At 43.2% G+C, this 60,948-nt stretch overlaps 1 protein-coding gene across 6 annotated transcripts; it reads left to right on the top strand.

Annotated features, from left to right (window-relative positions):
• Nucleotides 1-1,579: 1,579 nt before the first annotated feature.
• Nucleotides 1,580-42,890, top strand: EWSR1 (EWS RNA binding protein 1). 6 transcript variants are annotated; one of them, XM_073312770.1, is made up of 18 exons: nucleotides 1,580-1,743; nucleotides 9,601-9,637; nucleotides 9,948-9,999; nucleotides 14,037-14,160; nucleotides 14,560-14,577; nucleotides 22,197-22,383; nucleotides 23,516-23,683; nucleotides 24,744-24,955; nucleotides 26,602-26,782; nucleotides 29,604-29,638; nucleotides 30,174-30,206; nucleotides 31,225-31,343; nucleotides 32,917-33,046; nucleotides 33,923-34,045; nucleotides 37,719-37,878; nucleotides 38,675-38,772; nucleotides 39,870-40,122; nucleotides 42,124-42,890. In XM_073312770.1, exons 1-18 carry the CDS (start codon nucleotides 1,731-1,733, stop codon nucleotides 42,161-42,163), a joined length of 1,983 nt encoding a protein of 660 aa, XP_073168871.1. In that variant the 5' UTR covers nucleotides 1,580-1,730; the 3' UTR covers nucleotides 42,164-42,890. The 6 variants fall into 6 exon arrangements, with proteins under 6 accessions (XP_073168871.1, XP_073168870.1, XP_073168874.1 ...); XM_073312769.1 differs by having other exon boundaries at nucleotides 29,601-29,638; XM_073312773.1 differs by lacking the exon at nucleotides 23,516-23,683 and having other exon boundaries at nucleotides 29,601-29,638.
• Nucleotides 42,891-60,948: the final 18,058 nt, after the last annotated feature.

The following is a 60,948-nucleotide window of genomic DNA, read 5'->3' as shown; positions in this document are numbered from 1 at the left end:
CCCCAGTTCAGTTCTTGCTGCTCACACTATTGCTTTCACCTGCTATGCTGTGTTGGTTCTAGTGCAACAGGGGGAGACTTCCTGAAAAATGCTAATGCAAAGAGGGTCATTTTCTTCTAGGAGAGGCTGCTTGTGTTGTTCAGTGTTTACCCATGTGGGAAGCTAGCAGACTAGGAGGCAGTGGGGGGCAGATGACGAGGAGTGGGGAAAGCTATTTATGTGACTCTGGATTAGAGTTGGGTGAACATTTTCAGACAAATGCATGTTTCCTTATAACCTTTACTCTGGGGGGAATTCTGCGCCAAAAAATAAAAATTCTGCATATTTTATTTGTCAAAATAACACAATATAATCATGCCAGTTTCAATTATTTTGGTAATTTATTTCAAAATACCTGTCAGCATGTATATCTGTAACAATACAGACAACAAAAAAGTTTCAGGACATGTTTTTTTGACAAACAGATACCTTACTAGGCATATTAATATAGAGCATGGAGTAATAATTCATTTAAACTACAATACAGAACCATATTTCCTGCACCCCTCAGAAGCAGTGCAAAGGCTTGGGGGAGTCAGGGCTAAGGGAGGAGCTCAGGGAGAGGGAAGTAATTGCTGGGCAGGAGCCTGGGAGTGAATCTGGAGGGTTGTTGGGTGTGGGTGGGAGGTATGGAACAATTTTTTTTTTTAGGGATGGGAGGATTGTTAGGGAGTTAGGGAGCCTCCCCCATTGCAGACCCTGGCTGACTCTAGCATCGCCCATTCGGTCAGGCTCATCTGCCCCATCCCTATGTGTCCCTGCACCCGCACTCAGCCACACCCCGTCCCCTTGTGTCCCTGCACCCTCACTCAGCCACTCCCCTCCCCCTGTCCCCATGAGGCCCTGCCTCCACTGCCATTCAGCTCCTGCCCTAGTCCGTCCCTCCCACTAGCCCTTTTGAACCCAGCTCTGCTACAGAGTTTGGGCCTGCTGCGTCACAGCTCCCCAAATCACTTTCAAAGTCTATGAAACATCTATAAACTGTGATGATGTTGCATAATTCACACCTTAAGATGCTGTGTCAAAACATCACTGCCCAAATCTACGTAGTCACATCGTGCTAGCTCACTCAGTGAGTTCTCCCACAGCTCTGTGCACTGACATCACAGCAGCATGCTATGGCTCCCTCAGATGACATCACACCAACACCCCACAGCTACCTGTGATGACATGATGACATCACACAATGTTGTGTAATGTGATTTTAAGCCAAGATAGGACTCGTGGGTCATTTCAATAAGTACAGCCTGTGATGGCAGCTCTTCCCCGTCCCCGCATCTCCCCCCATGGGCGGCACCCAGCGACGAGTCTGGGGCTGCTAGCTGCTCCCAGACCCTCCCCCATCCTCTGAGGCCTATGCTGCGTTTCCCTAGAGTGTCTCTTGAACGACGATCCCTAACTGGGGTGGACTGAACCATTCCTCACCCCAAAGGGGAGCAATGCCTAGAAATAAAACTCCGTGGCCCCTCTCGCCTCCCTTGGCAGGCTCCCGACTGGTCTGTGCTCCCTGACTGGGGGAGGGAGTCTCCGTGCGGAGGGGAGTTGGGATTAGGCGGGACGGTGGGGAGGGGAAATGTAGTTAGGTCCCCCCCATTTGGAGTGGTAGGAGCCGAGGTTGGAAAGGCTGCGCATGAGCGCGCGGCAGAGGGACCAGACGGACGTTGAGAGAACGAGGAGGAAGAAGCGAGAAAATGGCGTCGACGGGTGAGTGGCGGGGCCGGGCCGGGCCAGGCCGGGCCGGGCCGGCGACAGACAGACAGACTCGGGCCGGGCCTGGCCCCCAGCCTCGGGGGCGAGGCCCCTTCGCGTGGGGATGGCGCGGGGCGGATGGGCCCGGGGCCGCGGGGGCCCCGCCCCGCCACAGACGCTTCCCGCGGAAGGCCGGGACCACCGGGGGGGGGGGTTCTGGAAGCTTCTCCGGGCCGCGTGTGACGGCGGGCGGTTAGGGCGGGCGGGCCCGGCGGGGTGGGGGGGCACCGGGCGGGGGGCGGCCTGGGCCTGGGCCTCGCTCCCATTGTGTAACGTTCAAACGGGCGGCGCGGGCTCCCTAGGCCCGGCTGCGGGGCCTACCCCGCTCTCTGCGCACGGGGGGCGGAGCGGGATCCGCTCCCCGGCCTCGGCCGGGGCCCGCTGCGCCGTCCCCGCCGGGCAGAGCCGCCTCCCCGCGTCGGGCCTGGCTCGTCCTCCCGCAGCCGCCTCCATGCCCCCGGGGAGGGCTGCGTGGGGCTAGCCAGACACTCGGCCTCGCCCTGCCCCGCACTCAGACAATGGAGCCGCCCGAGGGCAGGGCCGCTTGTGGCAAATGGCGGAGACTGAAGAAGGGAGCTGGTGCGGCCCTGCTTGGAGCCGCGGCGCCCCCTTGTCCAGCTCCGCCCTGGGGCCTCTGCCCTGCCCAGGATTGGCCGCCCTGTGGGGCCGAGGCCACGGAGAGTTCTTGGGTACTGCCACCCGGTGGGTTTAGGGCCAGATGGATACAAATACTGGCGGCTAAATGCCTTTAAAAAGCTGGCCTTATCTTTCCAGGGCTCTGAAGTGGGCTGTATTCAGCAAAGCAAAACGAAATGGACCGTAAGCAATTTCCTGAAGGAGAAGTGGGTCATTTTCATAAGCCTAAAAACTGATGAGAACTCCAGTGTTCAGTAGACGTGTGCTAATTATGATCTTGTCAGTTGTCTGTAATGGGCCACTCTCTTATCACTTCAAAAGTTTTTTTTCCTCCCTTGGTATCCTGCTGTTAATTGATTTATCTTGTTAGACTGACCTCACACTTGCTAAAGCAACCCCCCATCCTTTCATGCATTTATACTTGCTCCTGTATTTTCACTCCATGCATCCGATGAAGTGAGTTCTAGCCCAGGAAAGCTTATGCCCAGATAAATTTGTTAGTCTCTAAGGTACCACAAGGACTCCTCGTTCTTGCTAATTATAATGAAAGCCTGCTCTCTCCTGTTGCGGCTAGAGTTGTAAAATGGATGTTCTGTGTTAAAAGGCATCTACCATTGAAGGTTTGAACTATGGTATGGTAATGGAGGTTCGGGCTCACTAGACAATTAGTTTCCTAGAAAATCTTTACTTGACATGAGATGTCTTTTCATTTAACTCTTTAGATTTAAGTGTTCTGCATGCTTATTGCCAAAAATGAGAACACTTGTGTACTTCAACATCTGTTACCTAATCTGTATGTCCTGTTTTGCACCAAAACAAAATGCAAAAACCACACCACCTCTAGTCCTTTAAAGCTGCTTTAACAAATTATTTTTAAGGATGTCTTTAAAATATAGAAAATTGGCTAAGGAATGAGAGCATGTTTCTGTTGGTACAAAATTTACAAGGCATTAGATTATGCATTATAAGTCCCATCTTGTATTGTTGTCAAAGTGCATTCTTAAGTAACATTTACATTAATATCCCCTATGTAATGTTCGAAATTTACTGCTTCTCACCCCACTTTGGCAGCTTTGCTCTTTAGAATCCAGCTTCACTAACTAGTGCTAACTGCTTTGCAAACCTGGAAGTACAGAATGTCTGGCTCTGCATGAGTCAGAACAGCTGCTGGTGTAGTTTAGAATTGAGAGTCTGAGGGTTGTCTTTAAGGACCTTGTTTAAGAGGGGATGATCTGAAAGGGTGGGAGCACGGTTCTCCCATTATTGCCCTTCTAAGATCACTAATGATTCTGTACACCTGTAATTTTTCCAATGGCAAATGCCCCACCTGCATAGATGTTCTTAAAACACATATTCATACTTGATGATAGATCAGGAAAATTATCTTAAATTAGGGGTTGACAGTTAATGCTAGTATAGTGCTTTTTCTTTCTGGCTTAACATCAAATGAATTGCTCAGGAGAGAGACTGATCTTTGCCCCTTTTTCAGACCAAGGAGTAAGTGATTACACCAAAGTGTTAAAATTCCAAGATCTAGAAACAGTTGTCTTGCGTTTTAGGGTGTATATCTACAAGTATTTACATCCCCATTTTAGCAAAAAGAGGGACTGAATAACAGTTTTGTTAATATAATTACATGACTAAAGATCTTTTGCAAGGTACACATTTGAAAATAGAGTTAGCACTTCAGCAACTTTTCATCAGCATGTTATGTTGCTGGGATCACAGAACAAGTAGGATTAAGTATTTGGTTACAGTAAAAGCAAAAGTGCCTCTCTTGAAAATTGTGTATCAAAATGGAGGCACTGGAGTTCTGTTTCTACGTATTAGTCATGTAATACATTCAGTAATTGTGTAATGCAAAATGCCTAGGGTTTCTTAAGGAAATACAGCTTTAACTGCTGAAGCTCAAGTTTTCTATAGGAGTAGAGTGGGAAAGAAGATGGATAGGGCCATTACAATCACTCTCCACATTAGGACTCAATATTTGAAGTTTATTTTAAAATAGGCTTTGGGGCTAATATCATTCTAAACCATTTTTAAAATCTGGATTAAACATTTACATCTAGTCCACATAGGCAGGCTAAATTGCAAAAGTGGTCTTCGGTAAATGTTTACTGAGCCTCGTGGATGTGGTTTATATAGCAGTGAAAAAATAAGCAGACTAATATTTGGCCTACAGATATGTCATGAGACCCTGTGATGAATATATCTGGTTACATTCGTTTCGGTTGTATAGGATAGATGGTAGATTAACTATTTCTGGGACCATAATAGAGCCTGGTACAAAGGTGTTTTCACTGTTTGGGAGTATAGTTAAGAGTCCATCTACACTAAACAGTGGAATTGTGGTGTAACTAAGGACCTGTTATATTATATGGTGGTTGGTTTGGTAGCCTTTCTGGCACCAGAGCATCACCATAGTATTTATATACAAAAGTTATGCAGTATTTCTTTACTCACCAAGGGTCCTCTTTGTCTTGTGAAAGGACTAATCAGAGAAGCCTAAATCTGGATTCTGGTACACCTTTAATTTGAACACAGTGATTCTTGCAGCTTATCTTTAAAAATCAGTACAGTGAAGGTACACCTCTACCCCAATATAATGCTGTCCTCAGGAGCCAAAAAATCTTACCGCATTATAGGTAAAACTGCCTTATATCGAATTTGCGTTGATCCACCGGTGTGCGCAGCCGCCCCCTCCCCTCCCCTCCCCTCCGGAGCACTGCTTTACCGTGTTATATCCAAATCCGTGTTACATCAGATCGCCTTATATCATGGTAGAGGTGTATTTTAAACTGAGATTTTTAGAACTTTAACACCAGAAAACAGGGTGGATAAAAATCTTCTTTAAAAAAATAATTAAAAATCGATATTTTTATTAAATCTGATTTCTTTAATTAGGTTTGTTTTTAAATAAACATTTAAAATTATATTTGAAATTGACAACCTATGTTGGCTTAAATTTATTATCTATTAAAATAGTTTCAACTACATTAATAATATTAAGCAGTGCATGTTTAATCTGAAAAAACTGTGTAATAGGATGAGATCTTTTTGTTCTAAAATTTTGAAGGATGTGGTAATCAGATAATCAGTTCACTAACTAATCAGTTTTCAATGTAAAATGTGTTTTGAAATTTTGAAATTACCAGCACAGTTAAGGTAGTTTTATTTAATAAGTGCTGGGTTTGTGCACTCCTGGTTTAATTTTAATTTCATTCGAATACCACTTGACACAAATCATAAGCAAACAATTAATCATCTGATTAAAAATTAATCTAGATAATTGCTTAAATAAATATGTATAGCTGTAATGTATCCTCCTTGTTAGCAGAAAAGCACCACATTTAGTGTAAAGGCTATAGTTAGTTGCAAATATACATATTTTAGTGGTTACCAATCAATGGGAATCAACCAGGAAACTAACTAAAGTGCAAATGCAAAACATGACTAAAACTGATTGTTTAAATCAAGGTTTCCTGCTTGCTGATTTAAATGATCTTTATTTAATTGGTGCATTCTGCTAGAAAACTTGCAGTACTGAAAAGTTAGTTTGATTCATGGTTTTTATTTTTAAATTTAGTGTTTAATTATTTACTTTCCTCCATGTGTACTCAGTTGTTTTATGGCTGCTTTTCTGCCGTAGTTCTGCCACACTTAGTTTCTGGCAGATAACTTTTTTCTTTGGAGAAAACCAGTGAAGTATATCTTTAGAGGAAAACGCAATTTTATGTGAGTGTTGCAAAAAAAAATTATAAATTATAAATAGGTCAAACTTTGGGCTTATCAACCTAAAGAACTAATGAGTAAAGAAACATGAGAGTAAAATTGTCAGAATGGTTTAAAAAAATGTGCCTGTCTTTCCGTTCAGTAAAGGAGGATGTTTTTTCTTCAGGAGCTGCTGTATTAGTGCTACACCACTGTATTGTCGAGCCTCATGAAACAGAAGAGGGTGAAGATTCAAGTCCCATTGAAATGAGTGTTTTTGAAATGTCCATTTGCCATGGAAAAATGTGGAATTTGCATTTTTACAGAGAATTTTTCTTTTTTAAATTTTATGAAAAAAATACAAACATAAATTAACTAGAGTGGAACCCCATTTATCTGATCTAATTGGGACCAGGGCTACACTGGATAAGCAAAAATTTGGATAATCAGGAGAGTGGGCAAAAAAATTCAGCCCTAGGCAGCGGGGTTTGGGCTGTCAGTGGGAGACCTTGGTGGCTGGGGCTGAAGTTCTTTGCCCGTTTTCCAGATTATCTGAATTTTTGCTTATCTGGTCTGGCCCCAGTCCCAATTAGATCAGATAAACAGGGTTCCACTGTATATTGTGGCTAGGAAAACACTGGTTTTTTTACTGGAGAATTTGTGTTTTTTTATAACGGAAAGCTAGGATCCCTTGTTATAACAATTAAGCAAAATATTTCTTCTTTAAAATGTTCACTAGTCCACTTGAGCACATTAGAAAAGGGAAGTTAAAGACAGATTTCATAATATATTTGATTAACCTGATTATAGAGACCTAATAGTAAAAACACTATCTTAGGTTGTTTAAAGGAAATAAAAGGGGAGAAAAGGGGAAAAGTAAGTGTTATAAGTAACTGAAGATTGCATAGTAAAGATTCTCAAATTTGGGGCTGCTTCTGAGGCTCAGCTCGTTGTTGTGGGTGTAGTAATTTGCTTGCCAATGTCCTTCCACTGAGCAGCAAGAGCAGTGAGTCTCAAACCTTTTTTACTGGCCAGCCCTTTTACACAGCAAGCCTCTGAGTGCAACCCCCGCTAATAAATTAAACACACTTTTTAATATATTTAACACCATTATAAATGCTGGAGGCAAGCGGGGTTTGGGGTGGAGGTTGACAGCTTGTGACCACCCATGTAATAACCTCACAACACCTGAGATGTATTGACCCCCAGTTTGAGAACCCTTGAGCAAGAGGAAGTAGAGCTGGGGACTCACCTGTCGCATCTCAGCACATAAGTGGTGGCCATATGTACATATGCTTTTCAGCTGCAAGGAAAGTAGGCTCAGAAATGTTGAGTGTGTTCAGTGAAACAGAAGGGTAGCAAAAGGAGGACTGAAAGTGGGAAGATGAGGATGGGGATTATGAGTAGTGGGCATATGGACAGATTGTGGGAGTGTGGTGGACAAAGGAATGGATGATGGATATATAGAAAATAAAGGGAATGAGGAAGAAGGGGGAGGGAGCGTTGGTTAGGAATAAGATAAGGTGGAGCAAATGTGGAAGAAAAGGAAGGAAGTTAAGTACATAGTAAGAAATAGGAAGGTGTGATGAACACTGAGGTGAAGGAAAGCAATGCAAGGTGTGAAAGAAACAAATGATGCTCATTTTAGGTCAGCTTTAACTAATGAATGTTTTAAAGACTGAAATGTTAATGCATCTGAGCTGGGAATGGGCATGCATTTTAAACATCTGTAAAAGGCAGTCAAAGAATTGGACGTAGCAAGTTATAAATTTTAAAAATATAAAAATATTTAGAAAAAACAAGTAATGCTAGAATATAGTCTAATTTGTGTGAGGGATCTCAGGAGTTTAGATCTTTCAGAAAAGCGGTTTAACATATTTGGTTCTGAGTGGCATCAAATGGCAGGTGTTTGTTTAATCTAAAAATAAATTATTTGCGGAGACTCTCTACCCCTTTATTTCTTCCTACTGCAAATTCAAAATAGTGTGCAGGCTGGTCAGAAGTTATCATCCAGGCCGCTGCAACTTCCTTTCTAATGCACTCCCCCTCAAAATCCCAGTCAGTGCCTGAATCCCCCAACAGCAACACCAAGATTGAAATGGGAGGGGAAGAAACCCATATGATTAATTTTAATCATTATATGTGAATGGGGTGGGAAGCAGAGACTGAAAATTGTCTTGCTGAGGAGTCTTCGGCTTTAAGAAACGTAAGCCATTGATATACAATAAAAATACTAAGTTTTTATATTCAACCTTTGTTTATTCAGTGCCACACATTTCAGTTAACAAGAAGCTAGAAAGATAAATGAAAGAATTCATAGATTCATAGATATTTAGGTCAGAAGGGACCATTATGAATTAAAGCAGATCCTTGAATTCTGCAGAGTTGTCAGCCAGATTCCTCCTATATTTTTACTTTGGTTTTCTTGGCTATACTAGCTAACCCTGAGGTATTGTCAAAATAAAAATATATACATCTGTTCCCATTTGGGACTACTTAAATCTTTGCAAGGAAATTGTAGCAATATCTAGTCCCAAACTGCTTTCAACTAAATTAGATGCCTTAGCTTGAGTGGCTGTAGTAGCTTTAGAACAGTGTTTCTCAACCTTTTTGATATCAGAGACCGGCTTGCTGCCTTCCTGACTTGTATCTGGGAGATTTCAGGGACCAGTTGTTGAGAGACACTGATTTAGAGAATGCATAGATACAGAGAGTTTGAACAATATCTGATCTTTGCATACTCCGTTAATCACACTTTCCGTACACTGGAAGCATTTGAAAGTAATAATTTGTTTGGCGACCTTGACCTGTTGAGAAACTTCTGCTACTGCTTGCTCTAGATGTCTGAAAGGCAACTAAAAACACTTCATACCTTTCAGTGAAGCCTTGCATTTATGATCTATAATAATCTGAAATATAGCATTGTCTTTGATCAAGGGGATGGGGAGGGTGGGAATATAAAAACTCATTGCTAACTGAATATCTTGGATTTTGACACAAACTTTTAAACAATCTTCCAGTGATTCATTTTTGGCCTTTTAAAGTCAAAATACATGGAGCACAGCCTTATTTTAGCTTCTACAACTTTGAATAGTTGGAGCAAAGCCTCCTTAAACTGACATTGTCTTAAAGGGGTCAGGCATAGTGTTTTTTAAAAAAAAAACAAAAAAAAAACCCACACATCCTCCTGCTTCAGTAGCTGGGTGCCATCCAAGGTGACCCATTAAAGTAGGGTAATCCAAAGATTGCTGGAAGCAGCAGGTAACAGAGGGAAGAGGTTTTTGTTTCCAAACCAAAATGTTTAATAAATTTACCTTTAGCACCTTCGAAACTCTGGTTTCTGGTTGTTTATAATGGTTTCTCCTCTTCCAAGCAGCTGGAAGAAATTCTGGCAACTGCACTCTTATGCCATCAATTTTATTAGCTGTCTTTGTCAACATTCTTACTCTTCTTTCTTTCCTGCAGACTATAGTACCTATAGCCAAGCTGCAGCCCAGCAAGGGTAAGTAACATTATAGTCTCCATTTGTGTTTTTAGAGGGCATACAATAGCTTTCTCTTTAGTGAAGATTTGGTATATAGTGTTGTATTTCTTAATTTGAGTGTGTGTGTGTGTATATATAGATGTGTATATATATTTCTAAATAAAAAATGGATTCTACTGTTTCCTTTAAATTAGACCTTTTATATTCTGTTACCAAGAACTACAACACAAATAGTTTGGGAACATTGAAAGTGTTTGTGTAAAGTATGTATTACACAATTCAATAGTGTATATCTGCATTTTAAAATTTCATTACATTCTTTTTATAGCTACAGTGCTTATGCAGCTCAGCCAGCTCAAGGATATGCACAGACGACCCAGGTAAAACATGGGGCATTTTCATAACAGCTACTGAGTCACGTCTACCAATAAACTAAGCCAGACTTGACCAGCCATTAAATAACCAAAGAAAAAGACTGAGCTTTAATGTGAAATATGTTGGAAAGTTTTATGATAACGTTTTAGATTGTGTAGAAGGCTTCCTTAAAGGGACAACAACCTTAAAATCTGGAACTGTTCACTTACTGTTAAGAATTTCTTAGCCTACTGCTGTAATTGAGAGAAAATAATTCTTGGTGTGTATTTAACAGTTTCCCTGTTTGTGAATATTTCATTCGGCAGTGCAGGAGAGAGAAACCTGTTAAAGTGGAGAAATGTAATTTGCAAAATTGCATCAGTTGTTGGATGGAATGGGAAGAGAATAGACTTTAGGTACAGGTATTATACCAGAAACAGTTAACAACGCTTGAAATTGACTAGATTTCAGGCTGATGTCTGTCAAAAGGAAACTAAAATGTTTGCGTTTAAAAAACAATCTTAAGGATCCAGATTGTGTAGAGACAAACTTCAAATGCATTTTAAAGGAATACTGAGTTTCCTTCTAAAACTGTAGTTCAGGTTTCTGCGTTTCTACTAGCATCATTTGACAGCTTCACTTTCAAGGGAGCTGCATGCCTTACTCTGCAGCAGTAAGGTATCAACTGTTGCCAGAGAAATACAACTGTAATCTTTGCGTTTGGGTCTCCTTAATCAGTGACCTACACACTAATTAAAGTTTTGTTTAGATAACTGTATTGATGAAAAATGACTTTAGAACTAGATGCAGCAGTTCTCAAACTGTGGGTCGCGACCCTTATGTGGGTTGCACCACCATTTTAGTGGGGTTGCCAGGGCTGGCATTAGACTTGCTGGAGCCAAAGCTCCCTGGCCCCGCCTCGGGCCAAAGCCTGAGCTCCACTGCCCAGGGCTGAAGCCAAAGTCTGAGGGCTTCAGCCCTGGATGGTGGGGCTGAGGTTATAGGCCCCCTACCTGGGGCTGAAGCCCTTTGGCTTTGGTTCCCCCAGCCCGGGGTGGTGGGGCTTTGGCAGGGCTCGGGTGGGCTTAGGCTTCGGTCCCCCCTCCTGGGGTCGTGTAGTAATTTTTGTTCTCAGAAGTGGGGTTGCAGTGCACTGAAGTTTGAGAACCCATGAGGTAGAGTAATAATAGGTATCCTTCAGTCTCGAGAGACCATGGGTATACGCCCCTGAGAGGTAAAGAATTTACTCAGTGGTTTTATGGCAGCCACAAGTCTGGCTGAAGAGAGACAATCTCTGCCACATCTGTCACATTTAAAGGTGGTGATTCGACCCTTTGGGCCCTGCCTTCTGCAAACTCTTTTCTCCTCTGTTGAGCTAAACTGCTTCCTCTCATATCTCTGGAGACCGTTGTTAAGCTCTTGTTTCCAAAGACTGTAGTCTTGAGTGTGATCTTCCCATTTGTCTACATCCATGTGCATTTCTTTGCACGCATCCTTGAAATGCAATTTTGGATGTCCTTTTGGTCTTTTTCCTAATGCCAATTTACTGTAGAGGGTGTCCTTTGGGATGTGCCCATCATTCATTCAGCACACATGCTCAAGCCAGTGGAAGTGTCTGTTTGGGAAGTGTTTGCATGCTGGGTATGCTGGCCCTTTTGAGCACCTCAGTGTTGGTGACTCTGTCCCTCCAGAAGATTCCAAAGATTTGACGAAGCTAGCACACATGAAAGCTCTGGTCCATGTCTCGCTTCCATATAAAAATATACTGATAACACACACACGATACACACAGATCTTTGTGTGTTTTGTCAGTTTGTTGTTTGGCCTACCCTCTTGTTCAGTCTAGACATTGTTGTGGCAGCTTTTCCAATGCGGATGTTGAGTTTCAAGTGAAAGTTTGGCTGTGATAGTGGACCCCAGGTATGTGAACTCTTTCACCACTTCAAGTTCATAGCTGCTGTTCTTGATGGAGGGTGCTTCCTCAACTCCATGGCACATTGTTAGTCTCTTTTAGGCTTAATAGTAAGCCTGAAGTCTGGCAGGCTTTGGAAAAACTGACTATTAGGCTTTGAAGATGAGCTTCTGTGTGGGTTGTCACTGCTGCACATAATCAGCAAGGAAAAGATGTTGGATAAGGGCCTTCTGAGTCTTGGTTTTAGATCTGAGTCTTGCAAGATTGAACAGCTTTCCATCAGATCTTGTGTGCAAGTAGATTCCCTTAGTTGAGGAACCAAAAGCTTGTTTCAGTAGCAGGGAGAGGAAAATCCCAAACAGAGTCGGTGCAAGTACTCAATCTAGCTCAGCTCCGCAATGAATCTGGAAAGCCTCAAACACTGAGCCGTCATATTGGACTGTTTTCATGGAAGGATCGAATCATGCTTAAGAGCTTGGGGGGACATCCAATCTTCTGGACATCCACTAGTTTGAGATAGAGTATACATACTGATGACTCCTGTTACTATTTAGTTATTTGGGGGAAAAGATTAGCATTAGTCAAGCCACCAGTATGTTATAGTGGATGTTTTGTACTTTTTCTTTAGTTTTCTAATCGTTAGAATTTCAGATTTTATGAATGAATTTTTTTGCTAAGAAGTTTCATACTTAAAATGCTCATCTGTGTTGAAAAAGAGAAGACAAAGGGCTCACTAACACCCTGTCTGTGAGAACAACACAACTTAAATTTATAAGCAAATAGTCCATGTTACACTTGCAACCTTTCCTCAACTTCTTATCTACTGAACTTCCACAAGTCAAGAAAGCTTGAAATGCTTTCACTGTGGCTAGGCTACCCTCCTTTAGGGTTTACAATTTGAAGTCAATGAGACATGTGGTCCTAAGTCACATAAGGCTTGTCTTCACTGCATTTTTAGTCTGAGATATAACTTGAGCTTTGCCCCTCACCCACATACAGATCTTGTTCACACACAAATCTCTACCAGGAGAGATGTGGTGCTTTAAGCTTGGGTAGGTGAAGGAGAGTGTTTGAATCTCCAGCTAGTAATTCAGTGGGGGTGCAGCAGCTTAAGATACAACAACTCAACTGCTAATCTAATCACTCTACTAGAACAGTCACTCTGGGGGTATGTCTACACTACAGCTCCCAGCCCAAGTAGACACTCACTTGAGCTACCATGCTAAAAATAGCAGTGTGGATGTTGCAGCATGGTCTGTGACTCAGACTAGTCACCTGACCTCAGACCCATGGGGTCAGCCAGGCTTGGGCGGCTAGCCACAGTCTGAATGGCCACCCATGCTGCAGTGTCCATACTGCTATTTTTAGCATGCTAGTTTAAGTGGAGCTAGCCTGAGTCTGGCTACCCAGACTGAGATGCGCAGACCCAGCTGCAGTGTAGACATACCATGTGCTGCTAATCACTCTGTAGCTCGTGTATTTCCCAGTATGATACTGGAGGTAGACTAGCTCAACTGGAGTAATAAGCCTCCTTAAGCACTCCTTAAAATCATGCCCTCAAGTACTTAAATATGGGTTTAGGCTCTTACTTTTGAAAATGTTCACAACAACTTTGTTAATGCTTCGAAAGCCTAAGTAACATTTCACGGTTAACACTGAAGGAATTTTGTTTTGAAGTGGCAAAAGTTTCCACTAAGAAAAGTTTTTTAATAAAAAGTATGGTTTTTAGCTCCTCAGGCTGCCTACACATATTCATATGATTAACTATAAACACGTGAGTACGCCTATCAAAGTCTGTAGGAAGCTTGGGATTATTTATGTGGATAAAGTTATGTATTTAAGTGTTTGCAGGATCAAGGGTTTAGTTTTCAATATTTTGTTTGGCCTGTGGGGTTTGTAAAATTCTAATAAAGATACTAGTAGTAACATTTAGAAGCAGCATTTATAATTTACTTGATTATAAATTTTAATCAGCCTTACAAAGCCTCAACCTAATTTGTCTGTTGTTTAAAAGAAAAATAAATTGATTTAAATTGCTCCACATTGCTGCCTTTTTACTCCGTGTCACCAAAATGACTGTTTATATGCCTCTATGTAATGAAATAAACTGATCTTGGTGCTTGAATTAAATATATATTTTGTTTGGAGCAGGCCTATGGGCAACAGAGTTATGGAACTTATGGACAGCCCACTGATGTCAACTACACACAGGCTCAGACAACTGCAACATATGGGCAAACTGCATATGCAACTTCATATGGGCAGCCTCCAACGGGTAAGAGCCTCAACAGTGTTGCATGACTTTATTTTTACTGGGGAAAGAGCTTAGTTAAAATCTTCTACCTAAATATGAACCTAAACCATATTGAGTCGATTAGGGCATCTTTGACGTAGAAAAGGTTTTAGTGTTCCTATAGCCTTCCTTTTAGGGAATGCTGATTTAAAACAATGCTGAGATGTGGGTGGGATGAATGCCAGGAGTAAACATACCCGTTTAATCTACAGAATGTACTTTGTTTAAAAAAAGAATCAAACACAAAAACTGTGTAACAATGCTCATTGGGAATGTGTACTCTGGGCATCTCTTCAGTTGCTTGAAAATCAAATTGGTTAAAGTGACTGTTTGCCTATTCTGATAGTGTACCCTCTACTTTTTGTCTTGTGCTTTCCACAGTAGAAGGGACAAGTACAGGTTTGAATATCCTGCTCACTCTTGCATGGGAAATGCTGTTTCATTCTGTCTAAACTTGTGATGTTAACCCTTTAGGTGTTTCATTTGTTTTAGACCTAATAACATCACATTAAACATACAGTACTATTCAAAATTTGCTAGTATTTAGTGCCATTTATAAGTTCCATGTCTGTATAATGAGTACCATTCACAAACTCCTGAGTGCCATGCTCTATGGATAAAACTTTCCAAGCAATCTAGTGACAGCTGTACCAAGGTGTTCCAGGTGAATATAACCGAGCTATCTTTACCATTTCCTAAAGGGTAAACAGCATGATTAGACATGGTCAGATTTTTCTGACTACCACTTTTGCATGTTCCATGTTATGTCTATGGGTTTCCAGTTCAGACATATACTTGACATCTTCATAAATAGTCTGTAAATTACTTCAACTTGTGCTTTTTAAACTGGAGCCTTGTTCATAAAAATACCTTAGTTTATTAAAAAAAACAAACAAACCAAAAAACCTGATCTGGAGAGACTTGATTCATCATTTGAAGACTATATTCTGGTGCACTCAATTTGAACCAGGAATCCATGCAAAAACATAGACTCTCTTCACTCAAGTGACATCCTGGCTACAGTTTTTTATGTGGCTCATCCTTTATTAAAATTAACTCTCTAGTGGAATGGAAACTTCCTAAAGGTTCCCTAGGAATATCCAGGACATACAGGGGGTGTTTCTACTAGTAACTGGGCATAGATGGATGGATGGTAAGGTGGATGTCTTACAATGGAAAATGTGGAGAAAAAATTACCATAACGTATTTAATTTTGCAATTCTTTACCACCATTTTTAAGTGGGGGAGGGTTTCTTTCTGACAGTAATCTTATGCCTTGAAGAATGAGAACAGATTGCTTTTGTAACTCACGCAGTTCTAGGGGTGATTTGTTCTTGGTTCGCCATTTAAGTGTTGAAGATCAGGAATCATTAACAGAATATATTTGTAGACTTAAACTTTAAAAATATCGCTGAAAAATCTCTGCCATTTATTCTGCTGGCACTGAGGCCATGTCTACACTAACAAGGTAAGTCGATCCAAGTTATGCTAATTAAATTACATAAATTACGTAATTTAATTGGACATAGCTTAAATCGATTTACAGCGATGTCTGCGTTGACAGGAGGCGCTCTCCCATCAATTTACGGCGTCTTCACCAGACCTGCTAAATCGATGCTGCTGCTTCTGTTGCAGCGTTGCTGATTTAGCCTGTAGTGAAGACCTGCCCTTAATGTGCAGGGGTTATAGGAACAGTAATCTACTGGATTATGTTTTTTGCTTGCACCATGTTTAGCTCAAGTTACATTTACTGGGATATATAACAATATTAGATATTTTGCCTGTGCTGCTTCCTCTCACACCCAATAAAAAATGCCAGTTAAAAAAAAAATTATGGTCAGATGGAAGACCACATAGGCGTAGGTCCCTAGAGTATGATTTGCATTAGTTTGCCTTTCTGTCCATTCGTTTGCCTCCCTGTCTTTAACTTTGGCAGAACTGTTTATATATGCTTATATATATTATATACCTTTATATATTATATAAGGTGGGTAGAAAGCTGGCTAGATTGTCGGGCTCAACGGGTAGTGATCAATGGCTCCATGTCTAGTTGGCAGCCAGTATCAAGTGGAGTGCCCCAAGGGTCGGTCCTGGGGCGGGTTTTGTTCAATATCTTCATAAATGATCTGGAGGATGGTGTGGATTGCACTCTCAGCAAATTTGCGGATGATACTAAACTGGGAGGAGTGGTAGATACGCTGGAGGGGAGGGATAGGATACAGAAGGACCTAGACAAATTGGAGGATTGGGCCAAAAGAAATCTGATGAGGTTCAATAAGGATAAGTGCAGGGTCCTGCACTTAGGACGGAAGAACCCAATGCACAGCTACAGACTAGGGACCGAATGGCTAGGCAGCAGTTCTGCGGAAAAGGACCTAGGGGTGACAGTGGACGAGAAGCTGGATATGAGTCAGCAGTTAGCCCTTGTTGCCAAGAAGGCCAATGGCATTTTGGGATGTATAAGTAGGGGCATAGCGAGCAGATCGAGGGACGTGATCGTTCCCCTCTATTCGACATTGGTGAGGCCTCATCTGGGGTACTGTGTCCAGTTTTGGGCCCCACACTTCAAGAAGGATGTGGATAAATTGGAGAGAGTCCAGCGAAGGGCAACAAAAATGATTAGGGGTCTGGAACACATGAGTTATGAGGAGAGGCTGAGGGAGCTGGGATTGTTTAGCCTGCAGAAGAGAAGAATGAGGGGGGATTTGATAGCTGCTTTCAACTACCTGAAAGGGGGTTCCAAAGAGGATGGCTCTAGACTGTTCTCAATGGTAGCAGATGACAGAACGAGGAGTAATGGTCTCAAGTTGCAGTGGGGGAGGTTTAGGTTGGATATTAGGAAAAACTTTTTCACTAAGAGGGTGGTGAAACACTGGAATGCATTACCTAGGGAGGTGGTAGAATCTCCTTCCTTAGAGGTTTTTAAGGTCAGGCTTGACAAAGCCCTGGCTGGGATGATTTAACTGGGAATTGGTCCTGCTTCGAGCAGGGGGTTGGACTAGATGACCTTCTGGGGTCCCTTCCAACCCTGATATTCTATGATTCTATGCTGCTTATATGCACCTAGTGCTGAGTGCTAAAGTCACTATACCATCCTCTCCTAGAAGATTCAGAATCCTCCAAAGGTGAACTGATAGTAGTACTGTTTTAAACAACCTGAAACCTCTTAGGGGCCTAATCTAAAGTCCATCAAAGATACTGTTCAGTATGCAATTTCTATGTTTTTATGCTTTATAAAACATGTAGTGCTGTAAGGGACACACAGATTAGCGCCCTAAAAAGGATCACATTTAGACTTCCGGTAAAATTGCACTTAATTTTCTCTAGAAGCTGACTTTGTATTGCTTAAGACAATTATTTAAATGGTACTTTTATTGTCTATTTTCATAATTCCTTAAAAGGCTTTATGTTGTGTCAGAGCTTTATGTTGCTCTGTGAAGCTCCCTCCCCATTCCCTTTGAAATACCACTGATGTGGGGGTCTGTCTGCAGGAGTATTAGAGCTGGTTCTTCTGCACCATGATAGTGGTCCAGGTTAGGGTTGTCTTCGCCTGCATAGGGGCGTATTTTAGCCCCACATAGGGGGAGGCTCAATCAGTCTCCCCTTTATCCCAGCCTATTTGGTCCTGTGTGGCTGGCACTGATTTGCACCTTAGTATGCATTTGAGGTGTGAGTTAATCCAAAGGTTATCAATATCTCCTATATCGTTACCCCAATTAAGCAATTTTTTGGGACTCCCTTTCCCCTCTAGGCATAAAGGTTGGGAGGAGGGGTCATAACCCTGGGGACCTCTTTGTGATCTCTAGATTGAGAATAATCTTCTGCAAATAACCAAACCCATTCTTTCTTTTTGACCACTGTATTTTAGTATCATGTATTTAAAATGTCACTTAGCCCAACAATTTAAAGATATGTAATCTACCATCATGAAGAATAACTTATTATGGATGGTGAACATAATTTCCTGTGTGTTGGTTCTCCCTTATGGTAAGTTTACCTATCCCGTATGTATTAGGATTGTGCAGGAATTTATTAAACAGCTTATGATGCTGGCTGTTTAAATTAGAGGGAACTTTGAAAACTGCCACCACCTGAAGAGAAGCCAGCTATTTCAGAATAAATCTTTTTCAATCCAGTATTTCATCTGAGTATTCTTTGAGGGCTGAATCCTTCCCTTCTAATGCAGAAAGAACTGCTATTTATATCCATGGGGGTTTTGCATGCAAAAGGCTTGCTGGGTTAGATCCTGATAGAGGAACTGGAGCTGACTAAGGAATATCTTTACCGGGCTGCTTAAAGGAGATTATGAAGTTCTAAAAGTTTCTTTTTTCTGTCGGAGACTCTCTCAAATTGTTTGGGTGGTTACATGGTCTAAATCAGGGGCTCTCAAACTTCAGCAACCCGAGGGCCCCCATTTTGATTTAAAAATTTTTGCAGACCCCCCCCCCCCCCAAAGGCCCCTGCTCAGCCCCAGGCCCGGCCCCCACTCCACCCCTGCCCCTCCTTTTCCATGCCTCTTTCCACCCCCTACCCTGAGCACACCCCATCCACGCTCAGTGCCTCCTACACACCGGTTGTGCAGGAGGTGCTGGGAGGGAGGGGGAAGAGTTAATCAGCAGGCCCCCAGGGGTTCCTTTGCAGACCCCAGTTTGAGAGATGCTGGTCTATTTGTTTCCCCAAAGTGGAATCTAATACATTAAAAGATACAGCTCTAATTGTTTTGGATAATTTGTATTATCCTAAACTAAGCTGATGTTCAGCTGAAATTAGAATTTACAGTAATGGGTTCCTAAATCACTAACCATTTACATATTGAGGCTTAAATATTAAAAGCATTTTTACAAATGATGTGCCAAGACTAGAGTTCACATGTGCTTAAAATTCAGGGTTCTTTTTCTTAGGACAGTTAACGACCTTAGTGACACCTGGCAGTGTGCAAACTCTGCAGCCTGCTTTGGATTTGGTTTTAATAATACCATCAGATGTGCCAGGAAAAAGGGACCAAAGTTGGAAAGATCTAGCTTAGGCCTTGATCCTACAACAAGTTCTCTCTGAGTACAGGATTGGGACCCAAGTGTATTAGTTTGCTGTGAAGTTTACCTCTGACCACTGGGAACTGACTTACTGCAAAAGCCTGATGTTGTCAATGAGCGATTGGGGCTTAGTTGTTTGGAATTGGGGTTCATCTAACTTTAGGTATCAGCCAGTCTTTGTGGAATGCTTTTGTGGCTCATGTTTGGTTTTTTTGAGAGTTTTTGAACTGTTTCCGTTTGAACACAAAAAACCATTCTCATTTTACACCATTCAGCACCATCCCATTCGCCTTTTTTCCTTGCTAGCACGCTTAGGCTTCAGAACAGGGATTTGCATGCTAGGTAGAAATGAGTACCCAGAATATTATGAAAAGCAAATATTGTTGAGTTATGCTTTCCTATAGAAAAGGAGGATAAATACCTACTTGCACTTTGGCTTTTCTAGCTTGGCTGAATTGTAACAAGTACAGTTTAAAATGCTGGGATTCATGAGGAACACTTGAAGAATTATTACACGTGTGCTGAGTTACTACTCAGAATGTTGAACTGAAGTTGGTTTTATAGTTTACCAGTGTAGCTGCTTTGGCATGTGCTATGAGGTAGTTTAAATACTACTTAATTAACAAATTAGGAAAGGTCTGGATTTTGTGACAGGTCACCTACATAGCACAATGAGTAGTGAAAGCAGCCTTGTGCATTTTGAAGACACTGAGGATGAATGGAAAAGATGCTGACTCGTAAATGTTACAGTACTGGAGATTCTCTTCTGAAAATCAGGCAGTGGAAAGGAAAACTCCAGTGTAGTTAGTCTGAACACTGCATGTGATGGTCTCTTCTTTGTGATGACAAGTTTCTTAATTATAATAAAATTAGCAAGTAAAAAGGAAGCTGTTATCTTAATTGATGAAAAATAGGACTGAGATAATGTTTTCCTGTTACTTTGTTTCTCAGTGCTAGCTATCAGTGCCCTTTTACAAAATCAAACTGAGCTGCTGGAAAATACCAGTAAAGAACAACTCCCACTCGCTAACTGGAGATAGGAGCAATGATAGATATTTCTAAAAAGCGTCAAAGATTTGTTTATATTAACTACTGAATATTTTTACCTGAGGCATATTAAATTGGTACGGTCTTCCTTTAACCAGTGGCATATTAAAACAGCAGAAACAATTTGACTTCTTGGTATGTTTCTTTATTGAAATACTCAAATTTTAGTCTCTAAGGTGCCACAAGTACTCCTGTTCTTTCTGTGGATACAGACTAACACGGGTGCTACTCTGAAACCTGAAATTAGTAGAGTATGCTGTTCAGCATATTCATAAGTGATCCAGAAAAAGAGGTAAAGTGAGGTGACAAGGTTTGCAAATGATACTAAATTTCTCAGGATAGTTAAATCCAAAGCAGTCTGTGAAGCATTACAAAAGGATCACACAAAACTGGGTAACTGGACAACAAAATGGCAGATGAAATTCAGTGTTGATAAATGCAAAGTAATGCACAATGGAAGACATAAGCCCAACTATACATACAAAATGATGGGATCTAAATTAGCTGCTACTACTCAAGAAAGAGATCTTTGAAAATATCCGCTTACTGTACACTGGCAGTCAAAGAAGCTAACAGAATGTTAGGAACCATTAGGAAAGGGATTAATAATAAGACAGTAAATATCATAATGCCATGATATAAATCCTGATACACCCACACCTTGAATGCTGCATACAATTTGCCCCATCTCAAAAAAGATATATTAGAATTGGAAAAGGTATGAGAAGGGTAACACACGTGATTAGGGGCATGGAACAGTTTCCATATAAGGAGAGATTAAAAAGATGGACTGTTCAACTTGGAAAAGAGATGGCTGAGGGGGGATATGATAGAGGTTTATAAAATCATGAATGGTGTGGAGAAAGTGAATAAGGAAGTGTTATTAGCCCCTTCATATAACTCAAGAACCTGGGTCACCCATTTAAATTAATAGGCAGCAGGTTTAACTCTCACAAAAGGAAGTACTTCTCCACATAGTGCAGTCAACCTGTGGAATTCCTTGCTGTGAAGGCCAAAAGTTTAACTGGGTTCAAAGAAGTTAGATAAGGTCACGTAGGGATAGGTTCATCAACAGCTGTTAGCCAAGATGATCAGGGTGCAACTTCAGCTCTAGGTGTCCCTAAGCCTCTGACTGCCAGATGCTGGGACTGGATGACAGGGGATGGATCACTTGATAATTGCCCTGTTCTGTTCATTCCCTCTGAAGCATCTGGCATTGGCCACTGTTGGAAGACAGGATACTGGGCTAGATGGACCATTGGTCTGACCCAGTATGGCCATTCTTATGTAAGTGCAAAATTAAAGTTCATTCTTTACATTTCAAAAATTACTAATGATTGCAAGTACCTAGTGTTTTAATGGTAACCTGTAAAGATCATCTTAAAAGTTAGCCTTATGCCTTTTCTTTGTGCTGTATTAAGGCCTAATATGGGTGTGACTTAGGTAAAAGTTTCTGTAATTGTTTCTTTTACTTTAGAAATAACAAGAATGTTCTCTGACTCTTGCCTGTTTTGGAGTATTTTCTACAGGTCTCTGCCTGTATTGTATGTTTTTTAAATTAGTTATTGAAGTTAAATAGTTGTAAACAATCAATCTTTAGTCTGACTGAGAAGGAGTTCCCGTTGGTCAATCAGCTTTTGTTCTCAGTGGTGTAATTATTTCTCTAGTCATTAGTTGGACCTGGAAGACTAGACTAGAATTTCTAATGTTGAAGCAAAAACGCTGTTTGGGGGAAACAAATTTCCAGGCCTTCATATGCCATGAAGAAGCAGAAAAGGGGCATAAGTCAATTTTTATGTTTTCAGATTACCTATATTGCACAGTAAAAGTAAAATCAATAACATTCGTAACCTCTGGGTAAAACTCTTTGAAGAATAAAATTCTGAAATATGAAATCTAGATTGAAAGTCAGTCTGACCAAGCTTTTGTTTGTTCTAGGTTATACCACCCCGACTGCCCCCCCTGCTTATAGTCAGCCTGTCCAGGGGTACGGCACAGCTGCCTATGATACCACCACACCCACAGTTACTACCACCCAGGCTTCTTATGCAGCACAGTCCGCTTATGGCACCCAGCCTGCCTACCCAACCTATGGGCAGCAGCCAGCAACATCTGCACCTGCAAGGTAATGCACACAGTTTCATTTAATTTTTTCTTTTTAAATAAGGTTCTTTCTGCTCTCCTATTGCTGAGAAAGGTGGGCCTTTGACAGATCCAAGAGTAACACTGAACATGCTTGGGCCTACTCCTCTGTGCATATGCCTCTCCTTTTGCATTTTTGGTTTCAGCTTTGCTGCTACTCTATCTCATAGCTCTTACAGTGCCTGGGGAAAGTGTGTACATGACTTCCTCCTTCTGCACCCAGCAGAGGTTGCCGGCAATGTTACCAACCTGTTGCCTAACACAGGAAATTCTACTGACTAACGAAACAGTGCAGCTGACTGTAGATGCAGTGCTATCAAACTGTGAGATAGGAAAAGTAGTGGAAAATTAACACTTGTTTCTCTTTTAGTTATGGGGTTACTTAAAGCAATAGTGTTGCCTAGCATGTCGTTTGGGAATGGGTGTATGTGTATGACTTGATACAAAATATCTTCAACATTTTTGGCCCCCTTTGATAATAGGCCTCTTAGCTTAATTGTATGTTTAGCAAATGTAAGATTTTTCTTAACTTTTAAAACTCTTTTTAGTTAATCTCTAAATCAGATTGAATGTTAAACAAAACAAGCTGATGCCATCAGGTGGCAAAGCTTCTTCACCAGTTTTGTACTAACCGCTTACAAGCATAGTGCAAGAAAACCTAGAGTGGAATGGCTGAGTTAATTGGCTCTAGAATGTGATCTGTCTGGGGCTATGCTGGAGTTGGTCTAATTCTAATTTATGTGCTTTCGATTTGAGATTGCACCTGATTAATAAAGTAAATGGAAGCTGTAGAAAAATTGTATTTTTAATTATTGTTAATGAGGTAGCCAGTGATTTCTCTAGTAGTGGGAGAATGTATAAATTGCCAATCAAAATGTAAAAAGTCTTGGATTTAATGAATTCTGTCTGCTTTCACAGTGATGAAACTGATACTGAGTTGAAATTAAAATACATTGGACTACGCAATGGCAACTTTAGGTCATAAATTCCATAAACTAATATATCCTAGTCTTCGACTGGGTGTGCTTGGGATTATCATTACCTGTTGCAAGGAGAATTGGGACGGAGGGGAGTTCGGTACAAAGTGACTCCTCATTGCTGAACTTTGCTTTTAGACCTCAGGATAGCAGCAAGCCAGCAGAGACTAGCCAGCCGCAGTCGAGTACCACAGGTTACAGCCAGCCCAGCTTAGGATATGGACAAAGTAACTACAGTTATCCTCAGGTGCCTGGAAGTTACCCCATGCAGCCTGTCACTGCTCCTCCATCCTATCCTCCAACCAGGTAATTATTTCAGAAAATTAGAGTTGGCGAAGGTGGTGGTGGAGCATTAAAATTTGTTTGCTTGGATAAAAGTGCTGTTGCCTTTTTTAAAGGGACTTTCCTAGTGTGTAAAAACTTTAAATATTTTGGATTTTAAGCATTTGTTCTCTATAAACCTTCTTGCCATGTTTGCAGATTATCAGATATTTTCATAAACAAGCTTACTTGCATCTAACCAGTCTTCTCTTCACTGCAGGGTCAAAGAGGAAAGAATACAGGGCTGTGATTAAATAAGTTCTAATCAAAGGATAGATATCTATAATAACAAAAGGCAAAAGTGACTACTCAAGAAAAATGTTTTATATAGAAATATTCACTTTTAACTCTTAAGTGTGAAAGCCACCTTTTAATTACATGTCATTGCCTCCTAAAACTTGGGGTCCTAAAGAGAGGACATTATTCAGGCTCTCTGTATTCCCCTTCAGTATTAACTTTTAAAAATGCTGCTTCTGCACACGTCGTGAATCTCAGGTGAGTTGTTCATCCTGAAATGTAGAACAGACAGGCGTTGCTTTTGAAATTCTCAAGCATGTCTGAAAAGCCTACACATGCCAAGCAGAGAGACTTTATTTTGTTGGAAATAAAGTGAATTAGATTGCTCTTGATTTATAAGAAGCCAGGGAAACAAGTTACAAACAAACAAACAAACCATATTACCAGCTGATATTTCAGAGTCTTCTAGATGACAGATATCAATCATTCACTGAATCTCTGTTCGTTTTAAAGTGCACTGTCTTAAGGAGTGCAGATTTCCCACTTGGAAACTAATGATGATTTCCATGGCATAGTTATCTCTTTTTAGAGCTATGAGGGACTAGATCAGTGTTTTTGTTTTTAGCAACCCTTATTTTTTTTCCTATGCCTGCAAATCAGCCTCCGTAGGATGACCTCACATTTTAAATGACTTGTGTTATTACTTGCATTACTGTCTAGTTAGATACCGCTGCAGCCTAATGCGTGTTTCCAGGAGGCTTGATTTATCTTCCATCTAGAAACACTTCTTAATTCTTATGTCTTTCAGCTATTCCTCTACACAGCCAAGCAGTTACGATCAGAGCAGTTACTCTCAGCAAAGCACCTATGGGCAGCCAAGCACCTATGGACAACAGACTAGCTATGGCCAGCAAAGCAGCTATGGCCAGCAGCCACCTACTAGTTATCCTCCCCCGACTGGATCCTACAGCCAGGCCCCAAGCCAATACAGCCAGCAGAGCAGCAGTTACGGCCAGCAGAGTGAGTTTGCATAATGAAGCTCATCTAAGGAGGCGAGCTGTAATGATTGTACAATCTCAGTAGTACTTGTGGCACCTTAGAGACTAACCAATTTATTTGAGCATAAGCTTTCGTGAGCTACAGCTCACTTCATCAAGATGCATTCAGTTTTTTCCACTGAATGCATACGATGAAGTGAGCTGTAGCTCCGGAAAGCTTATGCTCAAATAAATTGGTTAGTCTCTAAGGTGCCACAAGTACTCCTTTTCTTTTTGCGAATACAGACTAACACGGCTGCTACTCTGAAACCTATCTCAGTAGTGTTTGTCAAGATATACTAGTAAATCTCTGAAGGAGGACTTCACTCATTTAGCAGCTTGAGTATTTTCCAGCCAGCAGGCGATCTGCAAGCTGATAGTTCTGTAGACTTCTTTTACTGACTGTGGGTATACTTTTAAGTTTGACCGCAAATCAAGTGCTATGCATCCTGCTTTCAGTAGAGCCATTGTATTAAGACCCATGTCAAATGGTTAGTTAACAGTATTGCTAAAGTTCATGGTACTGAAGGCAGGTGCAAAGAGGTACAATAACTCCTTGCTTAATGTTGTAGTTAATGTTCCTGAAAAATGCTACTTTAAGTGAAATGATGTTAAGCGAATCCAATTTCCCCATAAGAATTAATGTAAATGGGGCGGGGGGTGGGGGTTAGGTTTCAGGGAAAATTTTTTCCCAGACAAAATACTATATTTTGTGTGTGTGTACACAAATACACAGTACAAGTTTTAAATAGTTTAATACTGTACACAGCAGTGATGATTGTGGAGCTTGGTTGAGGTGGTAAAGTCAGAGGGTGAAAGAGGGTGGGATATTTCCCAGGGAATGCCTTACTGGTAAATGATAAACTAGCACTCCGCTGAGCCCACAAAGGTTAACACTAGCCTCATACTCTACAAGGCAGCACAAATGGAGGGAGGGAAGACCGCATGGCAGAGAGAGAGAGAGAGAGAGACACACACACACAGTGTGTGAGAGAGACACGCATTGCCCCTTTAAGTACGCTGATCCCACTCTAAGTACATTGCCTTTTTAAGTAGATCAGCAAGTTGAGACAGCAGCTGCTGCCAGCAAGCTCCCTCCGTCCTCAGCCCTGTAGTGTCTCCCCCACCACACACACTCTGGAAATGGGGTAAAGTAGCTAGGGGCAGGAGCGGGGGGAGGGGGACACCCTGATATTAGCAACCCCCGCACAGCAAGCAGGCAGCTCCCAGGAGCTGCTCCAAGGCAGAGGGCAGGAGCAGCACAGGGCAGTGGGGGGGAGGGACAGCCGAACTGCCTGGCAATTGATAGCTTGGTGGGCAGCTGCCACACAGGAAACTTAGGGGAGCTGATAGGAGTGCTGCCGATCCACCCTGGTTCCAAGCCCCCACCACTAGCTCCAATGGGCTGCTCTTTCTGTAAGCAGTGGACAAAGGATGCTGCTGCCAAACAACATTATAAGGGAGTACTGCGCAACTTTAAACGAGCATGCTCTCTAATTGATCAGCAATGAAACAACGTTAACTGGGGTGACTTTAAGTTAGGAGTTACTGTAATCGGAACAAGCACTTCAGAATGAGTCTGACTTTATCTGCTTCTGCTTTAATATCTACAATACAAACTCTCCTCAGGTTCATTTCGTCAGGACCATACCAGCAACATGGGTGGATATGGACAGGAATCTGGAGGCTTTTCTGGCCCAGGAGAAAGTCGGAGCATGAGTGGCCCTGATAACCGGGGAAGGGGAAGAGGAGGATTTGATCGTGGAGGCATGAGCAGAGGTGGGCGGGGAGGAGGACGCGGTGGAATGGGGTAAGAGCAAATCTTTTCTCCTTTTACCTAATTCTGTTTTACCCATAGGATTTGAAATGGAAGGAGCGGCTGAAAGATGACATTTCAAACCACGCTTCCATGGAGAATATTTATTAATAGTGAGATTGTTTCTAGTCCATGGAAATGTCCTCCTAGGGGAAGTAGGGGCAGGATCACTTTTTTTCCTGCAGATTGTTGGGTTTGGGGGAATTAAGGGTTTTATGAAATAAAGAACTTTCAGCTCCCTTCATGGTTATTCAGAGGTGAAATCCTCTGTGGGATTTAACGATAACTTTGGATAGAACACACACAAACCTTCCAGGAGTTCCAGGTTTCACTTTCTTTGCCTCACTATTTGGGGTCTTGACGTTTCAGGTATGTACATGGCAGAAGCCTAATGTCAGCTGTTTTATACAATGTTTCCCCTCAGCCTCTGTTTGCACTAGAAGTAGCACTTGGAGCTACTGTTATAAGTGAATGTATGGATCAGTTTATTGTTGTTGAAGCCACAGCTCTAGAGTGGCTTGGTTGGAGTGTGAAGAAAAGCCCCAAGAACACCCAAAGATCTGACTTGACTTCCAGGACTGCTCCCCATTGGAGCTTTCAGGTGATCTAAATCAGTTTGGCCATTTTAACTGATGGCATAATCTGGTTTAGTAAACCTATTTGTTCAGATCAGTAGTTTATAGCTCCCTGTCTCTGGTGTCTGTTTTAATGAAGGTGAGGATGATGGATTAATTATCAAGGCTAATATAAGGAAGGTTTAGCTTTGTGTGTGTTCAATCGCTATGAAACTTACGTTTAAAGCTATGCAGAGTTTCATTCATACAGATTAGAAATGCGGAGATGGAAGTGCAAAACATCAGGACAAATCTCGGTAAAATGTTGCCACATATATTTGTATGGCTGGGCAAGTGAGTCAACAGCCTTAGATAAAAGTGCAGCATTTATTGGCGACTTGTTTTAGAACCCCATTTCACCTAGAAATTGGAGAAGTTACTCTGTCATTCTGCATAGCTTAGCTAAAATGAATCCAAATGGTCTGAAATCTTTATTGGAGAAATACAACTACCTGGAACTTATATTTTAAAGATAAACACTTGTTCACATGGAAACATTACTGATTTCATAAATTGGCTTGAATGGAACAGGATTCCATTGTTCTATATAAAGATTTCACCCATAATATATTTATTTCTAATGTTTTTAAAGTAGATGTAGACACTTGAAATTACTATCATCACGTCTTAAAACTTGTAGCCATTTTGGTGCTGTTCACTGCAAAAGATTCATAATTTTTTTCTCTAATTTCACATCTGTAATCAAAGAATAAATTACTTCTGTAGTGATTTCCAACTGAAAGTCTATTAAAGAGGCTGCCAGCTTTTGGATGTAGTTTTTCTACTGTCCATAGAAAAGGTGGCCTTTCCACGAAGCAGTAGGTTGAAAACCCAGGGGGCAGGGTAGGGGAACTCGGCCCTTTTATCATGTTGTGGTGATGGATTTCAGTGTCTCTTGCAGGTAAGGAGCTCAATGTTATTAACATGCCCTTTTTCATTGACTCAATTATTTTATATTTTCATTGGCTGTTAAACATGGAAACTTTTTAACATGCTTTGTCGCATTTATATGCTACAGGTTACAAAGTGAGAGCCTTGTATACACTTCAATACTTAAAAAGTACCCGTACTCAGTACTCAGCCGGCAGCATAATGAAAAGTGGGACTAGACACGGTGTCCATATGGAGAGGAAAAATATACATAGAATATTTTTAACCAAATGTATTCATTGTATAAATGGAATCCTTCTGTAACTTTGGTAACTGCATACTGGTATAATACTTTAGAATTGTGTAACATTAAAAAGTGTAAACATGTGTGTTTAAAAAGAGAGACATTACATATATGGTGTGTACTTTTTTAAAAAAAAAAGGAAGCAAAGCTGCATGCAACAGCTTGGAATTGTGTATTTAAAACCTTTTTAGAGATTAAAGGTGCAATACTGGCTAGCAAATAGATGGCTCTCTCCCTCCTCTCTTCCCTCCCTCAAAACAACACCCCCACCCAGAAAACCCTTTTCAGGTGGCATTTTCCTAATTAACCAGCACTTGGAAGCAACTGAAAACTAATAGCCTAGTCTGTGCTTTTGTATTAAAAGCTAGAGGCTGTGATTTTTGCATTGGCACACATTAAAATCTTAATTTCTGGTTTGTGTCCATAAAGCTGCACCCCCAGGCCTTTGAGCCCTGATATATTCTGTAAGTTCTTCTTCCACAGAGACTGTTAAATCCAGTAGTGACCTCAATGTATGGCTTTATACTAAGGTTTTAGTGGAAATGTCATCTGAACTGTGTTCTAGGTATTACATATGGTTGTCTCCTGCCTTTTTAACTGTTAATGTTAGGGACCCAGGAACTCAGTTTGCTCTCCTGCTGCAAGAGGCTGAGGGTGCACCTTTATGTACATACAAAGGGGAGGGAGTTGACCTATAGGTGACTTATCTTTTTTTTAAAAATCAAACACAATTTGAAAATCTCTAAATGTTTTTGCCAAGTATTGTACTGTTAATACCAATACAAGTAACGAAAGGGTACAGCAGCAAAAGTGGTGTCTAAACCAGACAAGCAAGGTTGTGCGTAAAGGAAATTTGAGCAAGCTGCCCTGAAGAAAGGCATAGTGACGAGATGAGAGACAGACAGACAGATGCATTGTTTGGAGATGTTTAGCCAGTGCCATTCTTCCCAGTGAGCCCCAGAGGCTCAGAGCGGTACTGGCTTTTTAAAGGGAAAGGCCTTCATTTCTTCGTTTATCCCCCCAGCAGCGCTGGAGAGCGAGGTGGCTTCAATAAGCCTGGTGGTAAGTTTTTGAGCATTACAATGGATAGTGTTTAAAAAAAAATCAGTCAGTTTTTAGAAAAAAAATATATAATTTTTATTAGTTTCATAAGTGGTTAAAAATGACATATACAACAAGACTTTAATGGGTACTGCCGGCAATGCCTAGGGGTATAAGGTTAACCTATGGTTACAAAACAAAGGGTAACTTGAAGTATTGAGAAACTACTTTTGTAATTTGGGGAGAATAAATTTAATTTTGTTTGGATTTAATAAAGAAAAATAACTTTTCTTATAAATATACACTGATTGGCCCAGTAAAGCTAAAGAAGTGTAATAATGGTTAATGGTTTTAAAGGCTGCTAAAAGTAGCAAACTGATCACAAAAAAAAACCGTAAAAGGGTGCATTGCTAAAATTTTTGCAATGCAGGTCAATTTGAGTTTAACCAACACCATCATATGGTGGTTGTAAGTAGATAGATTTGTGTGTGTCGGTTTTCAGCCTGCAAGACGTGCACTAACAAAACTTTATATGATTTTTTTCCTTGACTGGCAGGACCCATGGAAGAAGGACCAGATCTTGATTTAGGTAATTTTGAATACTGTTCAGAATATCACCTGTGCATGCTGAAAAGAAGGATTTCTCACTTGTTCTTCCTCCCCAAGTGAAGGCAGTCATTCACATTACTTGTCCGCAAAGGTTTATCTGCCTTATTTCTTCCCTGCCTATATAAAAAGTTCAGGGGCATTCACCCTCTATATCCCAGTGTCTTGATCCATTTCTTCTACTTTCTTAATTAATCCAATAGTTGGGCTGGCTGATTTAAATTTTGCAAAGATTCATTTGGATGCTTATCCTTCCCTTCATGAAAGAGGAGAGTATTTAAGCAGCATGTCCATGGGTGTTCAGATATACCAGGCATCTAATTTCAAGCAGTATTGAAATAACTACCACACAGGCATATACTAGCTTTACTTTTCTCTTCCTTTCCTCCCTTCCACCACCCATAGCCTGTGAATTTGTAGTTTTTTTCCTTTCTAGTCCTGTAAAAATCTGCATTTTGTGTCTGTTGCTGTTTCCAGGATCAGCTTAGGTCATTGCCTATATAATTGTACAAAAGATGTAAAATGTAATTTGCACCTGCAGTTGGATATCTGTTTTTGCACAGATCTCAAATTATTGCTCAAAAAGACTTCCATTATATCAGCCACCCAATTTTGGCTACAGTTTCTCATGGCACTTTAATGGTATACATCCAGCCATGGCAAGAGACCAGACCAAAATTCCCTTATGTAGGAGGTCAGTAGGAAATAAATCAGCTGATTATTTGGAAAGGATGAGCTTTTTTACAGATACTTTCTTAGTGATCAGTATGTGGTATGGCTCTTCCTTATGTATAGAGAAGGTGCCACTGAATCCCCATGTTGTATGGCTGGATTTTCATCTGGCATTTCCATAAATATACAAGTATTTACCCTCACTGAAAGAGAGGTAGTAGTCCATTTAGGAGATTATCACTAAAGTTGACCAGATAAAACTGAACTCTGTCCATTATCTTTTGTGATCACCTGGTATAATGATACTTCTGTGAATTTGATTTCCTTAGGCCCACCTGTAGACACAGATGACGATTCAGACAACAGTTCAGTTTATGTACAGGGACTGAGTGATGGTGTGACCCTGGAGGAGCTGGCAGACTTCTTCAAACAATGTGGTGTTGTCAAGGTGGGTATGCATGGGAAATACAACCTAGGTGGAGCTACTGTAAGGTGAGTGCATAACTGGTTGGAAAATTGTTCACAGACAGTAGTTATGAATTGTTCACAGTCAAGGTGGAAGGACGTATCAAGTGGGATCAGTTCTGGGTCTGGTTCTGTTCATTATCTTCATCAATGATTTATGTAATGGCATAGAGTACACTTATAAAGTTTGGGGGCTATACCAAACTGGGAGGGTTTGCAGTTGCTTTGGAGGATATGATCTGGACAAACTGGAGAAATGGTCCAAAGTAAATAGGATGAAATTTAATAAGGACAAATGCAAAGTACCCCACTTAGGAAGGAGCTGTCAGTTGCACACATACAAAATGGGAAATGACTGGCTAGGAAGGAGTAATGCAGAAAGGGATCTGGGGGTTATAGTGGATCACAAGCTAACTGAGTCAACAGTATAAGATGGTTGCCCAAAAAAAAAAAAGCAAACCTCATTCTGGGATGTATTAGCAGGAGTGTTGTAAGCAAGACATGAGAAATTATTATTCCGCTCTATTCAGCGCTGATTAGGCCTCAGCTGGAGTATGGTGTTCAGTTCTGGGTGCCACATTTCAGGAAAGATGTGGACAAATTGGAGAAAATCCAGAGAAAAGCAACAAAAATCATCAAAGGTCTAAAAAACACGACCTATGATCGAAGACTGAAAAAAATGGGTTTGTTTAGTTGGAGAAGAGAAGACTGAGGAGGGAGATAACAGTTTTCAAGTATATAAAAGCTGTTACAAGGAGAAGGGAAAAGATTGTTCTCCTTAACCTCTGAGGGTAGGACAAGAAGCAATGGGCTTAAATTGCAGCAAGGGTGGTTTAGGTTGGACACCAGGAAAAACTTCCTAACTGTCAGGGTGGCTAAGCACTGGAATAAATTGCCTAGGAAGGTTGTGGAATCTCCATCATTGGAAATTTTGAAGAGCAGGTTAGACAAACACCTGTCAGGGATGGCCTAGATAATACTTAGTCCTGCCATGATTGCAAGGGACTTAAATGACCTCTTGAGTTTCCTTACAAACCTATGATTCTATGCAGGACCGCTGGAGTGTGGAACAATAACTATCTCACCGACTAGTAGAGCGGGATGGAAATAGAGCTGTGATTCTCAGCCTTTTCCATACTGGGACACCCCCACCCAGTGTATTCCAGGCAGGACCACCTCCCATATGGCAGTATGGTCCCAACCCAGCATGCTGAGAACCCCTGAAATAACTAGCAGAGTTATATTCCAGAAGAGCCTTTTAGGACTTGTCTTTCAGTGTCCATTTCAGGTTTCTGAATTCTACTGTAGTTGTGCCCTCTAGGTGGGATAGGGGTTAGTCACATCCTTTAAGGGATTGGGGGGGGCAGGATTTGTGTGGATTTGCTCTTTCCTGATACATATAACTGTATAACTGAAATGGAGTATTTGACCTCTACCTCAGAGGAATTGGGGATGATTTTAAGAGTAGTGGAGAAGGATATCTTGGGAATCTTTTGTTTACAGTTCATTCAATTTATTGCACTGCATTTTGAAGTGTGATTTTATTTTCCTGCTAGATGAACAAGAGGACTGGGCAACCTATGATAAACTTCTATCTTGACAAAGAAACTGGAAAGCCAAAAGGAGATGCCACAGTGTCCTATGATGACCCATCAACTGCCAAAGCAGCTGTAGAATGGTTTGATGGCAAGTGACTGGAATTAACTCTTGCTTCTGATGAGCATAGTTTTGACTGGGATTTATTTCATAGAATAGGTGCCAATTTTTCCAGGTGCTGGTGGATGCTTGACCCAGCCCCACCCCAGCTTCACCTATGCCCCGCCCCCATTCCAACCCCTTGCTCAAAGTCTCTGCCCCAATTTTGCCCACTCTCTGCCCTTATTGGACCCCGTCCCCAAATCCCCGCCCTGGCCCTGCCTCTTCCCCCAAAGCGCACCGTATTCCTCCTTCCTCCCTCCCAGTGCTTGCTGCTGCAAAACAGCTGGGAGCTGGGGGGAGAAGCAGGATGTGGCATGCTTGGGAAGAGGCGGAGCTGGGGCAGGGGCGGGGCGGGGAGCTGCTGGTGGGTGCAGAGCACCCACTGATTTTTCCCCATGGGTTCTCCAGCCATGGAGCACCCAGGGGGTCGGCGCCTATGTTTCATAGCTAAGTATTTGGCTAATTCAGAGGATAGAAAAGTGGGGTTTTATGCCCTTCACATAGGGAGGCCCTACATACATACATATGCACGCACGCACAAACGCAAATCTTGCTTGGAAAGATGTTACCTGGGAAACGTTCTGGTGTTAGTCAAACCAGATAAGCCAGCTCCCTAAGGCGCTAACTTCCAAGTAGTCTGGGCAACTCGGTGTAGAGTTTCTTTGGTTCTACAGGTCAGAGATGGAATTCTCCCCCACCCTCCAGCACTTAATAGAGGGACACCTTTCCCTTTGATCAGTGACTATGGAAACATGTATCCTGTAGGATGCATGTACATGGTACCCAAGCCCTATTCCCCCTCCAGTAGTGGAAGTTTCTGACCATGTAAGCAAGCCACACTTTTCTGTCTTTTTTTCCTCCCAGGAAAAGATTTCCAGGGGAGCAAACTCAAAGTTTCTCTCACTCGGAAGAAGGCGCCAATGAACAGCATGAGGGGTGGGATGCCCCCACGTGAATCACGTGGATTGCCTCCCCCTCTGCGTGGAGGTAATGTTGGCCAGAGTCTGTATGAATGAGCTGAATTCCCCTGGAACCTTATTGTGCAGAGCTGGGGTGTAGTGTACACCAAGCAGCATAGTTCCCTCTAAGGTGCGCACCTGAGGGAATGAAGGGCTGCGCACCTAATTAGTGGAGCCACGCAGGTGTGGCTCCACTAATTAGATGCCTCATGACCCTGCAGAGAGAGAACATGGAGAAGGTGAGCTGGTGGGGGGAATAGGGGGTGAGATGTGGGGGGAGACATGAGTTGCGACTCTGGTCCTGACTGTCTCCCAAGCAGCCCCAGCTGTGCTGTGGGTGGCGGCCAGGAGAGATGGGACAAGCGAGTCTCTCCCAAGCAGCCCCAGCTGTGCTGTGGGTGGCGGCCAGGAGAGATGGGACAAGCGAGTCTCTCCCAGGCAGCCCCATCTGGGCAGTGGGCGAGAGACGGGAGACACAAACACCACAATACCAGTAAGAACTAACATTTAACTAAATGTCACTTTTTAAATGTCATATTTGTTTCACAAAAAGGAAAGGGGGACTTGTGGCACCTTAGAGACTAACAAATTTATTTGGGCATAAGCTTTTGTGAACTACAGCTCACTTCATCGGATGCATGCAGTGGAAAATACAGTAGGGGGATTTTATATACACAGAGAATATGAAACAATGGGTGTTACCATACACACTGTAACAAGAGTGATCCGGTAAGGTGAGCTATTACCAGCAGGAGAGAAAAAAAAAACCCTTTGTAGTGATAATCAAGGTGTGCCATTTCCAGCAGTTGACAAGAAGGTGTGAGGAACAGTAGGGGGAAAAATAAACATGAGGAAATAGTTTTACTTTGTGTAATGACACATCCACTCCCAGTCTTTATTCAAGCCTAATTTAATGGTGTCCAGTTTGCAAATTAATTCAAATTCAGCAGTCTCTTACAGTGTGTATGATAACACCCATTGTTTCATGTTCTCTGTGTGTATGAAATCCCCCTGCTGTATTTCCACTGCATGCATCCGATGAAGTGAGCTGTAGCTCACGAGAGCTTATGCTCAAATAAATTTGTTAGTCTCTAAGGTGCCACAAGTCCTCCTTTTTCTTTTTGCGGATACAGACTAACACGGCTGCTACTCTGAAACCTGATATTTGTTTCACTGTGTTAAAGATTACCCCATGTCATGTGTGCCATTTACAGATATATGCATTTTGCAGAATTTTGCTTCTGCTTTTTCAATGTAAAAAACTAGTGGATAGATACAATCATCAAATGTATTTAGCTTCATTTTTGTTATTTTACCGCTGATTATACCTGAATTTTGTACACAGGTCAAGCTAACTGAATACAAAAAATAGAAACAGGATTTGAGATGTGCTTTATATATGACAACTGCTTTTGTTCTTCCAAAAAAGAGATCCCTATAGATAAGTAGTTCTGGCTGGAGAATAACTGCAGTAACTTTGGTTTGTTTTTTAAAAAGAATCCAAATAAATATCTCCTCCCCAAAACTATCATTAAAAATCACATTTAATAACCATTTCTATAATCACAGAAGTGACAATGTATTATTTATGCCTAGCTTTTACATTGGCTGGCATTTCGGAATTGCTTGTCTGGTACATAGGTTAATTAATCTAGTTCCTAAAATTAACAGTACCTCCACCAGCTGCTTAAAATGTTTGGATTTAGCTTTGTTTCGGAACATGTACTACAGCTTTAAAGTTTGATTTGCAGTATCCCTCTTGTATTTTCTAACCTGTCACGTCCCAGCCCCTGCTTCGGGGCTGCAGTGGCCAGGAGAGAGGCCTCCAGACAAGTTTTAGAATTCATTTGAGAGGTATTGGAAGCCATTAAGGCCAGATCTTTGCTATCTGGTATAGTTCTGGCTCTTTAGAGTACTCTCATTGACTCCTGAGTAGCAAGCATTTGGTGCTACGTGTTTTGTAGGATGAAGACTTTATTTGCAAATTATTTGAAGCAGGGATCTGTCTGCAAACTCTGAAGCGATGTGTTAATGTGCTCCATTTACTTAAGGCTGGACTTGTAAAAACTTAATGAGCCTAGTCTGAGTTTTTGAGTTGGCAACATGCACAAATTACAGGAGAATTTTGCCTGTTTCTACAGGGCTTTGTTTCACCATAACCAACCACTTGATAGGTTTCAGAGTAGCAGCCGTGTTAGTCTGTATTCGCAAAAAGAAAAGGAGGACTTGTGGCACCTTAGAGACTAACCAATTTATTTGAGCATAAGCTTTCGTGAGCTACAGCTCACTTCATCGGATGCATTCAGTGGAAAATACAGTGGGGAGATTTTATATACACAGAGAACATGAAACAATGGGTGTAATCATACACACTGTAAGGAGAGGGATCGCTTAAGATGAGCTAATACCAGCAGGAGAGCGGGGGGGAGGAACCTTTTGTAAGGCTCCCCACCACCACCCCGCTCTCCTGCTGGTATTAGCTCATCTTAAGTGATCCCTCTCGTTACAGTGTGTATGGTAACCCCCATTGTTTCATGTTCTCTGTGTATATAAAATCTCCCCACTGTATTTTCCACTGAATGCATCCGATGAAGTGAGCTGTAGCTCATGAAAGCTTATGCGCAAATAAATTGGTTAGTCTCTAAGGTGCCACAGGTCCTCCTTTTCTCTTTGCAACTACTTGATGTTTTACTTCCTGTTGTATTTTCAGAGTTGTCACTTGTTTGTGGTTTGTTTGCTGTCTGTGTCGCTTTATTATTACTTATTTTTACTGTTCTATGTGTGTGAAGTTTTAATCAAATTAAGAGTTGACATTCTATAGAAATTGTATAAGCCTGAGTGAATGCCTTTTACTCTCCTGTCCAGTATCAGAAAAGACGGTATTAATACTTAGGAGGAGAGAATGACTATTTCTAGTTGACTCCTAGGTTTGTTTAGTATCTTGAAGCTGAGCTGTGTGTGCAGATAATGTACATGCAAGAGGTATAGTTTTGTGGACTGCAAAAGTCCGTAGCATGCTAGTGTGTTGGCAGATTCTTAATTTTCTGAGAGCAGCTTTCTCTGAAGATTTAGTGGTCTATGGGAGTAGGTTATTAAATTGGGCCTCTGGCACACATTTTTTATGCTTTCACTTAATGGCTGTGTTTGTTTTATCTATATAGCTGTTTTCAGTATGCCACATTTTGGTGTGTTTACTAGCTTGATTTGTTAGGATGATAAAATGCATGTACTCCACTCCAAGGAGTACATAATCAGCTCCTCTCCTAAGATAGCATGGGCTATAACTGAGTCTGGGTGGGTCCACAGCAGTGTTGCCCCACATTGTGAGAAAACAGTCACATACAGAGAGTCTGCTATTTCAGTGTAATACAGCTATCCGTGTTAATTTTCTTTATTTTAATTTTCTTTTTATTTGATTTCATATTAAACAAACATCTTAAGCAGTGCACCTTGTTAATTATCCCTTGTTTTAATATTTTTTCTTCTTCCATACCTATATCTTTTTAAAAATATATCTAGGCTTTTTGTTTGTGTTGGTGGGCGGTGGCGCACATCCACATTACCTCATTATTGGTGCTGCACATAACAAAACTCATTCCACACATGGATGTAAAAAATTAGAGGGAACATTCCTGAGCAACACCCTAAGTTGTGGAGGTGACCAGAGTCTGCATTGGAATTAACTGACTTCTTTCTTTCAGGCCCAGGGGGTCCTGGTGGTTCTGGTGGTCCAATGGGCCGTATGGGAAGCAGAGGTGGAGACAGGGGAGGCTTCCCTCCAAGAGGACCGCGGGGTTCTAGAGGAAACCCTTCTGGAGGAAACGTCCAGCACCGAGCTGGAGACTGGCAGTGCCCCAATCCGTAAGTGTTTGCATTACCAACTAGGCTGATCTGTTAACACCTTTGTGCCCTGTAGTCCTGCATGTAAACCCAGATGCCTTGTTCCTTACATGATACCTGGCACTGCAGCCCACTCGGCTTTCATCTCCTGCAGAATGTCACAGGCCCCATCATACTAATAATCATGTCACCAAAATGCCTGGGTACTTGTCAGTTAGGAAATGGCTCATTTGGGGCCAGAACTTCTGGTAATAAAGTACAGTTCAAATTTTGAAAAAATAAGCTGTTGAATTTACTGTAATTGAGAGCTTGAACTAAGCAGAGATGCATTAGTGATTACATACAGTCCTTGCCAGTTTAACATCTCTGTCATATTAGAGGTAGCAATATTATTTGTATTGCAGTAGTGCCATTGTGCTAGGTGCTGTACAAACGCAACAAAAAAGACAGCCTCTGCCCCAAGAGGAGCATAGTTGGAGCAACCACATCATTCGGTGTAATAATACATTGCTATTTTTTTGTACTGGCAAAGCAGATAAAAAGGGCTGTGTTAGTGTGGTGCAGATATTAACTAGTTAGTCATCACAAACCCCAAAGATGGAGAAATATGGGCTGGTTGACTTGCTCACTTACAGACTCAGTATCAAAGTTGAGAACAAAATCCTTACATTTGTCTCTTGTTCTGTACTAGGACCAGCGTCCTTTCCTAGATCAGTTACATAGCCATTAAAAGTTATTAAGGTAGATCTTCAAATCTTGTTTCTCATTCAGAAACTTTTTTTTTTTTAAGTCTTCACTAACTGATGGTTCTGTCTAGGGGCTGTGGAAACCAGAACTTTGCCTGGAGAACAGAGTGTAATCAATGCAAGGCTCCTAAACCAGAAGGCTTTCTTCCACCCCCCTTCCCACCTCCAGGTATGTATGTGGCACAGCTTTTAGAGAGGAGCTCAAGGTTATTCCCAGAGCATGGGAAATGAGTACTTAAGATGAACCACTTCCTTTGCATATGTGATTGACATTGCTTATACAGTGTTCTCAGGGACTGATCACTAGAGGTGGATAATTACTGGGTAAATAACACACTCTTGGAGCTGTAGAGGCAGCAGTTTATGGTTCTGTTCTGCCTGAGATGACTTGCTCTCACTTTCCCACTATTTCTGTGACTCTTTCCTTGCATCTGTCTGCAGCAATCCAGTTTCCTACAGGCAGGCGTACACTACTGCTTCAGTCAATCTAACTTGCGTTGCTCAGGGGTGTGAAAAAGACTCGTGACGCAAGTTACAGTGACCTAAGCGCTGTCCACACCGGCACTGTTGGCTGGAGACTCTCCCACCAACGTAGCTTCCACATCTCGCAGAGGTGGAGTAATTATGCTGAAGGAAGAGCGCTCTCCCTTCGGCATAGAGCGACTTCACCAGACATGCTATAGCAGCGCAACTGCACCAGTGTAGAGTTCTGCTATAGACCTGCCCTATGACACTGTCACTTTATGTGGCTCCCAGCCAAAACGGCCTCTAAATCAGCCATCTGCCTCTCAGGCTTTCCCAGTGGATTTCAGGATAGCTCAAAATTTTCAGTGGCACTTCTGTAAACATGCAGTTCATGCAGTGTGGCATGAGCCACCAGTGGCTGTCTCCAGCCCAGAAAGTGGCCTGACGTTGCTTCCTGGACATCTGTGCTTTGTTCCTGCAGCTTGTGCAATGTTGCCAACATTCATGTTTTTGACAAGGGCCAGCAATTTTGGGAAGAGTGAAAAGTGGGTTTCCTGCCCTGTGATTGGGGTGGCTGCCCTCTTCATGGTTCCACTGCCAGGCCTTAAGCTACCCGCTGCCTCAAAGCTGCATGCACACATCTTGTACTGCTTCTTCTTGAGTTGGGTCTGGAGGAAAGTTAGAGATGATTTAATGTGAAAGGACTAAGTTTTCAGTCCTGGAAATCTGTCTAGAGCAGGCATGTTTTCACCTTAGAGAGCCCTGGTTTCAGATGTACATGGTGACATTTTTCTTTACCAGGTGGAGATCGTGGCAGAGGTGGCCCTGGTGGCATGAGAGGAGGAAGAGGAGGCCTCATGGATCGTGGTGGCCCTGGTGGAATGTTCAGAGGTGGACGTGGTGGAGATAGAGGCGGATTCAGAGGAGGCCGGGGTATGGATCGAGGTGGATTTGGAGGAGGAAGACGAGGAGGACCAGGGGGCCCACCTGGACCTCTTATGGAGCAAATGGGAGGCAGAGGCGGCAGGCGTGGAGGACCAGGAAAAATGGACAAGTATGTAGGAGAGCAAACTAAGGAACCTGGCAAAAGGCTAGGACAGAGGTGGGGTGCGCCCCCTAGGGGGGTGGGAAGGAATGTTTGGGGGGGGTGCTGCTGGGGCCCACCCAGCTCCACTCCTGGTTCTGGCTGCTGGCTCCGCTCCCGGGCTTGTGCTTGGTGCCCCAGCTGTGGCCCCAGCCTCAACCGCCTTACCAAGTGTCCGCATCCCCCCCTCCTGGAGCTGCTGCCCTCCTCCCAGCCTTCATAGAACCATAAAATATCAGGGTTGGAAGGTCACCTAGTCCAACCCCCTACTCAAAGTAGGACCAATCCCCAACTAAATCATCCCAGACAGGGCTTTGTCAAGCCAGACCTTAGAAACTTCTAAGGAAGGAGATTCGACTACCTTCCTAGGTAACACATTCCAGTGCTTAACCACCCTCCTCATGAAAAAGTTTTTTTCCTAATATCCAACCTAAACCTCCCCCACTGCAACTTGAGACCATTAGTCCTCGTTCATTCATCTGCTACCACTGAGAACAGTCTAGAGCCATCCTCTTTGGAACCCCCTTTCAGGTAGTTGAAAGCAGCTATCAAATCCCCCCTCCTTCTTCTCTTCCGCAGACTAAACAATCCCAGTTCCCTCAGCCTCTCCTCATAAGTCATGTATTCCAGTCCCCTAATCATTTTTGTTGCCCTCCGCTGGATGTTTTCCAATTTTTCCACATCCTTTTTGTAGCGTGGGGCCCAAAACTGGACACAGTACTCCAGATGAGGCCTCACCAATGCCGAATACAGGGAAACGATCACGTCCTTCGATCTGCTGGCAATGCCCCTACTTATACATCCCAAAATGCCATTGGCCTTCTTGGCAACAAGGGCACACTGTTGACTCCTATCCAGCTTCTCGTCCACTGTAACCCCTAGGTCCTTTTCTGCACAACTGCTGCCTAGCCACTCAGTCCCTAGTCTGTAGCGGTGCATGGGATTCTTCCGTCCTAAGTGCAGGACCCTGCGCTTGTCCTTGTTGAACCTCATCAGATTTCTTTTGGCCCAGTCTTCTAATTTGTCTAAGGTCCTCTGTATCCTATCCCTGCCCTCCAGCATATCTACCTCTCCTCCCAGTTTAGTGTCATCTGCAAACTTGCTGAGGGTGCAATCCACACCATCCTCCAGATCATTAATGAAGATACTGAACAAAACTGGCCCCAGGACTGACCCATGGGGCACTCTGCTTGATACCGGCTGCCAACTAGACATGGAGCCATTGATCACTACCCGTTGAGCCCGACAATCTAGCCAGCTTTGGGGGGAAGAGGGGTAAAAAGTTCGGGGACCACAGGGCTAGGATGATTTGACAACTTCGAATAGGTTTTGGGGTGGAGGCGGGGAATGAAACAAGATCTGATGTGATCAAAGGTAAGTGGAGAAATAAAGCTTAGAAAATCAGTAACTCTTGATCAGAAAGTTGATGGGGACAGGAACAAACACTGAATAATGAAAATTATGATAGCCTCCTCTTGTGCTAGGAGTGTGCATAGAATCCTAGAAATCTTGGGCTGGAAGGGACCTCGAGCTCATCTAGTCCAGCCTCCTGTGCTGAGGCAGGACAAGTAAATGGTACACCATCACCGACAGGTGTTTGTCTGATCCAGTGGTGGGGATTGCACAACCTCCTTTGGAAGCCTATGCTAGTGCTATAGTTAGAAAGTTTTTCCTAATATCTAACCTAAATCTCCCTTGCTGCAGATGAAGCCCATGACTTCTTGTCCTGCCTTCAGGGGACATGGAGAACCATGGATCCCCGTCCTCGTTAGAACAGCCCGTAACACGTCTGAAGACTGGGTCCCCTCAGCCTTTTTTCCCCCAAAGACTAAACATGCCCTGTGTTTTTCACTTTTCCTCATAAGTCAAATTTTCTAAACCTTTTATCATTTTCCTCCTCGGTCTAATGGAAAGCAAGGTTGTGGGTGTGTCCTATGAGCTATAACCAAACAAGTGGTTTCTTTTTTGTAGGGGTGAACATCGTCAGGAGCGGAGAGACCGGCCCTACTAGAGGCAGAAACCTGCAGAGCTGCATTTACTACCAGATTTATTTTTTAAACCAGAAAATGTTTTAAATTTATAATTCCATATTTATAATGTTGGCCACAACATTATGATTATTCCTTGTCTGTACTTTAGTATTTTTCACCATTTGTGGAGAAACATTAAAACCAAGTTAAATGGTAGTGTGCTGAGTTATTTTTTTTCCTTTTAAACAAAATGGTTGTTTAACTAAAACTAAACCAATGAGAAACCATTGTTGTGAGCATGCTCAGTATCATTGTTTGCAAAACCAGGAGGAGAACTAACTGTAACAATGTTAATGGTTGTGATGTTTTTTTTAAATAAAATTCCAAATGTTTATAAACTTAATACTTCTCAGCCTCTATTCGACAGCACTCTGAACATCTCCACCTGGAGGGGGCATCGCAAACTCCAGCTCTGTGGGCTCTGCAGAAGAGGCAGTGAGTTTCACTCATGAGTTGTATGTATTATATGGCTTGTAATCCCTTGATATTGAATGTTGCATTGTACGGAGGGAGCAGGGATTGAAATCTACCATGAAAAGATTGAACCAGTCCTGAAGTGTATTTGGCAAGGCAGAGCAGGCATCTTAACCTCAAACTGTAAAGTGTGGCTTTTTGCATTCAGAGGACAGAATTGAACACACCATTTCAAATGATCCATTGGACTTCAGAATTGCATCCTGGCTGTAAATAAAGATGTATTGCTGGGTATACCATGACTAGACTTTTTGTAAATAGTAGACGAACGTTTAAGTTCTCTCTGGTAGTGTTTTCATTTCATGTATACCATGCCCACCATCTTGGTATCTGAGTGCAGCTAAGAACCAGTGTTCTGTTGAAAACATTCAGGACAAGGCAGCCCAGTAAGTAGAAATGTAGGACTGTATGAACTGGAAGGGTAAATGAAATCATCTCTGAAAGTAATACAGGCAGTGTGGGTTGAAAGTTCAAGCAAGATTACTACACTGAAACAGCAGGTGCCCTGTGAATACAGGCTCTGAACAGGAAACACTATTCAGTCTCCATTGTAACTAATTTATAACACAACCAATTGAATAATATCCTGGGGTTGAGCTTGGTCTTCCATACCATGTGCCTGTGACATATCAATAAAACAAAACATGCAGACTCAAACGTCACAAAATAGGCTAGAAGCAAAACAACGACCAACTTGCACTCATTGCCAGAATGCTGTTTCTGGTGTGAAATGCAGTGCTCTCCAGGCTTAATTATTTCTGATCTCACAGAGATGAGACATATATATAAAACCAAGACAGGATGCCTCTCAGGAAAGTAGGATTCAGTGCTGGTGGAGAAATCCAAGAACATGTCACGGCACAAGCACCAGATTAGTGACCGGCCCTGTATGTGTTCCTATGTGCCAGGCAAGTATCTAAAGAAGAATACAGGTGCTCTAATAAGTTTCTGTAAGTGACACTTCCTTCTAATTCCTCAAGAGTCCAGCCTGTGGATAGTTGGGTGCTTTGCTGCTGGACAGAGCCATTTCTATTAGAGCTAGAACTGAGACCACAGCTATTTATGGTGATTAAAAATCCCAACTCATTTTGCAGAGTGGGAATTTTAATTGTCTTGTCAGATGAGATATTTTCTTACCTCAGACTGTTAGTGGTAGCTCTTCATTTCCCTCAGGGAAGAGGTGACTGCATTTCTGTGTATGTGTGTGTATTTATCCCTACATAAACCTTATAACTGTGATAAAGTAACAGATTGTCTTGCTGTTATACCATCAAGTCAGCTAATGCATATGGTTGTGAAAATGCTTTAGTGGGCCCATATAATCTTCCTCATTGCCATAACGTTAAGGCCCACACAAGAAAAACAAGGGGTCTTAAACTAAAACTCAGTTCTCATAGAGAAGTCTTTCCGCCCAGCCTCACACCTGGGATCACAAACTTCTCCGGGCGACTGATAGCTGAATGCGGCTTGTGACAGACCTCCCTCCTCAACTCTGCACGGGAGGGACCCATCTCCTGAAAGATGTGAAGAGGAAAGCTACCACTCCTCTTCACGTCGGAGAGACTGACGAGACTCATCAAGCCCTCGGATCACTACCCCTTCCTGCTTCTCCACGTGGGCACCAACGATACTGCCAAGAATGACCTTAAGCGGATCACTGCGGACTACGTGGCTCTGGGAAGAAGGATAAAGGAGTTTGAGGCGCAAGTGGTGTTCTCGTCCATCCTCCCTGTGGAAGGAAAAGGCCTGGGTAGGGACCGTCAAATCGTGGAAGTCAGCGAATGGCTACGCAGATGGTGTCGGAGAGAAGCTTTGGATTCTTTGACCATGGGATGGTGTTCCATGAAGGAGGAGTGCTGGGCAGAGACGGGCTCCACCTTACGAAGAGAGGGAAGAGCATCTTTGCGAGCAGGCTGGCTAACCTAGTGAGGAGGCTTTAAACTAGGTTCACCGGGGGAAGGAGACCAAAGACCTGAGGTCAGTGGGAAAGCGGGATACCGGGAGGAAGCACAGGTAGGAATGTCTGTGAGGGGAGGGCTCCTGCCTCATACTGAGAATGAGGGGCGATCAGGTTATCTCAAGTGCTTATATACGAATGCACAAAGCCTTGGAAACAAGCAGGGAGAACTGGAGGTCCTGGTGATGTCAAGGAATTATGACGTGATTGGAATAACAGAGACTTGGTGGGATAACTCACATGACTAGAGTACAGTCATGGATGGTTATAAACTGTTCAGGAAGGACAGGCAGGGCAGAAAAGTGGGGGGAGTAGTACTGTATGTAAGGGAGCAGTATGACTGCTCAGCTCCGGTACGATACTGCAGAAAAACCCTGAGTGTCTCTGGATTAAGTTTAGAAGTGTGAGCAACAAGTGTGATGTAGTGGTGGGAGTCTGCTACAGCCCACCGGACCAGGAGAATGAGGTGGATGAGGCTTTCTTCCAGCAGCTCGCAGAAGCTACTAGATCGCATGCCCTGGTTCTCATGGGTGACTTAAATTTTCCTGATATCTGCTGGGAGAGCAATACAGCGGAGCATAGACAATCCAGAAAGTTTTTGGAAAGCGTAGGGGACAATTTCCTGGTGCAAGTGCTAGAGGAGCCAACTGGGGGGGGAGCTTTTCTTGACCTGCTGCTCACAAACCAGGAAGAATTAGTGGGGGAAGCAAAAGTGGATGGGAATCTGGGAGGCAGTGACCATGAGTTGGTTGAGTTCAGGATCCTGACACAGGGAAGAAAGATAAGCAGCAGGATACGGACCCTGGACTTCAGGAAAGCAGACTTCGACTCGCTCAGGGAACGGATGGGTAGGATCCCCTGGGGGACTAACGAAGGGGAAAGGAGTCCAGGAGGGCTGGCTGTAATTCAAGGAATCCTGTTGAGGTTACAGGGACAAACCATCCCGATGTGTCGAAAGAATAGTAAATATGGCAGGCGACTAGCTTGGCTTAACGGTGAAATCCTAGTGGATCTTAAACATAAAAAAGCTTACAAGAAGTGGAAGGTTGGACATATGACCAGGAAAGAGTATAAAAATACTGCTCGGGCATGTAGGAATGAAATCAGGAGGGCCAAATAGCACCTGGAGCTGCAGCTAGCGAGAGATGTCAAGAGTAACAAGAAGGGTTTCTTCAGGTATGTTGGCAACAAGAAGAAAGCCAAGGAAAGTGTGGGCCCCTTAATGAATGAGGGAGGCAACCTAGTGACAGAGGATGTGGAAAAAGCTAATGTGCTCAATGCTTTTTTTTACCTCTGTCTTCACGAACAAGGTCAGCTCCCAGACTGCTGCGCTGGGTATCACAACATGGGGAATAGATGGCCAGCCCTCTGTGGAGAAAGAGGTGGTTCGGGACTATTTAGAAATGCTGGACGTGCACAAGTCCATGGGGCCAGACGAGTTGCATCCGAGAGTGCCAAAGGAATTGGCGGCTGTGATTGCAGAGCTATTGGCCATTTATCTTTGAAAACTCGTAGCGAATGGGGGAAGTCCCAGATGACTGGAAAAAGGCTAATGTAGTGCCAATCTTTAAAAAAGGGAAGGAGGAGGATCCTGGGAACTACAGGCCAGTCAGCCTCACCTCAGTCTCCGGAAAAATCATGGAGCAGGTCCTCAAAGAATCAATCCTGAAGCACTTACATGAGAGGAAAGTGATCAGGAACAGTCAGCATGGATTCACCAAGGGAAGGTCATGCCTGACTAAACTAATCGCCTTCTATGATGAGATTACTGGTTCTGTGGATGAAGGGAAAGCAGTGGATGTGTTGTTTCTTGACTTCAAAGCTTTTGAGACGGTCTCCCACAGTATTCTTGTCAGCAAGTTAAAGTAGTATGGGCTGGATGAATGCACTATAAGGTGGGTAGAAAGTTGGCTAGATTGTCTGGCTCAATGGGTAGTGATCAATGGCTCCATGTCTAGTTGGCAGCCGGTGTCAAGTGGAGTGCCCCAGGGGTTGGTCCTGGGGCCGGTTTTGTTCAATATCTTCATAAATGATCTGGAGGATGGTGTGGATTGCACTCTCAGCAAATTTGCGGATGATACTAAACTGGGAGGAGTGGTAGATACGCTGGAGGGCAGGGATAGGATACAGAGGGACTTAGACAAATTGGAGGATTGGGCCAAAAGAACTCTGATGAGGTTCAATAAGGATAAGTGCAGGGTCCTGCACTTAGGATGGAAGAATCCAATGCACCACTACAGACTAAGGACCGAATGGCTAGGCAGCAGTTCTGCGGAAAAGGACCTAGGGGTGATAGTGGACGAGAAGCTGGATATGAGTCAGCAGTGTGCCCTTGTTGCCAAGAAGGCCAATGGCATTTTGGGATGTATAAGTAGGGGCATAGCGAGCAGATCAAGGGATGTGATTGTCCCCCTCTATTCGACATTGGCGAGGCCTCATCTGGAGTACTGTGTCCAGTTTTGGGCCCCACACTACAAGAAGGATGTGGATAAATTGGAGAGAGTCCAGCGAAGGGCAACAAAAATGATTAGGGGTCTGGAGCACATGACTTATGAAGAGAGGCTGAGGGAACTAGGATTGTCTAGTCTGCAGAAGAGAAGAATGAGGGGGGATTTGATAGCTGCTTTTAACTACCTGAGAGGTGGTTCCAGAGAGGATGGTTCTAGACTATTCTCAGTGGTAGAAGAGGACAGGACAAGGAGTAATGGTCTCAAGTTGTAGTGGGGGAGGTTTAGGTTGGATATTAGGAAAAACTTTTTCACTAGGAGGGTGGTGAAACACTGGAATGCGTTACCTAGGGAGGTGGTAGAATCTCCTTCCTTAGAAGTTTTTAAGGTCAGGCTTGCCAAAGCCCTGGCTGGGATGATTTAATTGGGGATTGGTCCTGCTTTGAGCAGGGGGTTGGACTAGATGACCTCCTGAGGTCCCTTCCAACCCTGATATTCTATGATTCCTCCTACAAAGACCAGGTTGAAAAGCCATTCCTCAATTCGATCTACAGCATAGGTACTGACTATGCCACCGCTAAGTACCTACAAGTTGGCAGAGGCATCTGGTACCGCCAGTACCGTTAAGGCCAAAGACCTGAAGCAGACAGGCTCTAAAACGGAAGGTGGAGAAAAGGCTGACCTTTCAACAATGGCACTGGCCACACCAATGAAATACTACTGAGTGCCTCTGCAACATCTCAGGCACTGGCGGCACCTTCTGGCTCTCTGGTGCATAACACATGCAATTGTACTGAAGGCTACTATGTCTTCCTTGGTGCAGTTGACATTGGCACCAATTCTGATACTGCAATAATTCTCAGCACTGCAACAAATGCAGTTCCTCGCATATAAGGACCTAACAGTCTAGGATGGAGGCTGGCACAATTGATTAAGAGAGCTTTAAACTAGGAATTTGGGGGAGATGGTTGGGAGATGTCCAGGTAATCTCCACGCCAGAATTTAGCATAGAGTGGAAAGAAAATGAAGTAAGAGTGGATACAGCTGTAGGTAGGAGGAAGGGCAGTGTAGATACAAGTCTAATAGGTTATACTGGTAGTAAAATAACCGTGCCTAATAGGGTACAGCATGTGAGTGAGGCCAAACAGCAAAAATTAAGATGTTTGTACACTAATGCAAGGAGCCTAGGTAACAAAATGGAGGAACTAGAGTTACTGGTGCAGGAAGTGAAACCAGATATTATAGGTATAACAGAGACCTGGTGGAATAGTAGTCATGACTGGGCTACAGGTATTGAAGGGTATGTGCTGTTTAGGAAAGACCGAAATAAAGGTAAAGGTGGTGGAGTAGCACTGTATATCAATGATGAGATAGAATGTAAAGAAATAAGAAGCGATGAAATGGATATGACTGAGTCTGTTTGGGCAACAATTAAACAAATTGGGGAAGAAAACTATTAGAGCCTCCCCTGGGATAATGCTTGGGGTGTGCTATAGACCGCCGGGATCTAATTTGGATATGGATAGAGCCCTTTTTAATGTTTTTAATAAAGTAAATACTAATGGAAACTGTGTGATCATGGGAGACTTTAACTTCCCAGATATAGACTGGAGGACGAGTGCTAGTAATAATAATAGGGCTCAGATTTTCCTAGATGCGATAGCTGATGGATTCCTTCAACAAGTAGTTGCTGAACCGACTAGAGGGGATGCCATTTTAGATTTGGTCTTGGTGAGTAATGAGGACCTCATAGAGGAAATGGTTGTAGGGGATAATCTTGGCTCAAGTGATCATGAGCTAATTCAGTTCAAATTGAATGGAAGGATTAACAAAAATAAATCTGCAACTAGGGTTTTTGATTTCAAAAGGGCTGACTTTCAAAAATTAAGGAAATTAGTTAGGGAAGTGGATTGGACTGAAGAATTTATGGGTTTAAAGGTAGAGGAGGCCTGGGATTATTTTAAATTAAAGCTGCAGAAGCTATCGGAAGCCTGCATCCCAAGAAAGGGGAAAAAATTCATAGGCAGGAGTTGTAGACCAAGCTGGATGAGCAGGCATCTTAGAGAGGTAATTAAGAAAAAGCAGAAAGCATATAGGGAGTGGAAGAAGGGAGGGATCAGTAAGGAAAGCTACCTTATTGAGGTCAGAATATGTAGGGATAAAGTGAGACAGGCTAAAAGTCAAATAGAGTTGGACCTTGCAAAGGGAATTAAAACCAATAGTAAAAGGTTCTATAGTCATATAAATAGGAAGAAAACAAAGAAAGAAGAAGTGGGACCGCTAAAAACTGAGGATGGAGTGGAGGTCAAGGATAATCTAGGCATGGCCCAATATCTAAACAAATACTTTGCCTCAGTCTTTAATAAGACTAAAGAGGATCTTAGGGATAATGGTAGCATGATAAATGGGAATGAGGATATGGAGGTAGACATCACCATATCTGAGGTAGAAGCGATACTCAAACAGCTTAATGGGACTAAATCGGGGGGCCCAGATAATCTTCATCCAAGAATATTAAAAGAATTGGCACAAGAAATTGCAAGCCCATTAGCAAGAATTTTTAATGAATCTGTAAACTCAGGGGTTGTACCGTATGATTGGAGAATTGCTAACATAGTTCCTATTTTTAAGAAAGGGAAAAAATGTGATCCAAGTAATTATAGGCCTGTTAGTTTGACATCTGTAGTATGCAAGGTCTTGGAAAAAATTTTGAAGGAGAAGGTAGTTAAGGACATTGAAGTCAATGGTAAATGGGACAAAATACAACATGGTTTTACAAAAGGTAGATCGTGCCAAACCAACCTGATCTCCTTCTTTGAGAGAGTAACAGATTTTTTAGATAAAGGAAACGCAGTGGATCTAATTTACTTAGATTTTAGTAAGGCGTTTGATGCTGTGCCACATGGGGAATTATTAGTTAAATTGGATAAGATGGGCATCAATAGGAAAATTGAAAGGTGGATAGGGAATTGGTTAAAGGGGAGACTACAACGGGTCCTACTGAAAGGTGAACTGTCAAGTTGGAGGGAGGTTACCAGTGGAGTTCCTCAAGGATCAGTTTTGGGACCAATCTTATTTAATCTTTTTATTACTGACCTGGGCACAAAAAGTGGGAGTGTGCTAATAAAGTTTGCAGATGATACAAAGCTGGGAGGTATTGCTAATTTAGAGAAGGACAGGGATACCCTACAGGAGGATCTGGATGACCTTGTAAACTGGAGTAATAGGAATAGGATGAAATTTAATAGTGAGAAGTGTAAGGTCATGCATTTAGGGATTAATAACAAGAATTTTAGTTATAAGCTAGGGACGCATCAACTAGAAGTAACAGAGGAGGAAAAGGACCTTGGAGTATTGGTTGATCATAGGATGACTATGAGCTGCCAATGTGATATGGCTGTGAAAAAAGCTAATGTCGTCTTGGGATGCATCAGGAGAGGTATTTCCAGTAGGGATAAGGAGGTTTTAGTACCGTTATAAGGCACTGGTGAGACCTCACCTGGAATACTGTGTACAGTTCTGGTCTCCCATGTTTAAGAAGGATGAATTCAAACTGGAACAGGTACAGAGAAGGGCTACTAGGATGATCCGAGGAATGGAAAACTTGTCTTATGAAAGGAGACTCAGGGAGCTTGGCTTGTTTAGCCTAACTAAAAGAAGGTTGAGGGGAGATATGATTGCTCTCTATAAATATATCAGAGGGATAAATACCAGAGAGGGAGAGGAATTATTTAAACTCAGTACCAATGTGGACACAAGAACAAATGGATATAAACTGGCCACTAGGAAATTTAGATTAGAAATTAGACGAAGGTTTCTAACCATCAGAGGAGTGAAGTTTTGGAATAGCCTTCCGAGGGAAGTAGTGGGGGCAAAAGATCTATCTTGCTTTAAGATTAAACTCGATAAGTTTATGGAGGAGATGGTATGATGGGATAACATGGTTTTGGTAATTAAATATTCATGGTAAATAGGCCCAATGGCCTGTGATGGGTTTTTAGATGGGGTAAGATCCAAGTTACCCGGGAAAGAATTTTCTGTAGTATCTGGCTGATGAATCTTGCCCATATGCTCAGGGTTTAGCTGATCGCCATATTTGGGGTCGGGAAGGAATTTTCCTCCAGGGCAGATTGGAAGGCCCTGGAGGTTTTTCGCCTTCCTCTGTAGCATGGGGCACGGGTCACTTGCTGGAGGATTCTCTGCTCCTTGAGGTCTTCAAACTACAATTTGAGGACTTCAATAGCACAGATATAGGTGTGAGGTCATTTTTAGGAGTGGTGGGTGAAATTCTGTGGCCTGCATTGTGCAGGAGGTCAGACTAGATGATCATAATGGTCCCTTCTGACCTAAATATCTATGAATCTATGAAACAGTGACCCTGGCACTGGAGTCCCCTCTCCTCAATACTGATACTCTCACTACCAACTAGATCTGACTCTCTCCAGCGAGGACAAGGAAGGGGAAGGTTTTTTTTATCCAATGCTCCTCACCTATGCAAGGCAGTATAAGGTCTGAATTACGAGAGCATCCTAGACACCAGTGTTAGTCAATAGGTGGACCGTGGGCCAAATCTGGACCTCCAGAGGCTTTTAAATGGACTACACAATCTTTTTATTATTTTTGTATTTTCTCTGGGGTCTGGAACTTGACTATATTTTGACCAAGAAATTTAGACTTTGACAAAAAATAATTACCCCTGCTAGACACCATCCCAGACCTTATAGCGAGGGGGTGGTAAGGACACCAATGAGTACTTTCCCCGGTGTCTTTCCCACCATAATGGCTGTACTGGGACCCATGGACAGTATACAGACAGTACTACCCCAAACCCCCAAGTGTTCCCAGGGAAATGAGTAGGCACTCCCCACCAATGTCAGCAGCAGCATCTGACATCTCCCATGAACAGAATTTTGAGGAAGCTTTAGATCATGAGGGTACTCGTGCAACGAACACCTCTTTCTCACCCAATGAGACCATCATGCCTCCTCTGCCTACTACCGGAAATTATTTCAAACAGTGCCAAGAACTGTTTAAAAGAGGAGTAGCTGACACACTCCAAATACCCCTGGAGGAGATTGCTGAACCACAACACAGGCTGTTGGACATACTCCGAACATCAACTACCTCCAAGATCGCTCTTCCTATAAATGATGCAACATGGAGCCTGCCACAACTGTCTGGCAGGCCTCCCAAATACATGTAAAAGGGCAGATAAAGTCCCTTTGAAAGAATGGGAATTTTTATTCACACCCCCAGCCAAATTCTCTGGTGGTAGACGTAGTTAATGAATGGGTAGGCAACATTACTCCAGGGTCACCCCTTATGATAAGGAGTGGAAGAGATTGGATCTACTTGGTTGCAAGGCCTATTCATCTACAATATTACAGTTCAGAATCATCAGTTATGAAGCTCTGGTGGTGAAATACAACCACACATTATCCAAATTTACTGATTTCATACCTGAAGGGGAAAAAAAGCAATTCATCACTCATCTCTGAAGGACACCACCTGGCTTGAACAGACCTTCAGGCATGTTTAGACTCTGCAGACGTGGTGGAGTGGTCTATGCAACCGCCATTGTAATGCACTGAGCCTCTTGGCTCTACCTGTAGGAGTTTCCAAGGGAGGGTGCAATCCACAGTAAAGAACCTTCCATTTGAAAGTCCGAAATTATTCATGGGTAAGACCAACAAATCCCTTCATACATTAAAGAATTCGAGAGCCACTCTCAGATCTTTAGGCATCTATACATCTGCAATTAAACAGAAACAAGGCAGATATAACACGTTACAACATTCAAGACAGGTGCCCTACACGCAGAACCAGAGACCGTACAATCATCAGCCATGCAGACAAAGACCATCCAAATGTAGATCAAATTCTTCTCAATCCACTGCATCACCGCAACAGACATCAAAACATTTAAAGTAGAAGGTTTGGTCGGGGGGGGGTTGACAGACCTCCCCCAATTACCGTTGCTAAAACCATTATCCATTAATTTACAGGCCACCTAGCACCATTCTACCCAAAGTGGCGAACCATCACTTCTGACAAATAGGTACTGAAAATCACCAAGATCAGCTCTTCCATCCAGTTCATCTCCATCTCCCCTACCCACCCTCTTTCCCCATCCCTCTTCTGGGACCCCTCTGACAAACACCTTCTGAGACTGGAAGTAGACCACTTTCTACATCTGGGTGCGGTAGAATCAGTGCCGGTACAACACAGAGGGAAGGGTCTCTTTCCATTATTTTTTAACCCAGACAAAGTTAGGGGGATGGAGACTCATCCTAGATCTCAGGAAGCTAAACAAATTTGTCAAAACAATTCAGGATGTCAAATTTATCAAAACACAACAATAGTTCCAGCACTAGAACCAGGGGATTGGTTTGTAGCCCTTGATGTTGTAGCCCTTGTGAAGACACATTTTCATGTTGCCATACACCTAGCACACAGGCAATTTCTCTGATTTGCCTTGGGGCAGGCCCACTATCAATACATGGTACTGCCCTTTGGCTTCTCCATGGCTCCCCAAGTGTTTTTCAACGTTCTAGCAGTGGGGGTGGCCCACCTATGCAAGCAAGAGGTCATGATATGTCCATATTTAGGCAATTGACTACTCAAGGCACTCATTCTAGAAGAAGCTGTCAATGTCATTCTTCACAAACCTTGGTCTACAATAAACCTTCAAATATCAATGTTAAAACCAGTTCAAGAACTGGAATTCATTGGGGGCCCACCTAAATTCACTGGAAGTTGAAAGCCTCATTACCACGACACAAGTTCATTGCCCTAGTGAATTAGATCAATACTACAGTGAACAGTCCACAAACTTCCGCTAGGACCTGCCTTCAAGTACTAGGACACATGGCGGTGACCACCTATGTCGTAAAACAAGCTAGACTATGCATGCGCTGCCTGCAAGGGTGGATCGGGACAGTATACATCCCACACAATACAGTCTGAACAAACCTCTAAGTATGCCACGAAAGGTCAAGGACTCACTACAGTGGTGGACCTGCTTGCACAATGTTTGTGCAGGCGTCCCTTTTCTACAGATTCCCCCTGAAATGATGAGCACAACAGACACCTCCCTGCTGGACTGGGGTGCCCACTTAAACAATCTCTCAGTACAGGGCAGATGGTCAACCCTGCACATAAACATTTTGGAATTGCGAGCAGTTTGCAATGCTTGTGCACACTTCCTGCCTCTGATCGAAAACAAAACCATACAAATTATGACTGACAGTGTGGCCTCCATGTTCCACATAAACAAGGAGAGGCGAGGTCGCTCCCTATGTACCATGGCTATGAAACTGTGGAAAAGGTGCATTCAACAGATCACCGTATCAGCTGCCTACCCGCTGGGATCTCAGAACATCATGACGGACATATTAAGCAGAAAGTTCTCCCATGACCACGAGTGACCTGGAGAATAATTCAGCAATGAGGTTTCCCCACAATAAATTTATTTGCCACGAGTCAGAATAGCAAATGCCCAACATTTTTCTCCAGAGCAGGACAGGATCCAGAGGTGACCCCTTTTTCATCTGATGGGATGCACCTCTCATGTATGTCTTCCCTCCTACCACCTTTCTGTCCAGGGTCATACAGAAGATCAGGATCGACCAAGCCAACATCATCTTGATAGCCCCCGTATGGCCCAAGCAAACCTAGTATCCATACCAACGACAGGTGTCAGAATACCCACCGCGCATCCTCCCACTTCTTCCAAATCTCCTGTCACAGGACGCAGGCCAGACCATACACCCAAACCTGGAAACACACCACCTAAGAGCTTGGCTTCTCAATGATTCCAAGGCGAGGAGACGATCTGCTCCAGGGAGGTCAAAGACATCTTGTTAAACAGCATACTGTCAACTACATGCTCAACATACCTCCACAAATGGAAGAGATTCCACACGTGGTGGTTAAACAAATCAATGCCACCACCTCTACCCTATTGATAGTCCTGGACTACATACTTAGGCTTGATTTCTTAAGCTGATCAATGAGTTCACTCAGAGTACACCTGGCAGTGATCACAACCTTCCACCTTAAAACGGATGGAGTGCTGATGTGAGCACCAATGATACTGCCAAGAATGATCTTGAGTGGATCACTGCGGACTATGTGGCTCTGGGAAGAAGGATAAAGGAGTTTGAGGCGCAAGTGGTCTTCTCGTCCATCCTCCCCAAGGAAGGAAAAGGCCTGGGTAGAGACCATTGAATCGTGGAAGTCAACGAATGGCTACGCAGGTGGTGTCGGAGAGAAGCTTTGGATTCTTTGACCATGGGATGATGTTCCAAGAAGGAGGAGTGCTAGGCAGAGACGGGTTCCACCTAACGCAGAGAGGGAAGAGCATCTTCTCAAGCAGTCTGGCTAACCTAGTGAGGAGGGCTTTAAACTAGGTTCACTGGGGGAAGGAGACCAAAGCCCTGAGGTAAGTGGGGAAGTGGGATACCAGAAGGGACGTGATCATTCCCCTCTATTCGACATTGGTGAGGCCTCATCTGGAGTACTGTGTCCAGTTTTGGGCCCCACACTACAAGAAGGATGTGGATAAATTGGAGAGAGTCCAGCGAAGGGCAACAAGAATGATTAGGGGACTGGAACACATGACTTATGAGGAGAGGCTGAGGGAGCTGGGATTGTTTAGCCGGCAGAAGAGAAGAATGAGGGGGGATTTGATAGCTGCTTTCAACTACCTGAAAGGGGGTTCCAAAGAGGATGGCTCTAGACTGTTCTCAATGGTAGCAGATGACAGAACGAGGAGTAATGGTCTCAAGTTGCAGTGGGAGAGGTTTAGGTTGGATATTAGGAAAAACTTTTTCACTAAGAGGGTGGTGAAACACTGGAATGCGTTACCTAGGGAGGTGGTAGAATCTCCTTCCTTAGAGATTTTTAAGGTCAGGCTTGACAAAGCCCTGGCTGGGATGATTTAACTGGGAATTGGTCCTGCTTCGAGCAGGGGGTTGGACTAGATGACCTTCTGGGGTCCCTTCCAACCCTGATATTCTATGATTCTATGATTCTAAGGAAGCACAAGCAGGAGTGCACGAGAGGGCAGGGGTGTTGCCTCATACTGAGAAAGAGGGACAATCAGCGAGTTATCTCAAGTGCCTATACACAAATGCAAGAAGCCTGGGAAACAAGCAGGGAGAACTGGAAGTCCTGGCACAGTCAAGGAATTATGATGTGAATGGAATAACAGAGACTTGATGGGATAACTCACATGACTGGAGTACTGTCATGGATGGGTATAAACTGTTCAGGAAGGACAGGCAGGGCAGAAAAGGTGGGGGAGTTGCATTGTATGTAAGAGAGCAGTATGACTGCTCAGAACTCAAGTATGAAACTGCAGAAAAACCTGAGTGTCTCTGGATTAAGTTTAGAAGTGTGAGCAACAAGGGGGGTGATGTGGTGGGAGTCTGCTATAGACCCTGGACCAGGGGGATGAGGTGTACGAGGCTTTCTTCTGGCAACTCACGGAAGTTACTAGATCGCAGGCCCTGGTTCTCATGGGAGACTTCAATCACCCTGATACCTGCTGGGAGAGCAATACAGCGGTGCACAGACAATCCAGGAAGATTTTGGAAAGGGTAGGGGACAATTTCCTGGTGCAAGTGCTGGAGGAACCAACTAGGGGCAGAGCTCTTCTTGACCTGCTGCTCACAAACCGGGAAGAATTAGTAGGGGAAGCTAAAGTGGATGGGAACCTGGGAGGCAGGGACCATGAGATGGTTGAGTTCAGGATCCTGACACAGGGAAGAAAGGAGAGAAGCAGAATACGGACCCTGGACTTCAGAAAAGCAGACTTCAACTCCCTCAGGGAACTGATGGGCAGGATCCCTTGGGAGAATAACATGAGGGGGAAAGGAGTCCAGGAGTGCTGGCTGTATTTTAAAGAATCCTTATTGAGGTTACAGGGACAAACCATCCCGATGTGTAGAAAGAATAGTAAATATGGCAGGCGACCAGCTTGGTCTAACAGTGAAATCCTTGCCGATCTTAAACACAAAAAAGAAGCTCACAAGAAGTGGAAGATTGGACAAATGACCAGGGAAGAACATAAAAAAATTGCTCGGGGATGCAGGAGTGAAATCAGGAAGGCGAAATCACACCTGGAGTTGCAGCTAACGAGATCTTAAGAGTAACAAAAAGGGTTTCTTCAGGTATGTTAGCAACAAGAAGAAAATCAAGGAAAATATGGGCCCCTTACGCAATGAGGGAGGCAACCTGGTGACAGAGGATGTGGAAAAAAGCTAATGTACTGAATGCTTTTTTTATCTCTGTCTTCACGAACAAGGTCAGCTCCCAGACTACTGCACTGGGCAGCACAGCATGGGGAGGAGGTGACCAGCGCTCTGTGGAGAAAGAAGTGGTTCGGGACTATTTAGAAAAGCTGGACGTGCACAAGTCCATGGGGCGGGATGCGCTGCATCCGAGAGTGCTAAAGAAGTTGGCGGATGTGATAGCAAAGCCATTGGCCATTATTTTTGAAAACTCATGGCAATCGGGGGAAGTCCTGGATGACTGGAAAAAGGCTAATGTAGTGCCCATCTTTAAAAAAGGGAAGGAGGAGGATCCGGAGAACTACGGGCCAGTCAGCCTCACCTCAGTCCCTGGAAAAATCATGGAGCAGGTCCTCAAGGAATCAATTCTGAAGCACTTCGAGGAGAGGAAAGTGACGAAATAACTGGTTCTGTGGATGAGGGGAAAGCAGTGGATGTGTTGTTCCTTGACTTCAGCAAAGCTTTTGACACAGTCTCCCACGGTATTCTTGCCAGCAAGTTAAAGTAGTATGGGCTGGATGAATGGACTATAAGCTGGATAGAAAGCTGGATAGATTACTGGGCTCAAAGGGTAGCAATCAATGGCTCCATGTCTAGTTGGCAGCCGGTATCAAGCAGAGTGCCCTAAGGGTTAGTCCTCGGGCTGGTTTTTTTCAATATCTTCATAAATGATCTGGAGGATGGTGTGGATTGCACCCTCAGCAAGTTTGCAGATGACACTTGTCATAAGTATAAAGGGAAGGGTAAACCCCTTTAAAATCCCTCCTGGCCAGAGGAAAAATCCTCTCACCTGTAAAGGGTTAAGAAGCTAAAGGTAATCTCGCTGACACCTGACCAAAAGGACCAAATGAGGAGACAAGATATTTTCAAAAGCTGGGAGGAGGGAGAGAAACAGAGGGTCTGTGTCCGTCTGTATGCTGCTGTTGCCGGGGATAGAACAAGAATGGAGTCTTAGAACTTTTAGTAAGTAATCTAGCTAGGTATGTGTTAGATTATGATTTCTTTAAATGGCTGAGAAAGGAACTGTGCTGAACTGTCCCTTCTTCATTCCACCTCAACCAACCCACACATCTTCCCACATTCTTCCCTAAACCTCACAAGAACAGACGAGGCAGCATTCCACACCCTGGATGTCAGAAGGGCGATAGCATTTTATCTTGAAAGGACCAAACCATTCAGAAAAACTCCTAAATTATTTCCCTCCACTGCGAAGCAGTCTAAAGGCAGACCCATATCTAAGCAGACACTTTCCAAAAGGATTTCAGGTTGCATCCAACTTTGCTATTGTCAACATGAGCTACAGTCCTATCACGGGTCAGAACATACACCACCAGATCAATAGCCACATCAGTAGCCTTCTTGAATAACATGCTTATCACTGTCATATGTAAAGCAGCTACTTGGACATCATCTCGCACATTTGTTCAACACTGTCATTGACCAGGACTCAGCATCCGACACTTGGCTGGGATACACCGTCTTATCATCAATTACAGACCTAACTCCGAAGCCCCTCCTTCCCCCTGAGGGGCACTGCTCTGCAGTCATCTAAAGCGGAGCCATCCATAGGGGTATCACTTAAAGAAGAGAGGGTTACTCACCTTGTGCAGTAACAGGTTCTTTAAGATGTGTCCTTGTGGGTGCTCCATTAGCCACCCTCCTCCCCTCTACTTTGGTGTTCTAAGTCCTCTGCGATACAGAAGGAACTTTGGGGGTGGAGAGACTGCACAATGCTAGTTAAGTGCAGTTACAGGCGTGAGATAGGGAGAGTGCATGTGTGGCCCAGCTTTTGAAATTCTCTGATTAGAGGTGCAGGAGCGCCCAGTCACCTAAAATGGAGCACCTACAGGGGGGCACAGGTCAAAGAACTTTAGTTAATGCACCAGGTGAGTAACCCTCTTTTTGGGCCCACTGCCAGAGCCCCCTGCAGCAGGTCAGGTGAGTCCAACCCATGACATAGTCCATCTGGAAGTTGGAGAGAACTAGAGTTGAATTAACCCTTCCTGACAGGTATGACTTACAGATGACCCAGTGTGCTAAATTGAGCGTTAGTCATTTCTGGGAACCATGGAGGCCACGCTCCTACCTTGCGTAGTTCCCCCATTTCTGTACACACGCATGCACGAGTCTAGTGTAGCTGAGGTAGCGTGGGTAGTGGAAGCACAGCTGAGCCACACTGCGTACAAACCCACCTGGGGTCTGTACTTGTCTTGGCTACGCTGCTGTGTGTACTCACAGGAGCTCATTGAGAAATCATACCCCTAGCTCGTACTGTAGACATAGCCCCACTTGGGGCCAACATGTCTGCTCTCCACAACTGATTGAAAAGATAGCAGGAGCACAGCCAGCACGTCGCCTCGGCAACACTTAAGCGGGGAAAGAGCACTTGTCCTATGCTATTACATAAAGCACTTTGTATCTGAAACTCTCTACGGGTGGAGTGTGGTCTCTATAAACTGGAGTGATGAAGAGTAGGGTGACTGGACCTTAGCAGTTTTATTTCTTTAATCACACTCAATTCTGCCATCTACCTTTGTGTATGTGTGGAACCCCAAAATCAGAACTTCACAAGCTGCTGCTTTCATTACAAGTGCTAGGTGGCAAGGTGACACAGGTAGAACGTTCTGGTTCTAAATTCTTAACTGGAAACAGATGGGAGAACTTTGGTGCTCAGGCACGTGTTCTAATTCATTTGTTCTCCCTTATGACTTCAGTCACACTTTCCACATCTGTTTCAGTGCATGGAAGACACTTCCCTACTCTTCCTTCAACTCTGTATTGCCTGAGGCCTGGTCTACACTACGGGGTTACGTTAAATTTAGCTACGTTAGGTGAATTTAAAAATGACTGCTTCCACGCAACCAACCCCCTTCTGTCAACCTAAAGAGCTCTTAAAATTGAGTTCTGTACTCCTTCCTGACGAGGGGAGTAGCACTAAAATCGAGCTTGCTGGGTCAAAGTTGGGGTAGTGCAGATGCAAATCGACAGTATTAACCTCCGGGAGGTATCCCAGAGTGCTCCATTGTGACTGCTCTGGACAGCACTTTCGACTCCGATGCACTATCCAGGTACATAGGAAAAGCCCCAGAAACTTTTGAATTTCATTTCCTGTTTGGTCAGCGTGGCGAGCTCAGCAGCACAGGTGATGATGCAGTCCCAGAATTACAAATGAGCTCCAGCCTGGACCGAAAGGGAGACAATGGATCTGATTTCTGTATGGGGAGAAGAATCTGTACAGGCAGAATTCTGATCCAAAAGAAGAAATGCAAATATTTTTGCCAAAATCTCACAGGACATGTTGGACAGAGGCTACACCAGGGACACACAGCATTGCCGCGTGAAAGTTAAGGATCTCAGGCAAGCCTACCAAAAGACAAAGGAGGCAAATGGTCGCTCTGGGTCAGAGCCCCATACAAGCCACTTCTATGAAGAGCTGCATGCCATTCTAGGGAGGGACCCTACTACTACCCCACCCCTGTCCGTGGACACCTGCAAGGGGGGTGTCTCACGCCGCACGGAGGAGGATTTTGTGGTTGAGGAAGAGGAGGAGGATGAAGAGGAGGAGAATGTGCAGCAGGCAAGCAGTGAATCTG

This window comes from Lepidochelys kempii, chromosome 15 (genome assembly GCF_965140265.1).
Source record: "Lepidochelys kempii isolate rLepKem1 chromosome 15, rLepKem1.hap2, whole genome shotgun sequence".
In the NCBI taxonomy this organism is placed as follows: Eukaryota; Metazoa; Chordata; order Testudines; family Cheloniidae; genus Lepidochelys; species Lepidochelys kempii.
The sequence above is the reverse complement of the archived record's forward strand: the minus strand, read 5'-3'. Positions and strand labels throughout refer to the sequence as shown.

What these genes read in the sequence shown, in the direction of transcription:
- EWSR1 (XM_073312769.1), top strand. An exon ending in AACAATGTGGTGTTGTCAAG is followed by an intron (nt 31,344 to 32,916) that starts GTGGGTATGCAT and finishes TTTTCCTGCTAG; the next exon opens with ATGAACAAGAGGACTGGGCA. An exon ending in GGACCAGGAAAAATGGACAA is followed by an intron (nt 40,123 to 42,123) that starts GTATGTAGGAGA and finishes TCTTTTTTGTAG; the next exon opens with GGGTGAACATCGTCAGGAGC.